A 72,089-nucleotide genomic window follows, 5' to 3' on the forward strand; every position below is an offset into this window, starting at 1 on the left:
TTCAGCTCAGGTCATGATCCTGGAGGCCCAGGATCCAGTCCCACATCGGGCTCCCTGCTCAGCAGGGAGTCTGCTTCTCCCTCTGACCCTCTCCCCTCTCATGCCCTCTCTCTTTCTTTCCTTCAAGTAAATAAACAAAATCTTTAACAAAAATAAAATAAAATTAGGTCTTTATGATTTTTTTTTCTTAAAGTACACATTGCAATAGCCATTGCTTATTTCACAGAAAGAATTGTATTGCGTACTGTATTGCGTATCTTTAGGATGGATGTCTGCAGCCATCATTATGGTGTCCTTTGAAGGATGACAAGAGCCCATTTGAGATCCCTCAAGGAGACCAGTCATTACTTAGCCACAGGAGAGTCCCCTCAATGTCAGAGGCTGATTTGCAAGCATGTGACTGAGAATAGTTGCAGTTTTGGCCTTTAATAAGCAAAACTTCATTTGATTTATGGGAAGAGCATGGATGTGAGCTAGAAAGTTCTTAATTTTACTGCTGGCTTTGTTTCTTGGTTTCTTGTTCCTTAAGTGAACTGAGACAGGTTTTTAATCTCTCTGAACCTCAGCTTTGTCAAGGTTAAAATGTAGTTAATAATAACTTCTTTGCACATTTATTGTGAGACTTGAGTGAAATAAGAAATGCGAAATGACTATCACGGTGCCTGGCACCTTGTAGCTTCCAAGTTTTATTCCTGAAAACAGAACCTCAGAATCCTTTTTGTTTTTTCTTCTCAAAGAGTAAGCATTGACGACACTTTTCACCAAAGCTTTAAGCTAATAATAACAACCTTCCTTTGTGGCAACCCTAGAAACAAACTGCCAAACTGAAACATAAAATCTGAGCTAGCACATCCACTCCAATTTTAGGTCTAGCTGCTTGGGAGGTAGCTTGCGTATGAATCACCTAGCGGCCGGGGTGCTATCAGATAGTGTTATGGCATAGGGATGGACTCTATTTACTTTACCCATTTTCTCTCATTCTTCTCACCCATAGAGGTTTGCGAGAAAGAGCTCAGTTACAAGTGCTCTCAGAGAAGCACATCGAAGTGTCTGATACAGCTAAGCGCGTTATTAATTAGAAGCAGCAAGATGAGCTGTTGTCCTGTCAAGAAGTCAAATTATCCAGATTTGCCCACTGCTCTCTGTATGCCGCCCCTTTTAAAGTGTAAGTTGCAAACTAAGGATATTTATAGATCTGGCCTATTCTTCCCTTGCATTGGAAAGTTTCCTTTCCCTTATTAAGAATGGAAGCTCTCTAATGAAGGCTGTTTATCATGATACGTGCTGCTTTTTTACTATCCTAGCGCGCTCGGCAGGCAAGGTGCTGATTTCTTCATTTCTCTTTCCCCTCTTCTAGCATGTGACCCTGAGGATGCTGCTCCCTGGTTTGCACTCCTACTCCCTCTCTTTCCCCTTACATATTTCATTTGTTTCATTGTTTTTCCCTTACATGTGAACTCTTCCTTCCTTTTTGATTCTCATAAGCTATTACTTTCTAAAAGCACAATCCCTGTCTTCATTAACTCCCTTTCAAGGATCATAGCACTCTGCCAGGGATTGGGGTCCGCACGTCTGAATGCATCAGCTCGCTTCCTGATGCGGTCCTCCAGCAGACAAGTCTCCATTATCCCCGCTGCTACCGGGTTTGTATTTGCCAGCCTGAAACTCACCCCTTGAGCACTGGCCCAGGGAGCAGCAAATACCCTACTCTTTGGGTCCTGTCACTCTTCCTGTCTGTGTCCTGAGGATGAAAATGCATCCTGGTAGGATGTTTGGAGGCTCAAGTAAAATAATGAAAATGAATTATTCTTTCTAGGGCTCCTAGACTGCTAAAATTGGAAAGTGCCACTGATCGGGATGCCTGGGTGGCTCAGTCAGTTAAGCACCCACTCTCAGCTCAGGTCATGACGCCAGGGTCGAGGGATCAAGTCCTGCATCAGGCCCCTTGCCCAGTGGGGAGTCTGCTTCTCCCTCTGTCTGCTCTCTCCCTGCTTGTGCTCTCTCTCTTTCTCTGGCAAATAAATATATAACAATCTTAAAAAAAAAAAAAAAAAGGAAATGCCACTGATCGAATCCTTTTTATAAACATACTAATTTATACTTGGATAAATGATCTAAGCCCTAAGTGACTGGTTCCACATTTTAAGCAGAACTGGAGGGCCAGGCAACGATAGCAGGTATTCGATGTTGGGGAGTTGCTATGTGTATGGCTGAGAGATAAAAACCACCTTAGATGAGAAAGATGTTGCTTATTAAAATTAAATAAAATGCTTTTATGATTTCCTTTTTTATTTTCTCCAAACTCCTTGGCCATGCATTTTAGATTCTGTCACCACTTTATTTCTTTGGCTTTGGTGTTTCTTATGACATTTTTTCACTATTTGCCCATATCTGTTCCTTCAGGATCACAAACTGAAGATACAGGCAGTTAGCACTGATGGACTATGGCCATGGCCCTGGTCCTGCATTTCCTGCTCATTTTCATCCAGGACAACAGGGACCGCTGTGGGTTGTTGCATGGTGAGGGCCATGACTTCCAACCTCTTGGCAGGCTCGTAACTTGGATCCTCTGCAGTCCCCTGCCCCTCTCACCCATAAATAATGTGTGTGTTTCAATACCAGGTTTAAGCAACATAGTTGCCAACTAAACAGAAGATGTTTCATCCTATTACTAGAACCTGGGCATCATTACATCCGTTACTCGAAAATCCTTCTTTCTAGCAGAGACCCAAGCATTGAGGGCGTTTTAAACCAATTTTCATGGGTTTAGTAGCAGTAACTAGAGATAGTTTTAATAGTGATCTTTCATATTAAATTGGTCTGTGTAGTAATGACATTTTAAAGTTGAATGCATATTTTTATATATTATATCATTGCACACTTACTTTCTATTTAGCTTGTTTGTGGGAGGTTGTACTTAAAACGATTCATGTTATTGAGTTATATGATATGATTATATTGATTATACTGATTAAGGCACAAGATGATTGAGGTATTAGAGTTAGAAAAATCCTGGTTCTAGTGAGAGATACTGAAAGTTATTTAACTTCTCAAGAGCTCAGATTCCTCACCCTTGATTAGGCTCGTCAAAAGAGAGAAGCATATAAATACCGAGGGAGGATTCCTTGACTGCTTTTTCCAGAACATCCACACCATCTTGCTACTCTCTATCCTATTATGCTGTTTTTTTTCTTTATAGCCAATATGACCTTCTATGATTACTATTTTATGACATAAAGACAATGTAAGCTCCTTCAGGGCAGACATGTATACTGCTTGGTCTGTTGGTGACTCCCTATCTCTGACAACCACATTGGTATATGGCAGATGTTCAATAATTATTTACTGAATGAGTGAATAATGTTTCCAAACACTTAGCATAGTATCCGCTGCATAGTAAAACTCAATAAATAGTCATTATCATTACTAGATATGATGTGATGAGCTGCCAATGAGAATCTAAGTGTTATTAATATATTATCTTGTTCCTTAAATGAAGGCTTGAGTGGGTCTTTTGGGTTTTTGCTGTCTGTCCTGCACAGCTTCACTACAAGATCTCTTCTGGTCCTCGAGTCAGCTGTGCTAACAATTCCCAGATCTACATTTCTGCTCCGGAATCCTGCTCTGGAATCCCACTTACGGCATGTAGGCACTTCATGCTCAACCTGTTTCCCAAACCTGCTCATCCTGAGCTGCTTTTTTCAAATAAGTGCATCCTGTACTTACCCTGATGCTCAAATTAGAATTTGGATCAACCCTGATCATTCTCTGTATCTGACCTGTTCTCAATTTCTCCCTCTGTTTCTCCCATTTGCCTAGCTTAGACTATCATTGTCTCTCATCTGAGCTTTTACAGTTACTAATAAAATGGTTCAATATTATTGAGCACAGGAACTTATATGCATGTGGCTAGATAAAAGCCCAGGAGTTAGATGGTACTCATGTTTTGCTATTATCATTTTACAGGTGAAGAAAAAACAAAGTTCAGAGAGATTAAATGGTTCCCCAAATTCGCACAGCTGCTAAATGTTGGAGCCAGGATTTGGACTGAAATTGGTCTGATTCTAGAGCCTTCAACCATCTTTTAAAACTTCTTAATTGCAATGAGATTTCCCTTTTTTTACCCTTGTTCCAATCTACTCTGTTTTCTTCTTACCTCTGAGTGATCTTTTCATTGTTCTTCAAGAATCATCTTACAAATCATCTTATTTTCTTACATCTTACAAATCATCTTACAAATCATCTTATTTTCTTTCTAAATTCTGTGGGGGTAGAAGTAGATGCTTCTTCTGGGACTCCACCGCACTCTGCACATGTCAACCTTGGCCATTATTACTTTGGATTATTATTTTGCATTTTAATTTTCAGTGCACACACCCATGAGAACAGAAGCTTCACCTAATTAATGATTGCATGTATGATACCTGTACTCCATAGGAGCTAGGTAAAGTTTTGTTCAACGAACACCTCTATAAATACTATTTACTAAGGAGTTTAATTTACTCGCTCATTTATTTCTATAGGAATGCTGCTAATTTTTTTTTTCCACAAAAATGTATAGTTAGCATTTTAGAATGCCTCCTTTTTAAGTGAAACCCCTCTCTCCCTTTGGTTTTCTACTAGCAACATAGGAAGATTTTTTTTTTTTTTTTTTTTTTTTTTACAGACCTGTAGCCCTGGGGATAAAAATATATGTTTATAAAAAAAATAAATTACCATTTGGCAACATAGGAAGATTTTAATAAGCACTCTTCCCATCTGTGTCCCCCAACTTCCATGTCCTATTTGGTATCTGGTGACTTCTGGTTACCTAAATATCTTTGTTCTTTCAGCCTATTTTTTTGGGCCACCCTATAGGCCTACGTTCTATTTTCCTGAATTTTGCTTTCTGCTAGGCAACAGGTATAGTATCAACACAAGTGTTTCATTCTTCACTTACAGCTTGAATTTAAATCCCATTTTTCATCTTCTATGACCAGAGATGGGAATTTCAGGTCCTAGATATGGGGGAGATATTTTTGGGCAGTGGTATCTTAGGATTTTCTTCAAATCACACCCTATTATGTCTTTGGAGAAAGCTTTACATATCTCTTTGTTGTAATCGTTCTTCCAAAATTGGTAAAAAGTCTTTTACAGCCGATGAAACTATAGTGTGACTGATGAATTATAAATAGGAAAGTGTTCATCTCTGCCAAGATATTTGAATCTGAATTGTACAAATCTCTGTCACTATCTTCTTTGGGAGAAGATAAGATTTTATTTTTGGGCAGATACACTGAAGGCTTATCTCATAGATCTCTAGAGTTTGAAAATATATGTCTAAGAAAGAAAAATAATAAATATTGTCAGGTTCTGATATCAGAAATCTAACAATATGTTTTAACTTATCAATTTCAAAGCACTCACGATAAAACAAATACCATGTAAATATGTGTTAATGTGGACATACACTTACAGTGTTTGAGAAGTATAATCAATTTTTGAATTGTTTTAATAAATATGCTAAGGAAAATGTAAAATATCTAGTGTATTATTAGGCTAAAATGATCTGAAAGCTATTTTAACAGTTACTAACATAAAACACATGCTACCACCTAGAACTCTTGAAAAGATAGCAGTTTAAGTTCTCTGTTCCAAAGTAAAAAATTTCAGAATTCCCTCAACCAACATTAAAAGCCAAGGTGGTTTTTTATCCACTTCCTAATGAAAACATTTTGGAGGAATTACAAAATGAGTCCAAGCTTGTTACAGAGAAAAAGAATAATGAATCCTTTAGTAATGGTATATAATAAAGCCCACACTGTGTATGGCTCAGTCAAATCAGCTGGTCCCACCCCTTTATTCGATAGGTGAGGAGAATGAGACCTACTGGTGCTAAAGGTACAATGACGTCAGGTGAGTGAACAGACACTAATTCGGTTGCTTTGTATCTCAGTCCAAAGCCTTTTGTTTCATGTTACCATGAGCAACCTTGTTTACCCAACATGAGGTGAAGGGCTGGGATAGATAAACAAAGGAACAGTATTTGGGACCTGAGATCAGTATATAACCAAATCTGAAAGTTCTAGACTTCTCCTGGATTGGAACTCAAATATTCACCCACTGAAGGGGAAAGAAAAATACTAAAGAATGCTGATTATTCCAGTTCCATTTTTTAGTTATATCAGTGGCTGATTTACTACAATTTGAATGATAAGGCCTCAAGGACTTCTGAAACTGTTCCATCATGGGTAGTCTTACCATGTATGCATAAGACTCCCTACGTGTATATCTAAAAATATATTTATTCCCCGTCAGAGTGAGACGAAACTATTTGAAACATGTGGAAACATTTTTTTGCTTATATACTGATCTTATGTCCTGGAAACAGTCCCTTTGTTTAGCTAGGGATCATCATCAACTTTAGATCTCTAAGATGTCAATCTGCATTTTTATATTGGTATTTTTTTTTAAAGATTTTATTTATTCATTTGAGAGAGAGACAGTGAGAGAGAGAGCATGAGCGAGAAGAAGGTCAGAGGAAGAAGCAGACTCCCCATGGAGCTGGGAGCCCGATGCGGGACTCGATCCCAGAACTCTGGGATCATGACCTGAGCTGAAGGCAGTCGTCGAACCAACTGAGCCACCCAGGCGTCCCTATATTGGTATTTTTAAGAGAGCATAAAATACAGTGAGATACTTATAATTGGACCACTGCGGTAACACTTTCTACTTTAGCTAGAATCTGCATTAATTAGTGATACTTCTTCACAAAAATATTTCTTGAGTACTTTCTCAGAAATAAACCCTCAAGTATTTATTCTGTGTTATAATAGCCCTTTGCTGAATGAGAAGAATTGCAGTTGATGTTCATTTTCATGTCATACAGCATGGGTTTATAGGCGTCTTAAAATAGTCATGTTATTTTAGTCACATCTGAGACCTGAGCAACACTTTTCATAGTAAAATAAAAAAAAAAAATCTTGAACAATATTGTTCTTGAGTTAATTCTTCGGCAAAATGATATAAAATATTCTATGTATTTTGTTCTTCATCAAAAACAATATTTATCCATTTTTGTGTGTAATGTTTATACGCTATGCTATATGCTAAACAAACAAGTCAAGAAGCTATGACTTGCTTCCTCTGGAATCTCCTAACAAACTCTAAGAAACTGCTATGAGAGGACAGGCAAAAAACAGTCTTTTTTTTTAATTTTTTTTTTAAAGATTTTATTTATTTATTTGACAGACAGAGATCACAAGTAGGCAGAGAGGCAGGTAGAGAGAGAGGAGGGGAAGCAGGCTCCCTGCTGAACAGAGAGCCCGACGCAGGGCTCGATCCCAGGACCCTGGGATCATGACCTTGGCTGAAGGCAGAGGCTTAACCCACTGAGCCACCCAGGTGCCCCCCAAAAACAGTCTTTTGCTGGAAAAATAACTTCATTGTGTCTTTGGGAAAAAAAAAAAGCATAGATTTGTTTTTAATTTTTAATTTTTTATTGACATATATTATTAGCCCCAGGGGTACAGGTCTGTAAATCGCCAAGTTTACACACTTCATAGCACTCACCATATCGCATACTCTCCCCAATGTCCGTAACCCCACCCCCCTCTCCCTACCTCCCTCCCCGCAGCGACCCTTAGTTTGTTTTGTGAGATTAAGAGTCTCTTATGGTTTGTCTCCCCCCCAATCCGATCTTGTTTCCTTTTTTCCTTCCTTACCCCCTCAACCCCCACATTGCCTCTCAAATTCTTTGTATCAGGGAGATCATATGATAATCGTAAAAGGATGGATTTATAAGACTTTAGTTTATATTTAGATTTATTGATTATCAGGACCATGATAAATTCACATTGTGAGGAAACAATACTTCAAATATAGGAACTAGGTTTTCTACCCTTATATCAATATACAAATAAATGAAGAATTTTATACATTATTAATAGCTTAGAATCGTCAGCAATTTTTCACATTTAGAAGATATATATGATATAGAAATTTAATTATGAATATAATAGGAAAATTTCACAGATAAAATATCTCTCAAGACACAACTTTTTATATTACTCATAATATTAGACCATTGATTGTACTTCATATACTGTTTGTCTACTAACTGAAGTTATTACAAGCACTCCATCTGTACAATACACTCATGCTAGAGACAGCTCATATAGCTACAGTTTTTAAAGAACTGATCTGTGCCTTATGACAACAAAACTTCACTAATAAGAAACCATCATTATTGACTACCGTAGTAAAAACTTCATAATATTGGTATTATGAAGGCTTTCCTTTTTCCTATATGCTACATGAGCTACATAGGCAAGCCATGAACTGTGTTTTTCATGTTATAACTGTTCAAGAGTCCATCCCTTTGGGGATCTGTTTCTCTTTGAGAACAAGAAGACATTAATATGCAATTTGATTTCTTCTATTTCATTCCTATTCTATTTCTGATTGTAAGTGTGTGATGGTGTGTGTGTGTGTGTGTGTGTGTTAATTAAAGAAACAAAGCCAGCACTTTCAATGCACCGTTTTCAATTTATACTTTTGAGTGAGAGTTAGGAATTGTTGTTGGACGGAATAGTCTTCAAAAGTCTCTGGTACATTTCTGACTTGAGAAATCTGGGATAGGAATCTCTTTCCATGTGCATATACACTATCCTTTGAGCCTCTTCAAAACACGTTTGAGTGGGTTCTTGAATATTCCTGATGATAGTTTCTCTTGTTGAACTGTCAATGTTAATCTGAAAAGTGAAATTACATGCAGAGCATACGTAGGTATCATTGAAGATAGAAACCATAATGGAAAGGTTTAATTTCCCCCCCCTCTCCCTTTTTTTTTTTTTTTTTTTTTTACTGGAAAAAGGTAATTTTGTCTGAAATTCTGTAGATATCCAAAAAGACTTTTAAGAGACAAACTTTGCTCTTTCAAAAGCAAACATCCACCTTCCTATCCCAGGTTAAAAACCAAAACAAAACAGAAAACACATAGCCCCAGACCAAGGAAATCTCGGAAACCATTGCTTACTTAGATGCACTGGTTTGTTAGTGGAGTCTACAAACAAGGAAGTTTATGAGATGAAGGTCTCTTTTAAGGAAAGGGGAAGTTGGTGCTATTTTAAAGTTTATCTTTCTTAGTAGTCATGATTGTTGGTTTCAATGAATATGCCCTGAAATGGGAAGAGAGTGAAGAGAAATGGAGAAATAAAGGAGAGAAGTGGTTATTTCAATAAACCAAGTATTTTCCAGATAAGAGTTTTGAGGAACCAGTCAATAACGTAGGACTGTCCTGTGAGATGGGAATCTCACATAGCATTGTCCACCCTTATCCCTTGACAAGAATTTTCATTCCTTATTCTTTCTCTACCAGGAGGGGTCCCAGTGTTTCACGCACTCATGACTCTCTATTTTCTTGAGGCCGTTGTAAATGATTGGCAGAAATATCAGTGGGAATGTTTGCTGATTGGCTGCTTTGGAACTGAGGTGAGCAGTGAGTTTGGTGTGGAGGCACAGACTTTTCCCAAACCACTGGGGTATTCAATATGCCAGTGTATGGCATCTATAGTTCCTTCCAGCAAAGTCGATTCTTCTTTACAAGGACTTCTTCTCCTTTTTTTTCTCTCTCTCTCTCTTTCTCTCTTTAAAGAAACTCTTCCAGGAATTAGGATAATTTAGTGAGAAGCAGCTCTGGGGCCAGACAGGCTTAACTGTGAATCCTAACTCTCTCACTTATCAGCTCTGTGACACCGAACAAGCTAATTAACTTCCCAGATTCTCAGGCTTCTTATCTGTAAAATAAGGTCTACAATATTGAGTTTGTAGCATAGTAGGAGATACTGGATATGAAGTGCCTGGTACATGTGTGTGCTTGAGAGATCTTAGCGCCCTCCCCGGGATGTACTGATTTCCATTAGCCGTGACTGTCGCGTAGTTACCTCTCTAGGGGACTGTGGCTGGATGTAAATCTTATAAAGTTTTCTTGCCCTAGAAATTCTGCTCCACCGAGAGGCAGTTTTCTTATAGGTTTCACAGGCCATCCAGAATTTAATATTCTCGTCACTGTGCTCCATTTTTAAGTATGCTGTATAGACCACTGGACCATCTAAAAGTAATGGAGAAATCAGTTTATTTTCATGGATCAAAATCATTAGAAAATCTGAACAATATTTAATTCAGGTTAAAACTAAAGTCTAAATCAAAGCTTCCAAATTATTCAACAAGTGAATATTGTATAATGATACATACACACACACACACACAAACCACACACACACACACACACACACACACTACATCACACTTACATCCAAAGCATATTTTGACAATGCTCATTAGTAGTGGGGTCATCGCTTCATTCCTTTCTTCTGAGTCATTCAGAGGAAAATGTTCACTGAAGTGGGTGGGTTTGGGGCAGGAGAGGTCACTGGGACTCAGAAACAGGGCTTAAGTTGGATCAGTAGACAGAGCTTCATCATGAAACTGACATGAAGATCCAAGTCCTCCAGCCATACTGGAGGGTCAGGACACGGTTTAGAATCTCAACAGGCAGGTCAAGTTTGAAAGAAAAATATCCAAGTCATGTAGAAGTAATGAATTGATCAGGTTGTACAGCCTGGGGTGTTTCTCAGTATCCAACATGGAGAACATGGATGGAGGAAACGTTCAACTTCTCATTATGCTTTATGGTTCAAATGAGAAAGGAAGGACCAGACGAAGAATGGAATTCAGGTGTGGTGTTGAAAACTCTCTCAAAATAAAGAACAGGACAATGGGTATGTGTAGCATGACCATGAGATGACTCTTGATGCCAGAGATGATCATTGGTAGTTTTGGTATTCAGCTGTATTTTTGGAGTGGGTAGACAAGGACATACATGTGAAAGGTGCTTTTCTGACTGAGGCACTATTTTGTAGAAAAGGGTTAGGCAAGCTCCCAGAAATATAGCACATTAAAGAAAATCTCTGGGAGGACTAAACATTCTCAGTATTGAGGATGAACCCTCTCAGAACTTCTTTTGCTGACTGGGAAGTCTCTTGGCATATCTGAGAAATTGAATTGCTAAATGATGAAACAATGTAACTTTTAATTGATAGTAAATAGAAGTGTGTGTGTAGGCACATTGAATATGTGACCAAGTATAGGATTTTGATTAACAATATTTTATTCAGTATTATTAACTGTCATAAGAAATAATGGTAATGAGGTAGAGTACCAATATAAAGTCAAGCTTTCCAAGATCTTCGTATTACAGAATAGGCTGAGTTTTCTAGCACTAGAAAGCCGTAACTTCTTGGCTTCTACTGGCTCTGTCAGCAGTGATACAAAAATAAAGATAGCAATCAAGATATTTTTATTCAAGAAAAAAAAAACTCAAAAAGAGGCAGATCCCCTCTTCAATTTGCAAGAAATGTGCCTTCATGGGAACACACAAAATTAGAGCATGTCTCATGAATATCATGAAAGTCTAATCTTCATGACATTCAGTAGGAAATGGTTTGAACGGAATAACACTTGAGTTGAGAGGACAGATGAGATGGGGATGGAACGTGTATAAATATGTAACATAGGAAATGATATGGATTAGATATTTCTACCCAATGGGGAATACATTTTATCTTAGATTTCAAACAAGAAGTTTCTTTTCACCACCAAGCAACTTTAAGATGTGCCTTGCTTCATCACAGGCACAGAAAGCTAAGGGCAGAGACAAAGACTGTACCAAGCAGAGCTCATCTTAGAGAAATAGCTGAATGGGAAGGCAAACCAAAACCCAAACAAAACAAAACCATAAAAAAAAAAAAAATCAAAACAGAAAGCCATTTCTAGCTTAATAAGTAAAGCTAGAAGACAATAATTTGCAGTGTGTGTTGAAGAAATGGAGTCCTAGCTAAGAAGATAAAAAGCAATTTGACATACTTTGTACTTAGTGGAATTTGGACATTGCGTCCTGAGGAACAGAATTTGAGAGTCCTAAAAGAAAGAAGTGATCTATGGAACAGGGTAAGGAATGAGGTACCAGATAAAATCTGTAGATCCTGGAATGAGAGTCAGCCACCAGGCTACTTGGATGGCTCGAGTGGCTGGGCGGCTAGGGGAGAAGGAGATGACTTGGAAACCAATATTAGATTCTATGTTATAGAATTCTGAATTTGTGTTGATACTTAGGTTTAGCTTCATTGCATAGTAAAATCTTTAGAGATTCTCATTTCAGAACCTGCCTGCGTCTGTGTCAGCCTTCTCTAACTTCTTTCCTGATTGAGCGGAGGAAGGATTTTATGGGACCGGGCAAATGGTTCAACAGTTTTCAAAATACCCAAGGCCTTTGCTCATGAAACCATCCATGCATTGCTGTTGATATTTTATGTAGACACTTGATATGATAGATTGTAGTATTGGTCTTAGTTACTTCCTGCCCTTCTTATAGGAGGATGACATTTTATGTCCTACTTATATCAGCCTTGCTTATTGGACTTGTTTTAGCCAAGGAAATATATGAAATGTGCCATGGATAGCTGGAAGAAGGTTTTAAGCAGAAAGTTGAAGCAGGTGGTCTGCGATTGCCCTTCCAACTGGTCTTGCAAAGGACACATTCTGGGAAAGAACCTTTGGTCTGAAGGTTAGAATGAAGATATGGAAGAGACCTGGAGCTGAACCCAGTCACTGTGTGACATGAACAAGAAATGAACCTTTCTTGTAAATTAGTGGGATTTGAATGTGGTCTTTTACCTGACCTGGACCTGAAAGCTGACATCGATCACTTGGACCTCTCTGATATTTCAGAGAAGATTCTGGTGCCTGGAATCAGTAGACTCACATGGCTGGTATGTTTTATAGAATTTTTATAACTTAGTCAAGTAAGCAGCTGAAGATGCATTTGTATGAAAGTGTTCCAGGAATATGAGTAATTATTAAAGTTGGAACTGATTTGCTCAATTGAGAATTTCTACTGACTCAGACAACAAATGAATTTAAAGGTGGAAAAGCCTTTTCCAAATCGGGCAGTGAGGCCCAAAGTAGCCCGTTCTGAAGTTGTAAATGCTACTCCTTCCTGAGCATTATACTCTACAGACCGTGATTTTGCTTGAGCAGAGTGAATAAGGAGAAACAACTAGAATTGCTCATTAAATGGAGAAGATGGAAAAAATAGGTTTATGTCATATATAATGCATGCTTTTTTCTTAAGAATGCGAGTGATGCTTTTGGGAGTCTCTAGCATGATCTTTTTAAGCTAGTCACTGAAATTAGTATTTCTATGACACACAAGATAACACATGTCAGTATCTTGATGCAGAAGGAAAACGTGACATTCCTCTTGGCTGAGTCAGAGCAGTGGCCCATCTGTTGCAGGATTGTTTTCTGCAAGGGGAAAAAGCTTACACCACAAATTAAATCCTAACGTTTTGCTATATTGCGGTCTTTCATCAGAAATGCACCTAAAACAATTTTAAATTTATTTTATTTTCAATCTGTACCACTTGGAATAATAAATTCCATAATTGTACTAGACTCTATATGAAGGTTAAAAGTAAACCTGCTTTACTGAGTTTCTCTAGTTTGGCTACTATGATATTAATCATTTATGATTTTTCTCTTAACTTCTTTTTGCTGTGTTATTATAAAAGTAACTTAAAGTACTATGAGTTGTTTTTAAATACAGAAAACTTCCAATAAAGAGAATAAAGATTATTGACAATTTGATATATTTCCCTTTGTTTTTTCAGTCCTTTGTTAATGTTTAACTTTCTATCTAACTAGTATTCATTCATGGATACAAACATAGATACATATATAAATTACTGACATTATACTATGAAAACAATTTTGCATCATTCTTTCATATTTAGTATGTAGGAACACTTTCTTCTTTTGATTTTTAAGGGTCACATACTGGTCTATTGCAAGGCTACCCTATTTTATATTTAGCTACCCTGCTATTATTGAATATCTATGTTGTTTCCCACTTTTATGTTGTAAATTATCCTACACTGAATGTTTCGTGTATAAATCTTTGCATCTGTAATTATTTTCTTAGAATTAATTTAAGGGGTGGAATCCTTACGTTGACAGATACTGTATTTTTGGAGACTATTGATACTTGTTGTAAAATTGCTTTCAGAAAGATTTCATTATTTTTCATTACTAACATTAGTGTCAAAATGTCTGCTCACTTCACCCTTTCCAGTCTGATGGGGATAAAACCAGTGACTTACAGTTGTTTTAGATTTTTAATATATTAATGCCGAAACATTTTTTCTTTCTTACTGACCATATCTTTTCTTTCTGTGAATTTCAAATCATATAACAATTTTTTTACACTATTAGTGTTTTCTGGAATTTTTTCAGATCTTTACATATGAGAGACATAGTTATATTTATTGCATTATCTTCTCTGCTCTTTTTACATAGAATTTTTGTTTATGATTTTTGAGAAAAATATGTAAGCCATCTAATCTGAAAAAAAAAAAACAAAAAACACCTCATTTTGTCTATCTGACCTGCTTTCAATCTCTTTTGCACTTTTATCAGAGAAAAAGAAAAAATCTCTATAACAAAAATCTGGCCACAACCCTTTAATAATAACCTTTCAACCTTTTCCCATTATTGCCCCCATAAAAAAAGCCAGACCTTGGCAGTGGCTACAGGGCCCATGAAGATACAGTGTTCTCGACCTCTCTGCCTCTTTCTTTGTCACTTCTGGAAACATTCTTGGTTTGAGTGTTGCTCCTGGCCAAGCCATGTGCCACCGCCATGCTGTTGTACAGGCAGTTCCTTCTACGAGGTGGCCTTTGTACTCTGATCTAAGACTCATGTGGAGCATCTCAGTTTCTGGAAAAATTTCTAACACTCCCCTCCCCCACCTAAGTAAGTGTTTCCCATCTGTTGACAAATAGCACCTGGCCCATCTTATATAATTACAGTTCTGTCTCACCCTGCATCACAGTCTGCTCTATCTACCCCTTTACCTTTGATTACTTTCCCACTCCCGGGCTCATACTTCGTGAATTAGGACTGCAGGTCTGTCTTCACACGCCCAGTGGCTTTGCCCTGCCTTGTATACAGCAGGTAGTGACTAGACCAGTGTGTCAATCCAGGCTTTCGGACTTCTCATACTTTTATGTTTGAAAGTGATTCTCTGCAAGTTTTGAAAGGTGAAGCAGCAAGCCATAATTATTTAGCATCCTGGGGGCACCAAAGACCAGAAGATTTTACCTGGCGTGTTGTTCCTTTTTGCTTTTTTTTGGACACTGAGACAACATGTCCTAATGCAACAAGGATGTGTCTGAAAGGCCAGGTTTTGTTGTTCTGTTTTCTCCCTCAAGGGAACAAGTGCACGAGGAGTTAGAGAAGACAAATCGTGCCGTGTGGAGGAGCTGCTACCCCGCAGGGGAGGTAGTGTGAGGGCTGCCGAGGGGAACCATGGCAACAGCAAGGGATTAGCAGAGGGCAGAGTAAATTATAGTCTAGGAAGCTGCAGATCCACAGCGAGCAGCACAGAATCTCTCTCAGAGGAAGAGAGCTGAGGGAAAGGCTCTGTCTGTGGGATCAGGAGGCATGGGGAGTAACAGCATCCATCCGTCACTTCTAATGTCTGCTTTGTGCCAGGCTGAAGATGCACCAGGCACAGGAATTGGAACCGTCTTCATGGCCTCCAGAGATATGATAGTCCTATAGCATCCAACCTGGCATTTCCAAGGGTGTTTGCAGGTGATCGTGGTAACTGAGAAGGAAGGAAAGTATACACCACCTTGAAGGATGACTTTGACCCAAATCAATGGTGATGTAAACTCTGTGATTCACAAAACCTGCCTATTTAGAATGGCTTAACTCTACGTCTGCTCTGGAACAAACTGAAGAGAACATACGAACATATGTAACTGGACTTTCTCATTTGAAATCATCTGGGCAAATTTTATGTGGGCACTCAACATTACACAGTCATTCTACCACCCCTCCGTAATATCTTGGTTCTTTCACTCGCCAGAAACTATTTCTTCTCGTCTCCCTTCTCCCTTCCCTATCTCTCGTCAGCTCTGTGCTGATGCCCTTGCCTCAGACCTCACAGAGAACACTCATTTCATCAGGTAGGGATGCCTTCTTCTCCCTCCTTTCCAACTTTTCTCCTGAACTGGAAACAATGTCTGAGCCATTCTTTTCTAACTTCCACTTTACTATGGTTTCTCCATGACTTTCCATTTCTTTGTTGCTCTTGAAATTGTCCCTACCCTCTTCTATGTCATCACTTTCTTTCTAACGGTTGCCATCACCTCTACTGTATTTCCCAAATAAAACCAAAAATGGCTCTTGACTCTATGTTCTCAGTATTGACCTCATGTCTCCTTCTAACCTGTACTCTTTTTTCTGCTGACCTTCACCCCAAAACTTATGTAAATGATTCCCTATATTCTCTCCCTTGCTTTCTGTTCTCCTATCCATTCCCGTGCCCCTAAAACAGTTCCTGTCAAGGCACCACTGGCTTCCATATTGCCACATCCAGTGATCCCTGGTCTTTTCTCATCTTACCAGTCTTCTCAGCAGTCTTGGACACAGCTCACAGCTCCCTTCTTGAAATATGCTCTTCATTGCCTTTCACGGTGATGTACTGTTTTGCTCATCCTTAATTCACCCGAAGCTCTTTTTCCACCTCCTTTGCTGACTCCTCCTCTTCTCTGGATTTGGCACTATCAGCATGCACCTAAGCTCCATTTCTGGATCTCTCCTCTCCTTTCCCTGATACTCCCTCTTAGTGATCTCACAGTCCCATGACTTCTATTAGAGTCTATATGCTAAGTACTCTTGGCTTTGTCTTCCCCGCTAACTTATAGTCTTACATGGTTTATTGCAATAGCTTCCCCAACCAGCTCTCTGTTTCTTTCTTTTTTTTCCTTTCTTTTTTTTTTCAGAAGAGAATCAGAGGGGTTTTATGTTGTTGTTGTTGTTTTGTTTTGTTTTGTTTTTGGGAAAAGGGGCAGGGGCAGAGGGATAGGGAAAAAGAGAGAATCTTATGCAGGCTCCATGCTGGGCTCCATTTCATGACTCCAAGATCATGACCTGAGCTGAAACCAAGAGTTGGATTCTTAACTGACGCCCCAGAGAGTACCCTTAAAATCACATTGACCCTTGTTACTCTGCAATTGAAAGCTTTTTATGTGGCCAATAAGTCTTATACTTATGATATGGTGAGCATGGTTTATTTGAAGACAATGTCCTCGCTTATCTCTCTGGGCCTTTTAAACATGGCTTTCCTCTGCTTGGGCCACTCTACCCACAGATCCCAGCCTGGCTGGCAGCTTCTCATTGTTCAGCTCTTAGCTCAAATTTTACCCCTTCTGACAGTTGTCTTCTAGTCATACACTTGAACTGTCCCCTTATATCTGCCTTCTCTTTGCCATGTCAGCTGGTTTTATTTTCTTGAAAGCACTTACCACTTTCTGACATTAATGTATTCACTATTTATTTGTGTGTTTGTCTATCTCCTCCTCTAGAGGGAGCACATGAGCTGAGGACAGTGACCTTGTAGGTATCTTTCACCTCTGTCCCAGTGCTGGGAAGGTTTCCCACACCCAAGGAACGACTGAAAGAATCATCCAAGCAAGTTAGTTGCAGTTTTACTAAACTTCTTTCTATTTTGGGTCAACATCATTTAAGGAAAAATTTTTGGTAATTCTCAGGTACTTTTATGAGAAAGTAACAAATAGTTTTGACATTTTTTTTTTTTCTGGTCCATTAAAAAACTTATTACTACTTTTATGTCCATTTGCAAATAATGTAACTCTTCTAAAAACTTGGGTGTTTGGAAACTTGGAGAACTTTCTATCACCTGCAGACTTGGAAATTTCGCAGGGTACTTTCTGCTTAACTCATTAGGGAGATTTTTTTTTTTTTTTTTTTTTTTAGATTTTATTTATTTATTTATTATTTGTCAGAGAGCGAGCAAGCGCGAGCGAGCACAGGCAGACAGAGTGGAAGGCAGAGTCAGAGGGAGAAGCAGGCTCCCTGCGGAGCAAGGAGCCCGATGCGGGACTCGATCCGAGGACGCTGGGATCATGACCTGAGCCGAAGGCAGCTGCTTAACCAACTGAGCCACCCAGGCGTCCCAGGGAGATTTTTTTTTTTTTTTTAAAGATTTTATTTATTTATTTGACAGAGAGAGAGATCACAAGTAGGCAGAGAGGCAGACAGAGAGAGGAGGAAGCAGGCTCCCCACTGAGCAGAGAGCCCGATGCGGGACTCGATCCCAGGACCCTGAGATCACGACCTGAGCCGAAGGCAGCGGCCCAATCCACTGAGCCACCCAGGCGCCCCCCAGGGAGATTTTTTAATGAGACCAATTTTTACACTAAATCCTGAGGAATCCTACACACTGTCTCTCTACTGGACTTCTAAAGTAGTTGACTATTTTTAAAGTACTGTCAGTCAAACCTCCTTATTATTTTACAGCAGTCGGAATCAAGTCCCAGTTCAGATCTGCCTCTTGTGAGAAGCTTTCCCCAGAGACCTGCTATCCCCCACCATCTATCTTCACCCCTTAGCACAAACCTAGTGTGTATGTGCTACAGACCTACCTACGAGGACTGTGCTAGGCGATCTGTTATTTCTAGTCTCCCTTCTTTATAGTTGTTCACAAATTGTTTATGGTGCATGTATATATTTTTTTAATATTTAATTGTGGATGCCTTCAGGAAAGTACTTCCACTGTCCCTACATTCTACATAGTTGGAACTCACTAGATGCTTCACAGCTCAGGGATCATACTTCACACAGTATGCTAAAACTCAAAGCAGTTTGTTCTTAGCAGTTGTTTGAGCAATCTGTTCAGCCCTCGGATTCTCATAGGATGCTTCCTAAGTACACATTTTTCTTCAGTCACAAACTACACTTTTGGGATATACTTTAAGTGCTGCTCTTCTATAAGGCTGTCCTAACCCAACCTTGCAAGTAATTTTATGTCAAAGAAATGTGTGTCTGTGTTTTTCTTTCTATATCTAGAGCTTCTTTCTGCTTGTCGAATGTAATAATAGACTCTTCTTCAAGGGAAAGGCAAAGCTTTATAAAGCCATCCTTACTCTGGAAGCAAAAGCCAAAACAAACCAAATGAAACCAAACCAAACCCTGCCATTTAGCCCTTTCTTCATCGTTTGGTGAAAATGTTGTCAAAGGCTATTATTTTTAAAAAGTGTGTGTTTGCCTTGCCCTTGAAGTTCCATTCAGGATATTACTAGAAGTAACAATCACCATTTTCTACTTTACCACAATGTGCTATCAGTTGTAGGCTTCCCTGTTTTCTTCTGGGAGATTTTCAGTTTTTGGAAAAAATCTACTCTTTTCCCTGTGTTATTTCATGTGGTAATGGGTGCATGGAATTTTTTTTCCCCAAGCACATTGCCTGGTACCTAAGTGCTTAAGATTTAGTGAATGGATATTGAACACACATACTCTTTTTAAAAAATTAACTTGTTTGTCAATAATGAATCATTGAATAACATCTAGGCTATTAGCATTTTTAATTTCTAATTAAGGTCTTAATTTTGACAGGGTTCTGTTCTTCAATTGACGATATTCTTAGATCCCCTCGTCTCAAGAGGAAGTTGAACTTAACTGTATTGCAATGGCTAGTACTTAATGGCTGTTCAGTAAACATCTCTTAAACCGATTCCTGTTCATCCATTGAAACCATACTTAATACCTTTCCTTCCTACATGTAGTTTCTGAACTACATGTTCTTAGAAATAGTCTTTTAATCTCTGTAGAAAGAAGCATCTACATATCTTAGGTAAAGAATACATTTTACTAATGTCCTTGGTTAATGTAAACACACCTTATTCTCTGGCACATTTAATGTTTCTTTGTTTTTTTGTTTGTTTGTTTGTTTTGTTTTGTTTTGTTTTATATTATCTTCCTGGTTGGATGGTCCAGCGATGAATTGTTTTATCCCTTTTTAAATTATGTGATTATTAAATTTTACATGAATTTCACAGTAATTCAATTTCTCCTAAGATTCTTATTCTGCTTTTGCTGGTTTAATAAAGAGCCTTCCCATCCTCTCCTTTTCTGTAAACTTTGCTTATTCTTATGACACTAGACCTCTGAATAGCTAATTGTAATTAGGCTATCACTTGAGGTTATTAGATCATTACCCAACAACTAACTGTATTCACTTTGTTTATGAGGCCTTTAGGACTGGCACAGAAAGTTTTATGTAATATGGCTTGATAGTTGGATCTTTTCTCACTAATATTTATCTTATGTTAGTATTCATTGAACATTTATTAAATGCCCATTGAATACAAAGCACATTTTTAGCCTCTGGGACAGGAGATGAAAGGTGAAATCTCTCTGATCTGTGTTTTCAGGGAATTTAAAAATCTACTGAGAAAGTGTCTGTGGAAAAAACCCAGTACGCTAAGTAACCATACTTAGAAGCGGAATAAATACTGATACCAACGGAAGAAAGAGGGCAAGTATTTCCAAGAGATGGCAGGGAAAAGGTGGAAGTTGAATTTTACTAGCCAGGACGGGCAGATAACAGAGTAGACAGAGGACTTGCCAAGAAACCTGGAGCAGGTGTGCCATGGAACAAAGGTCACCCTGGCGGAGGGGTGTGTCATGTGAGGAGGGAGAGCTGCGGCTAAATCGTAGAAAGTGTGTTTGAGTTTGGGATAAAGGGTCTTAAAGGCCAAGTTAGAGATTTTGAACTTTTTGGTAAGCAGCAAAGAAAAAGGAATGATATTCAGAGACATGCACTTTATTACTAATTAAAGTAACTACCATTTATTGCATGCCTAATCTGCATCAGCTATTAAGCTAGGTGTTTTATGGCTAACATAAACAATAATGCTGGAAAGATGGGTGATATTATCCCCATGTTACAGATAGAGAATTTGAAACTTCAAGAGGGAGATTAATGTGCAATGTTGCAAAACATAGATTTCAGCGGCTGGGACTGAAATCCAAATTATTTAGCGGAGGATCAATCAATATAGCTGACTGAACAATATATGCTTTTGTCTCTTCCTTTTACTCCAGTGTCCTAAAATTGACCCCCCAAATTTCAATTTTAAAAATTCATAATCATGCTGGCAAACCGGATCACAAAATATGAGGAATACTTAAAAAGTCAAAGGCTGGGGCGATTCACAAGAAAATCCTGGCCTCAGATGTTTATTGGAAAGGGTTGTTAGGCTAGGTCTGGAGGTGTGGATCCCAGTAGGGAGGGCCATGAAGTAATTTCCAGAATAGCTGAGGAAAGGGTTCCTGTAGAAGGAGCCAGGGGTCTACACCACTGGTCTACACTCTATGAGTCAGCTGTCTCCATGCCAGGAGGGGCCCTTGTGTCAGAGAGAGCAGGAGTGCCCCAGAAACACGGTCACCCCCAGGAGTAACAGGAAGTACTCTATGCAGAGTCACCACTGATACATCCCATCAATTAAATCATTAAGTAGCATAGCTAACTCCCTCTCCATAGTCAGTAGGTGTAAACAGGTGAAATATTTGCAGAGAGTCTATTAGGGAATCTCAAATAAGAAGAGGTCTGTAGACAACAATTAGCAAACATTTGATGGGGACAAAGTCCATTAAAAAAATACTAAATTCATCAAACAAGAGAATTTTCTATGAGTATCTACTACATTTTTTTTTCCTCTGCGTACCTGTCTTCTGGTACTTATCAACTTTCCAATTCTCTACCCCAAATACAAGTGGCTGCTCCCATGAATGCACACACTTTTTTGTATTCCTTGCTTTGAGCCTATGACTCTATCTCCCTAATATCCATTTTTGTTAACTCTCATTTATACCATCTGGATGTTGATACTTCCATACCACTATATGCAGATTTATATGAAGTCTTGTGTAAATCAGACACTGATAAAACAGAAAACTAACTCCGAGGAGTTTCAAAACATTAAGACTCAAACTTTTCTTACTTTTGAAAGCACTAAGAGCAGCAAATTGTTGAGTTTTCTAAAATCCTAACTTTAGAAGGCCATGGTAAGGCAGTGTATTTCAGGATGTGTTACAATTTAAGCATATTTTCTAAGGGATTTTACACGTACACTTGTCAAAACTAAAAATTCCCAGTGACTAATCTTGTTTTAATTAACACCAAAGAAAATAATAGTGGTTGACACGACAAACTATTTTCAGGTTTTCTTTTTTTAACTGGGAGCAGTTGCCATTTAGAAGGCTGTGAGAAGAGAGGCGTACATTCATCATCTAGTGCCACCTTCTTCTGTTAGGAGTGAAACTGACAGGTTAGTCAAAGATGAAATATACGCAATACTCACATTTTGTAGCCATCAGCTTTTCGAAAGACTGGCCCCACTGTAACACTTCCTCCAAAGTAATGCTTTGAAAAGAAAAAGAAGGTGCTCATTGTACCAAAGTATTCTCAAGGGTTTGCTGAACTACAGAGAAATACATGATCTTGAAAATAATGCCAAATTATAGTTGTACTCTATTTGTGTGTGGTTTTGGATGGAAATTTATCTTTCTGTGATCTCCTACATTTTTGTTTTTTTACTTTCTAAATTACTAAACTTAAAAAAATTGTGAAAGTAGTATAAAATTTAAAAATAAATTTTTAAAAGATAAAGATCCATAGTCCTTTAATTCCATTATTCCCAACTTACTACTATTCATATTTTGATTTACTTGTTTTCAGTGTTTTTGTTACTTGTGTGTGTGTGTGTGTGTTTAACTAAGAAGTAGCCATACTCTGAATGTGTGTTTGTGGACATGCATACTTTGTTTGTGTATACATATATATGTATATATATTCACTTGTATTAAGCTTTTTACGTGTCATCGCAATTATCTTAAAATCCATTTATAGTGTTACGACTTATAATTATAACATTATAATCTTTAATAGTCATTGTGGAGGGTTCTACAAGGGGGCATTTTTTTTTTCTTCTTTTAAGATTTATTTATTTGAGAGAGAAAGAAAGAGAAAGAATGTGGATTGGGGAGGGACAGAGGGAGAGAATCCTCAAACATGGACCCCAATGTGGGGTTCGATCTCATGACCTGAGCTGAAATCAAGAGTTGGCCATTTAACCAACCAAGCCACCCAGGTGTTCCTATAAGGAGGCATTCTATAGTTTACATAATTATTCTCAATGAGCATCTTGATTATTTCTCATTTTTTTAACATAAAAACTTGTGATTAAGGCTTGCTATGCTCACACAGGGCAATTGCTTATGGGTGGGATTTGTAACAGTAGAATTAAAGTGGGTCAAGAAATGCACATTAGGGGCGCCTGGGTGGCTCAGTGGGTTAAGCCACTGCCTTCGGCTCAGGTCATGAACTCAGGGTCCTGGGATCGAGTCCCGCATCGGGCTCTCTGCTCAGCGGGGAGCCTGCTTCCTCCTCTCTCTCTCTCTGCCTGCCTCTCTGCCTACTTGTAATCTCTCTCTGTCAAATAAATAAAAATAAAATCTTTAAAAAAAATGCACATTAAAATTTTTTTTTTTTAAGATTTACTTATTTATTTGACAGAGAGAGATCACAAGTAGGCAGAGAGGCAGGCAGGTGTGGGGGGAAGCAGGCTCCCCACTGAGCAGAGAGCCCGATGTGGGCTCTATCCCGGGACCCTGGGATCATGACCCAAGCTGAAGGCAGAGGCTTTAACCCACTGAGCCACCCAGGTGCCCCAAGAAATGCACATTTTTAAGGTTCTTGGTATAAATTGCCAAACTGCATTTGGGTTTGCATCATGTGCTGCTGGCATCAGTAATGTGTTGGCCCATGTAACTATATCTTAGAGATTATCCACAAAGTCTATTTGCATGCATTCATATAATAAAGTTAGTAACCTATATGCAGATATTTTCTCTATTATTTGTTATAATTTTTTTTTTACAGGCTGAGGGTTTGAATTTTTTAAAAGTGAATAATATGTGAATAAACGGTATAAAAACTATTTACCATTTCAAAAAATCTGTGGAAAATACTGGGTTTGAGGCTTCATTTCTGTTCATCTTTTGGGGCTTTGTGAGGTGATTGGCTAGTGACTATGGATTCTTACGTATCATTTTATTTTCTCTCCTTCAAAATACTCAATGTGTTCATCGCCATTCAGCTTATGATTGTTTCAATTTACAGTTGGTTCACTCTTCATCTTCCTGTTTCTGGTGATGTCAAGGCATCAGCTCACTGTAGATACAAGTAAGCCCTATGCATTGCCTACACCTGGTGTAGGGAGCTCAGTAACTGGTGTTGCGGGAACAGCTATCAGCATTAGGAGGGACTTAACACAATGAAGGAGAAGATTAGTCAAAGAGGTTAAAACATGACCTAGAACATGCAAAAATATCAGGAGTCTTAAAAAGGTCAAATGTCTTTTGTTGTCTACAAATTTGGATGGTCCGTGCCAGTTTTAGGTGGACTATGTGCATCAGTACTGAGGCTTAACAATATACTGACATTAAGATTGCTTTCAAAAACCATTTCCATGACATGGTATCTGACTCGTTGTTCTTTTCTCTTACTAGAACTTTAAGAACAGTGACCTACAGTGACCTTTCCCATCCAGTGAAATGGTAAGTTCGGCAAGGTATATGGCATTCCTCTTGGCTCCACCCGTGTTCCCATTATATAGGAAAAAAAGAAAACCTACAATATGAGCCAAGATGCTGTCATTGTCTTGGCTTAGCTTAAAATAAAGCGTTGGCACTTTGTTGTTGAGAGAATTCTTCCTTATCTAAGATTCATGAGATTTATGGGAATAGATCACGATCAGAGTGATTACAGTTGGGGTTCAAGTTGTAAAATGAAATTTGGTTTTGGTTTAACCCCATTTTGCTTGTAATTTTTTCTGAGCATCTCAAGTTTCATGCTGTCCCATTGCTATTCAGGTGAGAGTATTTCTAAACCTCTCTGTCCCCTCACCCATCCGGATTTCCTAATAAAAGCACCAGGTACAAAACAGGGGAGCATTCTGAGACCTCGTGGCATTGTGGAAATGGGAATGAAGAGTCACTGGAGTCTGAGAGTCTGAGAGTCCTGAGTTCTAATTCCAGGGCTGCATTTAATAGCTTTTGGTGTTGCCTAAAATCTTTGAGCCCCAGTTTTATTATCTATAAGATGGGGATAATACCTATCTCTCGAAGTTATCTTGAAAAGTAGAAGGTCATGAACATACAACACCTATCCAATGACTGTTATCTACCAGCTTGTCATGACCGTAAATTCTCTTTCCCTGGCCGCCCTCTTCCCCGATGGCTGGTCTACAAGGTGAGTAGAAGGAAACATGAGCCCCTGGTGGTGAGACTCCATGGGAGTCATCAGCAGAAGAGATGGAAGCTGTTCCCGAATTAGCCTACTTCATCTCCCTCCCAGCACAGCAGCGTCACCTGGTTGTTTAAAATGCTGAGCTTTGGGTCTTCTTATCTCATCCACCTACCACTTCAGCCTCCTCCTCACCTCACACAAATGCTTGTATTTTCAGATATTTTGCTATTACAGGGCAGGAACAGGCATGCCAGGAGCTCTGACCATAGCAAGGGAGATGGGGTCAGGACTGAGCAGTCCACATGGACTTGGTTAGGCACTCTGGTTAAACTAACACACAGTGATCCCCAGTGTGGGAATCCTGGAGTGTGTGGGAATCCTTGAGGTGGAAAATCCAATCAAACGGTTTGTTACCCTTCTCTGGCATTATGCATTCCATTTTAGCAATCACTATTCCCATCCAAATGGCTACATGTTTAGTTTGGCAAAATATCCAAGAGACTCGGGAGGCTGGTAAGCATCTGGTTATCACACCAGTCTCCCTTCTTCCAAATAGACATGAGGTTTCTGGCACTTTTAGATGGAGGGTTAAAATCCTGAAAATATTTTGGATAAAGAATCTCATTTGAACATAAACAATATAAAACTTTAAAGAAATCTAAGAGTGTTTATAATAGACCCTGTATAAACATTAAACTTGCTTAATTCTCAAGTGTAACCCATAAATAATGAACATGAAACCTTAGGGTAATACATGATTGCTCTTCTGGAGGAATTGCTCATGTGTATATGCAAATTTTACTCTCTGAACAAAATATATTAAATTAGCCATTGAATAAATGTACACCTATTTATCATGTGATACATATGCATGAGAACGGCCATCTAATTTAAATGCCACTTACTTTGAAGGAAGACTCTTAGATTCATCTCTGCACATCTTGCAAATCCAACAATTCCAACTGCTCATTTTTCTAAAGCAATACAAAATGTACTTAGTATAATTTAGTCATTTAAAATAATTATATGCTAGAGTCAATGTCTCAGGAACACACAAAATTATAAATCATGAAAAAATAAGCATCAGTTTTTGAAATTAACGGGATACAACCACTGGTGGCGTGGGGAGGAGAGATGAAAATAAAATAACTCATCTTATAAATATTTTTTTAGAAATGCAGGTACTTCAAGTTGTGACTTTAGAACCCACCTGGGCCACTTATTCATCCTAATATGTTTTATTTTTTTTAATTTTTATTTTTTTAAAAGATTTTATTTATTTATTTGACAGAGATCACAAGTAGGCAGAGAGGCAGGCAAAGAGAGAGAGAGGAGGAAACAGGCTCCCTGCTGAGCAGAGAGCCCGATGCAGGACTCGATCCCAGGACCCTGAGATCATGACTTGAGCCAAAGGCAGCAGCTTAACCCACTGAGCCACCCAGGCGCCCCAATCCTAATATGTTTTAAAAAAATACAGCTTACTGAGAAAAATCTTCCCATTTAGGGCCCACCAACAATGAATTCGACTCCTGGGTCTTCCCTTTTTTTGGGTAATTTTTAAAAGATCTCTCAATATATCACACAAGAATTTGCTTCTTTGTAATTAGCCAAAATAGTGTATATAGCTAAGTAAAAAAATAAGATTCCTTAAGGGTGAATTCTGAGAAGGGTGTTGCTTACCTGGTTTTCTCTGTTGTTGGCAGCATAACCTTGGCTTTAAAATTTAGGTACAGTTTACTCAGCCCAGGCTTTATATAGAAGTGTATGTTATAGAGGGTTTTAAACTCAGAACATTGAGAAAACAATTCAAAAATTTAAGAGTACTTAAATCTGCAATTTATAATGAGAGATGGAAATATTTTCTAAATATGTATGCATTACACACAATGAACTATTAAGGATAACAGTGAGTTTTCATATTAGTCTTCACTGATTCATTCAAAACATCTGTTGAACACTTGTTATGTGCCAAGTTCTGGCTGCCAGTGTTCCATGCGGATCCTGTCTTTTCCTCTTCCTATCTTCACTAGCAAGCAGTTAAAGTCTCTCTGATGGGGACTTTGAGACAGGAAGTCCAGTGGTCCATGAGTACACATAGGAGAAGAACCTAGCCAGACTTGAGGGTGGTTAGAGACAGCGTCCCAGTATAGTAATAGCTGAGCTGGAACCCACAGGATGTGCAGGAATGTGCTGAGTGAAGAGGACAGGGCAGCTTGGGCATTGGTTCATGTTCCAATTGAGGAAATGAAAGGAATGTAGTCTTCTCATGAATCTAGAATATGGCAGGGAGAAAGCTGAGAGAATGGGCTAGAGAACTAAGATTGGATCAATAATCATGTTCCAAAATGTTCATTGCAGCAAGAAAGTGATGAGAGATGAAGTTGGAAGACCTGCGGAAGCTAAGCATGTTGGGCCATACACTCCATCAATTTCATAGGAAGGAGCTGGAAAATTATTAAAGATTTTAAAATATGAAGGTGACGTGCTAACATCTGAGATGGGTTTTGGGAGTAGAATTGATTGTAATGGTGCAAGGGTGTAATCTGGAAGACTAGTTAGGAGATTGCCCGCGGGAATGTAGGTGAGGATCTTACAGGGTTCGATTCGGAAGGTGGCCGGAGAGCTGAAGGGAGAGGGACAGATTTTCGACGTGGTAGAGAACCTGATGTATTGGATATGGAAGGTGGGAAGCATGCAGGAAACAAGTTCAGATAAAAGATTTGAACTCAAGATAAAGGTGGCGGTTTTTATAAAACACATAGGAGAAACCCAAATAAAAGATAAGATGGTCCAGGAAGAGAATATGAACTCAGAAAAGTAGACGGCCCAAGACAGATGACTCAGAAACACACTGAGAAAGTGAAGCCTGCAGAAGGCTTCAGAGTATAAACAGAAACCAAGGAATGAGTTATCAAAAAGCAAAGACCAGTCAGTTGAGTGTTAAGAGCGGGGAAGAGATGAAGGAAAAAAGAATGGGTGGCTCAGTGGGTTAAGCATCCTACTCTTGATTTTGGTTCAGGTCATGATCTCAGGGTCCCAAGATCGAACCCTGCCATGCTGGGCATGAAGTCCGCTTCAGATTCTCTCTCTCCCTCTCTCTTTGCCCCTCTCCTCCCTCCTAGGCCCGTTCCATGCACATGTGAGCACTCTCTCAAAAAAAGAGAAAGCGAGAGAGGACAAGGGGGCCTAGCAAATATCCATCCGATTTGCTAACACGAAGGTCATCAAGAGCCTTGGTGAGAGGGGTTTTGGCAAACAGGGAGGGCAGAAGCAAGAGGGAAGAAAACAAGAGGAAATGGAGACCAGAACCAATATAGGGCTACTTGGACTTTCTTTCTCTCCTTGGCCCTCTCTCCATTCCTGCGTTCCCTCCGTCTCGCCCCTCCTTCCTTCCCATCTAATGAAAGCCATGAACAAACAGTGTAACAGAGACTGAGAGGCAGGACTGTGCTCTCTGGCTGTTCTGGCCTGCACATCTCTAAGAATCTGGTTCACAGGGGCGCCTGGGTGGCTCAGTGGGTTAAGCCGCTGCCTTCGGCTCGGGTCATGATCTCAGGGTCCTGGGATCGAGTCCTGCACTGGGCTCTCTGCTCAGCAGGGAGCCTGCTTCCTCCTCTCTCTCTCTCTCTGCCTGCCTCTCCGACTACTTGTGATTTCTCTCTGTCAAATAAATAAATAAATCTTTAAAAAAAAAAAAAAAGAATCTGGTTCACAAAATCTACAGTGTAAGTGACCTGCCCTCGGATTGGCAAATAGTGTTCATGGAAAGAAGTTGTAGACTTAGGAGAAAGGAGGAAAATCAATAGACATTAGGTTTCTGAAAAAAAAAAAATTTTTTTTTTTTTAAGGGACTAGAATTCAGATTGAGGGATAGAATATTGAAAGTGAAAATAGAGGAAGAAATAGCTGGGTTTTTTGGTTTGTTTGTTTTGTAACTGGAATAGGTCTAGATCTAAGTATATTTGTAGGTTTGGGGATAAGAATTTGGGGGTTCTGTGGTCTGTTGGATTTCATTTTCTGTATGGCTTCTCTCCCATAAGGTGGAGCAAGGGACAAGTAGCTAAGTATATCTATAGGAAAAAAAAAACAAATTTAGGACTCTTGTGATTGCAAATATAGATTTAAATCAATTTAAGCAAAAGAGAGAGTTGATTATAAGGATAACTGTGTATGCAGACAGATTCTAGATGGCCTTAAATGTTGGGCTCTATTCTGTTGTAGCAATAATTCACTGAGGTCTTTGAATTATGGTGTGATGAAAACAAGATGCTTTGTTAGAAAGATAAATCTGACCAAGGATGATTAACACTGAAATAATTGAGGCTAAAAAATCTTTTACATTGATTGGTTATTCATAACCGACCCTGTGCATAATTGGACCCTGAATTAAATTTTAAGATTCTTTATCTCTGTAATCACTTCTAAAGTGCAGATTATCCAATGGCTCCCTGCTTCTCTTCTAAGTGGGAGGCTGGTAAAGAAGTTCTTTCTGTCATGTGTCAATAAAACTAGTCATCCCTGGCTTCTGCTGGACCATGACTTCTCCCTTCCCTACAGTATTTAACACAATTTTTTGTATGTCATTGTCTGCTCACTTGGTGTATCAGAGCTATGTGCACACATTAGTGATTTCTGTAACTAAAATTCATGTCTATTTACAAGCTATCATATATTTTTAAGAACTTTGTTGGAATTGTTTGGCAAAGGTAGAACAGGCTTAGTATGCAACACGTATTGAGGTCAGACGCATGACAAAGGTAAAGTAATTTCGAGATGCTCTAGAGTTTAGAGAGTTCCCACAGCTCTTTTTCTTTCTTTCTTTTTTTTTTTTTTTAAAGATTTTATTTATTTATTTGACAGACAGGGATCACAAGCAGGCAGAGAGGCAGAGAGAGAGAGAGAGGAAGGGAAAGCAGGCTCCCCGCTGAGCAGAAAGCCTGATGTGGGGCTCGATCCCAGGACCTTGAGAGCATGACCTGAGCTGAAGGCAGAGGCTTTAACCCACTGAGCCACCCATGCGCCCCAAGTTCCCACAGCTCTTGACAGGTGGTTGCGTATGTTAAAATAATTCTATGCTCCAAAGCCAAAGAAACACGGCTGTGAGTTCAGGATCTTATTAGCTGTGTAATTGTAAGTAAACTCTTAGATTCTTAATTTCCTTGTCTCTAAAATGGAATTGTAAAGATTAGAAAAATGCTTGCACGCAAAAACTTTCTGTTCCAGTTAATCTGATCTTCCTGTAGCTTCTTGCACTCTGTCACTTAGGAAATATTTCCTGAACTCTCTTGTATGTACAGGAAACACACATTCAGCCAGACTGCATTCCTTCCCCTTTTTAAATTTCATCTCAGACCTCGCAAATCTTCTAGTTAACCTTATCCATTCTTCAGTGTGTTAGTACACTCCCTTGCAAATCTTCCTGTTCTTTTGTACCACGTTCCTGTATTTCTGTTGTTCACATATTAGTAGCTGGGGTTCCAGCTTAGAAGTAGCCAGATCTTCTGTAGCAGGTCAGGCACTTTGGGTGCACACATCATATTGAAGGGACAAGGCTGCCAGGAAAGATTTGTTTGGCCAGACGAGCTCTGAGAAGACAGTCTAACCAGAGCTACCCTTTACAATTATATGAGGTTGTCTCGTCTATGGACACACATTGTCTGGAGGAGAGAAGAGGCTTAGGTCCCCCCCAGTCTCTTTGCCAACCAAAGGGCCTCCAAATGGGACTTCATTCATGTAGTGAATGAAGACCATTATTTAAATTTAAAAGGCCATCTTTTAAAATTCCAGCAAAGGCTCTGTATAGACGAGTAGTAGCCCTGTGTTCAGCTACGTGATTAATTTAGGTTCTCTTGCCCAACTGGCTCATTAGTTAAACAACATTGAAAAAAGAGGGCAATAAAAATATAAATGTATGAAATAATATTATTTATATTTCTGACTTCTATAATCCTAATAGACTATAAATTCCCCAAAGTGTTAAGTTCAAATGTTACTTGATAATCATGTTTAAGTAGTTATTTATATATAATCTAGTATTTTAAGTCAAACATTCATAAATTAAATTACAGAATACCAATATAATGACATAAAGGCATCCACAGTGAAATAAAGTATTTAGTGACAGAATTATGTAAAAGATGTATTATGTGTAAATTAAATCACAAAGCAGTCTTGTTTTACAAAGATCTTTGGTTTTCTAGTCCATTGAGAAATAGAATTTATTGGGGGATTGTCCCGATGTCAGAGTTCTGCTCCATGTCCTTGCCCACCCCATGGAGCCCTATGGCCTGTCTTCTAATATTTCAGAAACTGAATGTCCACTGCACCTCCCTTTTCTGATTACTCCTGGATTCACTATGACTGTGACTATACACCACTTCTTTGCTAAAATCCTGCAGAACATTGTCCATGTCCTCATAATGCCCTCTGCATTGAAACCAAAAGATAAATTCACAAATATTTAACTTAGCTTCCAATAATAGACAGATTGGTTCCCTTGAGCTTATTACTTCTTCTACCCAAAGCACTGCTTAAAATTATAGTTAAGGCTTAGACATGGAGAAAAAAAGGAGATTAAACAAAGAGACAAAAACCAACAAAATCTTTTAATTTTGGAAGATGGTAGACAGATGCAGGAATAGAAATTAAAATTCTCATACCTCTAAAATGAGAAGAGAAAAGGTCGCCTTTGGAATTTTGTCTGCAAAAATGAAGAAAATAAAATTCAGTCTGACACAAATAATTTCCAAAAATAACTAGTGGTTTAGAAAGAAATATCTGCAATTTTTCATTCAACAGTATATGTCATTAAGTCATAGATCTGCATCTAAAAACCAAAATTTAGAATGGTGGAGTGAAAAGTTTTCATATTTATAATTGAGAACTTTAAAAAAATATTTATTTCTTTGACATAGATCACAAGTAGGCAGAGAGGCAGGCAGAGAGAGAGAGGAAGCAGGCTCCCCACTGAGCAGAGAGCTTGATGTAGGGCTCGATCCCAGGACCCTGGGAACATGACCCGAGCCTAAGGAGAGGCTTTAATCCACTAAGCCACCCAGGTGCCCCTATAATTGAGAACTTTTAAGGAAAAGTTTTGGTAATTCCACAAAAAGTAAATTAATAAATTTACTTGGAATTAGAGCATACATAGTCATTTACTGGTCAACATAAAAATTAGCCTAAAATATTCTAAAGCTTTAAAATTCTATTTTGACAAAATTTTATTTCGACAAATAAAATTCTATGTTGACAAAATATTCTATAGAATTGAAATTCTATTTGACAGAGAGTTCTCTGTAAAAGAATGACCCAAATGGATATGATATAGAATTTATTTAAATTAGAGAAACTCACCAAATTTCAAATCAATAACAATCATTTTTTTCTCATGTTAGTAGTATGATTATGGAAAAATTCCATTGACCTAAAAAGAAAATAATAACAAAACCAAAAATGTTATTATGTACTTCCTAGAGAATGCATATTTGGCAAAATAGTTCTATAAATACCTTGTTTTATATTTTAAGTAAATAATTTTTCTACTTAGTGTTAGATTATCCTTATTTTTCTCCCCATTATTTTTACCTTAAAAAAATTAATATATAACGTATTATTAGCCCCAGGGGTACAGTTCTGTGAATCACCAGGTTTACACATTTCAAGCACTCACCAGGTTATCCTTATTATTTTTTTTTAAATTTTTTTATTTATTTGACAGAGATCACAAGTAGGCAGAGAGGCAGGCAAAGAGAGAGGAGGAAGCAGGCTCCCCGCTGAGCAGAGAGGCCAATGTGGGGCTCGATCCCAGGACCCTGGGAACATGACCCAAGCTGAAGGCAGAGGCTTAACCCACTGAGCCACCCAGGCGCTCCAGGTTATCCTTATTTTTGATTTAACTTCTGATCTGGAATTTTATTAATTTCAGAGATTGATACTGTAAAAATTCCTATATATTTTATTTGTGTTTTCCATTGCCATTTCTTTATTTTTTGTTTACCTTATGTTAAGCCTGTCTTTTATTTACTATTTTTAAATTTTTTCTAATCTGACTGTCTTTTAGATTTTTTCCATATCCTGTCAGTAAAACTAGTGCTCACTTTTACACTCTAAGTGTAGAGTATTTAAAAACAGGTCTCCAAAATGATTTTGCCTCCAATGTTTCTCTTGCTTTTTTTAATGAAAGCGTATATTTCATCTATACAATCTAATTCTTAGAGTGGTTATAAATGCTTTAGTGATGAATTTAATTAGATATATATTGTGCCAGAATAAATCCAAGTTTTCTCTAGCATTTAAATGAAATCTTTCTTAAAGTAATATGAAACTAAATGAACTTTCTTAAATTTTACCTTTCCACATATTTAAATGTTTTTATTATCCTGATAGATAGCTATAAATTCATTCTATTCAATATAATATCTGCATTTAAATGTGTTTCTTATGTTATGGAATGTCACATGAAACTTAGAAAAACCTCAAGTTTTAGAAAAACTCAAATTTACATTTTAGTGAGGTTTTGTTTGCCATAGCACAGAAAATTCTTGCCTTTTAAAGAGCAAGTAATTTGTTTTTTATTTGTGCCTATTAGGCGTAATATTAAGGAATGAAGAAACTCCATAAAATCAAAATGAACAATGCTTCATGTAAATCTTGCAATGGTCGATACCCAGAATCAGTACAGGTAATCAAATAATGGAACTAATTATTTGATAATGCATGATTTTTGAAGCAAACGATTCTGAGACATCTGGTTTTATAATATACCCTTATTTAAACACATATATTTATGTTCACACACACACAACCACATAAAATAAAAGACCATACTCTAAATCTATACTCTATTCTTTACTGCACAATTTAGAAGCTTCATTTATACATGTATGACTGTAAGTATTTTTTAGAAAGCCTAGGCCAGGCAAGTTATTTTTTAAGTATAGAAAGCCTAGGCCAAGCAAACATGTGTTCAGTAGTTTGTTTTCCTCAGAAGAAATCTAATACTTCTCGCAGTCCTGCTGTTAAACATCCACTCATTATTGATATCAAACCAACATTATTGTATTCATCAACTATTTTACAAAATCTCATACTTACAAATATATCCTGTAGAACGGTCCACCATGCTAAATTTTATTTTCTAGCTGTATGATCCTTTTGAAATCAGGTTCTGAAACACTATGAGATACCCAGCATTTTGTTTTGCCTGGCATAAAATAACTTTACTGTCTCTGTAATCACCTTTGATGGCACTCTGCCCTCTCTATGAATGTTCTGTTTTTACACACATATCTATGCAAAGGGAGGTTTTGTTGATTATGGAAAGTAGTGCTGTGGGACTGCCATGCATTGCTGATAAAGAGTTTTTTTCTAACATTATCAGCCTATCTGAAGCAATCAGATGATTGGAACCAGTAGTTCTATGAAATTTTCAGTGTAATATTCAAAATGTTTTCCAAAATAATCAATTTTTCTACTTTTAGAAAAATTTTTCTACTTTAGCTTAAAGAAGAACATCTACTTTTTAAAAAACTGAGAATTGACTATCAGTAAGTAAGCTACACCTGCAAGGACTTGTTATTAAATTATTGAGAACTAGTAAAATAATCTGTTTAGAATAGTCAAATTACTAAGGTCTTGTAATAACTGAAGGGTCTAAAAACGGCTCATTTCTGGTTAAATCTTTCTGGCTCCTTCAACTTGTCTTCATAGGGTGATTTCTGGACTCACCATATTCTTCAGTTAATAATACCTATTAAATTCTGAACTGAACACAGAGCTCCTGACAAGGATTAATGAACCAGAGTATGGTGAGATTAATACCTTGTCCTATGTCTAATCTAACCGTGTTGTGTATGTGTGTATGCGTGTGTGTGTGAGAGAGAGAATGAGATACAGAGACAGAGAGAGATAAAGAGAGAAACAGAATGATGGGGTTTGAGGCATGCTAGAATAAAACAACAGAGAAAGATTAGATGATGTTTGGTGGAATATTTCTGAAAGTATTTAGGAGCCTAATGAGGTAGAAAATTATCTTTACTTCTATTTCATGATTTTGAGGTCCAAAGCCAGAGAAACTGAATCAGATCTAGAGGATAATTTGGGGAACTAGAAAAGGCAAATAAACTTCAGAAAGTCAGAAGCTAAATAGATGTAGCAATGACGAAGGAAGTATAGGGCAAGGTTTGGATTAGTTGTGAAGATTCCAGGTTGATGGTTTGCTGATAGCACCATTTTCACTGGTTTCTAGGTCTCGAATTCCTTCCCTTCTCGGGCCACTAGGGAGTCTCTCTAGGTAATGGTGCCTGAGGTTCAGGACAGTTTCCTCTTTCTCTTGGTTTGGGTGCAAGGGGAACTTCTTTACATGAATAGATGAATGAAATGTTAGAAATTGGCTATCGGCGATGGCTAAGAAATAAGCTATTTATAGTTATAGTGGGAAGATTCTGAAAGTAGCACTCTGTAAGAGTGCCAGTGGAAATCTTGATGAACAGAATAAAACATGAGCATCTTCTTACAGAGTGAAAATTGGATATCAACAGAGCTGGGCAGGAAAAAAAAAAAAAAAAAAAAGGAAGCCATGGAGTGAAGAGTAACAGAATAGCTAGATAAAAGGCAGTCCAGGAAAAATTCCAGAACAAGATACCTGTGGCAGATATTGAAGCATTTTTAGTTCTCCTGGAAAAATGTAGGCAAGGAATTAATGGGGTCAGAGCAATGTCATCCTCAGGATGTGGGCGGACCCAAGAGATTCAGAGATGTCTGGTAAGAGTAGGTAGTAGCATCATTGAGCTTTTACTCATGCAGTGTGGGAAAGGTTTGGTTAACTGTGATCTCTTTACTCCTGTATGCTTTTACTCTGTTTCTGGTTCAGCCCAACACAGACCAAACTAACACAAGTTCAAACGTGCATAAAGAATATTTACTATTTTTTTTAAGATTTTATTTATTTATTTGACAGACAGAGATCACAAGTAGGCAGGCAGGTAGAGAGAGAGAGAGAGGAGGAAGCAGGCTCCCCACCGAGCAGAGAGCCAGATGTGGGGCTCGATTCCAGGACCTTGAGATCATGACCTGAGCAGAAGGCAGAGGCTTTAACCCACTGAGCCACCCAGGCACCCCAAGAATATTTACTATTTTTGTATGGTTAAAATTCAAAATGAATTTTAAAAACAAAGATTTTATTTATTTATTTGAGAGAGTGAGTGAGGAAAGGGCAGAGGGAGAGGGAGAAGCAGATTTGCTGCTGAGCAGGGAGCCTGATGTGGGGCTTCATCCCAGGACCCTGGAATCATGACCTGAGCCGTAGGGAAATGCTTAACCCACTGAGCCACCCAGGTGCCCCTCAAAATGAACTTCTTTACATGAATAGATGAATGAAATGTTAGAAATTGGTTATCGGCGATGGCTAAGAAATAAGCTATTTATAGTTCATCGTATTAGGTTATATAGCTATTTGCCATTTGCTCACAGTATCCTATGAAATGTTTAATATATAGTACTTAAGATATATAATTAATATAAACCACTTTAATTAATATATACCACAATATATACCACTTTAATGTCATAATAAAATATTTAATATATATAATTTATAATAATTTTATATATATTCTTTTTAAAAAACTTTTACTTATTTGACAGAGATCACAAATAGGCAGAAAGGCAGGCAGAAAGAAGAAGAATCAGGGTCCTCGCTGAGCAGAGAGCCCGATGTGGGGCTCAATCCCAGGACCCCGAGATCATGACCTAAGCCGAAGGCAGAGGCTTTAACCCACTGAACCATCCAGGCACCCCTATTTTATATATATTCTAGAAGCAAAATAAACCACTGCTGAATTCACTCATAGACACCAGTGAGTTCTTCAGTGAAATGTATCCAATAGACAGCACTTTGTACCAATGTTTTCATTGCCACATAGGAGAGATTTTCTGATGTGTTCATAAGTACCATCACTTGCATTGAGACCAAGAGTTACTACATTAACTGTGGAATTACTGCTACATTAACTGTTATGCAGAGTTTTCTATTTAGATGGAAGCACAAACTTTATAGTTTTATTTTCTGCCCACTTGCAGGAGTGTACTTCTTTTCAAACCAGATTTTATAATGATATCTGGTAACTATTTCTGGCTGTGTACATCTGATACATAAGTGAACTAATTTAGAATACATTTTTGTATCCTTAAAATAAACTGAAAATTAGTTAGATAACAAATTCTGAAAACATTTACTATGGTCCTTAAGACAAGTACTGTATGAAAATGCTAGTTCCTGCTTACTAATTTCAGAAGAAAAAACACAAAAAAAGCCATACTGGAACAATCTGTTGAAGACCATATGTGATGTGAGTATGTCAGATATTGCCTCCTCAGTCTCTAACAGAAGGTTTTCAAAAAAGCAATTACCTAAAAAAGAAAAGTAATTGTTTTAGTTCTACGTTCCTTAAAGAATTAAAAAAAAAATATTTTAAGTTTTTATTTACAATGATATAATTTTCAATAAAAACTTAAGAAACATTTGAATTCTGTAGAGTGTTGATTTGTAGATAGTACCTTGCTCTAAGAACCATTTAAAGTACAAGTTTTGTGGGGGTTTTGTTTGTTTGTTTTTTGTTTTGTTTTGTTTTGTTTTATTTAAACCAGACTCTTCATTTTATCACCAAGTAAGAGATACCTCCTTCTCCTGGAGTGAGCAGATATGTATGATCTGTTTCTTGTGAGGGTCTAGTTGCCACTCACAGATCCTGAGACATCCATCCGTGTGGATTTACCCATGCTCTGCCTCTACCCTTTGCGTCAGGGTGATGGAAGTCTGCTCCTGTCTTTCTTCAACTCTGGATCTGCCTCCCCCTAGCCTCTCTACTCTGTGCCTTCAGCCTGCTTCCCTCCCGTGTTGTATCTTTGCAGAGCAATCTCTGTCCTTTAGACTCCATGTCCCTATCTTAGAATGTGGTCGAACATTCTGCAACCCAGACTTGACTCATTCCCTCCTCTTGTCGTTTCTGGCTTTCTGCCGACCAGAAACAATCTAACTTTGGCTCTTGCCTTCTGTAAACAGAGTGACAACATAAATTAGAAACAGATTCCTGAGCACCCCACACTTTTGCCAGAACAAAAATGCACTTAAATGTCAGTTAAAACTAGCTACCCATTTGTCTGCATTTATTCAAATGACTTACTCTAAAGATGCCTTTATTACAATTGTGGTTCCTCCAGTCTGTAAAGCCCCGTCACGACTTCCCAGTCATGACCAGCTTCTACTTGATGGTGTCTCTAAATCCATTCTCTTGACTTTCCCAGGAAATTCAGTAATGCTTTCAAGGTTTCTGATCTTTAGTTTGTAATTGAAAAGGAACAGCAGCCCTACTTAGTTTCCGTTTTCTCAAGAGCACTTAGTGGTTGGTCTTTTTCTGTCCTAACCAGCTAGATTCCAGGGGAGTAGTTAGAATCTCATTGTCCATACCCCGCCCACCCCATCCTCAGAAGTGTATTTAAGGCAACATTAGCAACTAGAAAAGCGATGTTCTTTTCCTGGAAAAAAGAAGACAGTTTACATTGTTTAACTTGAACTGGGATTATCTTTTAGCTTTATTGTACATTCATGTTGTTCCCCCTGTGGAACCCTCTCAGAACAAGGTGGAAGGTACATTCCTTTGAAAAAGACGTACGTACATTGGCTTTGTTAGGCAACCCAGGCACTTCCAAACCAGGACTGCTCTGTTATTTTCTTGGTTTGTTGGCATGGGGAAATGGTGAGTGGGGAGGTGGTTTCCTGGACCACACAAACAGAGTAAATTTAAATTATAAATCCAGGAGAGCACCTAATACCCTGGTATTATGCTGAACCCAAATTTCCTTATTATCAGTCTCTGCAGGTAACTGGGTTTTCCTATCTACTCTTTCACTGAAGATGTAGCTCTTTGAGGATCCTTGGCTCGTCTTGCTACCGGGTACAGCCTAAGATCTCTTTTTCTGACTTGCAAGGGGCTCCTGAGAGCCAGCCCTCTAGGTAACTGAGATTAGCAAATGCTGAGCTCAGCTATATGTTAAATCCTCTGGTTTAGGATTCCCTTTGTTTTTCCTTGGGGATTTTCTCTAATGTTTTTGCAAGCTTAAGTATACATTTAAATTGGTGGTGGTGGTATTTGTTATATATTATTTCCTAGCATTTCTAGGATTCTGGCAGTGAGAAGATATTTCATGATATATCTTGTCTACCCTAATCCATATTTTCTTTTATACGACATAATGTGATATATTCATTTTTAATAAGACCAAATGTAAAAGTATCAAGGAAACTGGAACTTTAGTATTTCTTTGTTATGTCAGATGGAAAGCACCAGTTATTTCCTTCTTCGAGTCACCATTTATGCCTTAAACATACTGGGTCTACTGGTATATGACTGCAAAGCTGAGGTCTTTCTGGTTTCTCATTACTGAACCAATTCACTGCCTTTATTCTTTATATGAACCTGTTACTTGCTGCAAGGTATCTGAATTCCCTGTCATGGAAGGACAGAACAAACACACCTGTGTCAGGGCAATTTTTCTTGTTTTGGTCCCCCCCCCCCCCCCACAGAGGTTAAAATGGCTCTGCTGCAGATCACTATTTAAAAATTTGTTGACAATCTTGAAACGAATCTGTCCCTAGGACAATGGTGATGTATAGCTCATTGGTCCCATCTCATGATTGAGGTCAATGTGATATCTAGGGACATAGGGAACTGAATGGCTAGGAAATGGCTCAGATGCAAGGCAGTTTAAGAATAGGACCTTCCATCAGCAGGTCAGAGGTGGTACAAGAAAAGGTAGAGGACTCACGGTTGACTTGCCTGACCTCCATTATGAGGGAATCTCTTATTTTTCTCAGACATGTTTCCACTGCATATGCAGACATAACACTGAGATTGGCATAGTAGATGCTCAATAAACATTTCAACGATTAATGAACATATCTCCTTTCTAACGATTCATCCAAAATAAAAACTACTTAATGTTCCTTTAACCGATTTTCATCAATACAAAAATCATAGAGTGGAGTTTGGGAAGAAAAAGCATATTGTATAAGTTTTCTCACATCCTCCTTAGAGATAGTTCTGTGTCTCTCCTGTAACTTTGTTATAACCCACAATTAGTATAGTAGTTAATGAGACATACCTGGAAATGCCAAACTTTGTAAGTATAATTTGCTGAAATATGTATTTTATGAAGCATGCAAATTTCAATAATGGAGTCCTTGTGTTTCTATCAAATAAGGAAATAGAATAAAACAAAGCAAACATTTGTCTTTAGGATCTGAGAATAACATAATAAAACTATACCTTAGAACCTTTAGAAGGACATGATATGCAAATAAGATTAGTTAAAACACATTAAATTTTAGTAAAGGCAAAGAATTAGAAAAAATATGATCCCAGAGCTTTAGAAATCCACTTTCATATGCTTTCCACCATAAAAAAGGGTACATTTTCCCCTGCAAGTTTGAGTGCCTGGTGGCTTCCTTAATAACTGTAAAGCTAGCCCATCAAATAATTTATTTTGGATATTGAAAATGTATCTTTAAAACACTTTTACATAGAGGAAACGTATTTTGGCTTAAAAATAGAAAGGAAAATAAAAGTAGTTGCCATGATGAAAAGTATAATTTTGGGGCCTAGAATCATGTAAGGCATCCTAAATGCGGGACATCAGACCAATCGAGATTACCTGAGTGATTCTTTATGGATGAAGCCAAGGAAAAGGGTAGAATGGGAAGTAGAAGGGGGACTGAGACACAAGAAGTAGGACTTTATTTTGAAAAAGAAACATTTCTGGGCGGTAATTACAAATATTTGTTTTTTCCCAAACACATTTTCTCTTTCCCTTTTCAAAGATTTTATTTATTTATTTGAGAGAGAGACAGCTCAAGCAGAGGGTGGGGCAGAAGGAGAGGGAGAAGCAGACTCCCCACTGAGTGTGGAGCCTGATGCGGGGCTCGATCCCAGGACCCTGAGATCATGGACTGAGCTGAAGTTGGATGCTTAGCTGATTGTACCCATGTACCCCAAACACATTTTTGAACATGACAGAAAATAATATTTACAAAACCATGAAACTTTGTTTAAGTCTATAGAAAAATTTTAAATATAGCAATTTAGGGAAAATGGCATTTAAGAATTTTTTTTCCTAGGTTCATGGGCATTTATCCCATCTTACCACTTTTCTTTTTTCTTTCTTTCTTTCTTTTTTTTTTTTTTACCATTTTATTTCTTTATTTGAGAGAAAGAGCAGAGGGAGAGAGAGAGCACACAAGTGGTGTTGGGGGCAGGAAGAGGTAGAGGGAGAAGCAGAATCCCCACTGAGCCCGATGCGGGGCTGGATCCCAGGATCCTGGAAATATGACCTGAGCCAAAGGCCAGACACTTAACTGACTGAGCCACCCAGGCGCCCCCATCTTATTGCTTTTCTAAGCGAGAAGGCAGAAGATAAGTTGAAATGCGAAATTTACATCAGTTAGTTTTTTTTTTTTTTTTTAAATATCTTGGCTAAATAGCTTTGTGAAAGAGACTTTTATAAGAAGGGAAGTATTTCTATATTTAAATCTTGGTGGTCTCTGTAAGAAGTTCAAAAGCTTGTTCTCAGAGACAGTCTTCGCCAACTCCATTTTAAAATAGGAGTCCTATGTGAAGTGTGTAAACCTGCGATTCACAGACGTGTACCCCTGGGGATAAAAATACATAATATGTTCATTTAAATAAATAAATTTAATTTAAAAAAATAGGAGTCCTATCAGAGAATTTTAAAGTTTAAAGGAACTTTAGAGTTAATCTAGTTTAAAAATTTCATTTTATTAAATTATTTTCCCCCATTTTACTGGCAAAGACTCTGATCTCTTATGCATTGCCCCCGAATCACACAGCTAGTTGTGCTATAGCCAAGGTTAAAATCCTGGCTCCCAAATTTTGTGCTCTTTTTACTCTAAGGTCTCTGATTCCCTTTCTGATTTACTTCTCATTGGAAACTGAAGAATCTTATATATATATATATATATATATATATATATATATATATAATAGTCTCATTTCAAATTATGTAACAGCCAAGAGTTTTTAGGCACATGTGTCTAAATATCTGTGCCCTTTTCCTTTCTTTACCAGAAGGACATGTGACACAGATGCTGTAGTTACACAACTCTGCCCCATTCTTGTTACATTATGTTCATTGTAATTAATTAATGTCATATTGAGAAGTTGGTCTTGCCACTTGATTGTTATTTACATGGTTTCTTTTGAGTTGAATAAATCTAACTTATCTGTCTCAAATGATGCAGTTTGGGCATCGTTCTCTAAAGAAACAGAGTATATGCCGCCTGCCACCAGAAAATGATAAAATATCTGACAGAACAATATAGAGTGGGAAATGATTATTAATACCAAGAAGAGTGATTTATTTTACAGAAGAATTCCACAAGGATTCCTTTAGTGAATTCCTCTGGTTTGAATTTCTGAAATATAGTTGATGCCCAGTTTTTTAGGAACATAAAGAAACAAACATGTCTTTGAATTTTGGTGATAAATGAAAAACACCCCAACTTTTCTAAATAACTCTAACAGTTCAAAACGCTGGTTATATCTAATAATGCAAATGTTAATATACTCATGAATGTATTTTTTATTATTTTATTTTTACTTTCTGCCAAGGCGCGGGTGCTTTGGTAGGATAAATAACCCTATCTGCAGATTGGCAACAGATTTAAATTGCTAAATTGCAATGCCTAGAAATACCCTGGAGAATCAGACATGCCTGAGAAAAGAGGGTCAAAAAAAGTATTATGAAACACTGGTAATTAAGGAATATTCCACTTAGGTCTGGTTTAAGTCAAGCGGCGTTCCAAAGGGACCGTGTGGCTTTATTTTTAGGCTGCAGTTTATTGATTCGGGCTGTGGCCTCAGCTAATTAATTGGCAAAGCTGCTCTTAGCCTACAGATGTTTTACTGGCTTTAGATAATGAGAAATTAAATGTTTTGTCTGTCATCCTGGAGAAAGGACACTATTACTCTGTTGAGGAAACTTTCTTCAGGATCAAGCCCTGATCCTAGGTGGACTATTACATAAGGTTACTTGACAGATAACTGAGATTCACACTGTCCACATACTGGGTTTCCTTTGCTGATTAGTGATAGTTCAGTCAATAAAAACGGAGCCAGGGTTTTGGAAGCTATATTTGACATGGAAGCATGAGGACGATTTTGTAGATAACATTATTCCTCTAGTGAAGTAATTAGCTAACGGTCTCCCAGAGGGGTTGAGAGAGAATAGCAAAGGGTCAATGGTGCATAAGATAAACCTGTGGAGCCGAGGGTTTGGCAAAAGAAATCTCTTGGGGTTGCTATGAGGAGATGCCAGTGTATGTATCCGTAGGGATGTTTTGAAAGGGGTATGAATGGCTCAGGTCTCACAGCTAACTGTGCAGATCTCTAGTGACTAGATCTAGTAGCTTGTGGTTCAGGGCTTTTCCCCTCGAACTCTAGAGGCGACACTTGGGGGTTAGGGACAGCTCCATGAGCATGTGACATGGCCCACAGCTACCTGGGGCCTGGAGCTCGCTTGAATTCTCTGTTCATAATTTTTTTTTTTTTAAGATTTTATTTATTTTGACAGACAGAAATCACAGGGAGGCAGAGAGGCAGAGAGAGAGGAAAGGAAGCAGGCTCCCTGCTGAGCAGAGAGCCTGATGTGGGGCTCGATCCCCGGACCCTGGGATCATGACCTTAGCCGAAGACAGAGGCTTTAAACCACTGAGCCACCCAGGTGCCCCTCTGTTCATAATTTTTAATAAAGGGTCTGTCTTTTTCATTTTGCACTGGGCCCCACAAATGATGCAGCTGGTTTTGCTAGAAGGGCACATAGATAGCCAAGGGGATAGATACAAAAGGCAGATTTGGGGTAAATTTCAGTTTGGGCTATGGAAAATTCTATTCTCTAGAACATGACTTAGAGGGAAGGCATTTAAATAATCCTCCTAACATTACGACTTCGAGAAGCATCAGGAGGGCATTTGACCACGGAATTGTTGAGAATGAAGGGGTGATGCTTTTGGTGGGGTAAAGGCAAGAGTGGTAAGGTGGGATGGGGGGGCACAGAGCCAGGGCTGAGGTCTTGGGGTGAGGGAGAAGCGCAGCCATGCTGATAGGTTAGAGATCCAGAACAGGGGACATCACAGCTGCCTGGCAACTGCAATTGCGCTAATTAGGAGGCCTTATGCGTCCATAGAATTTGGAGAGTTACGTGGCCGTGGTGCTCAAGAGAAAGTCACTTGACTTTCTGTGTTTCAGATTCCTTATCAGTAGGATGACTTTTCATATTAGTTGCCCTCCAACAGCTAACAGTTTTCATGTGATAGGATCTGTCAAGTGCTCCAAGCTCCTAAGAGATAGGCTCCTTATCAATTGGCACAGCAACTTGTTCCTTTAGCAGAAATAAATAAATTTGGGGTCTAATAGACTTGCCTAGGAGGAGGTGGTTCTAGTTCAAAGAAGTTTAGGAGTTCAACTGTTAGCAGTTCTCTAGGGAGATATCTTTTTTTTTTTTTTTTTTTTTTTTTTTAGGATTTATTTATTTACTTGAGAGAGGTGGTGAGGAGAGAGAGAGAGAGAGGGAGAAAGAGAGAGAGAATGAGAGGAGGCAGGGAAAGGGAGAGAGAGAGAGAAATATAAGTAGATTCTGTGATCACGACCTGAGCTGATACCAGGAGTTGACGCTTTAACCTACTGTACCATCCAGGCACTCTAGGGAGATAGCTTAGAAGTAATAGCCACCCACCTCCCCACAAACAGCTCCAGTATGTTGTCTAGTTGTATATATTTCCTCATAAATTTAAGTATGGGGTTAGATGCAAGACATGAGGTCTCTCAGATATTGTAGGTGGGTCTTGCTTAATCTAAAGTATCCATTAAAATAATAGTCTGTGAGCTCTCAGGGGCATTAGAAACAATTTAGGTTGATTTCTTGAATTTTCAAATGACAAATTTGAAAGAGAAAGGGGTATGAATGGCTCAGGTCTCACAGCTAAGTGTGCAGCTCTCTAGCGACTAGATCTAGTAGCTGGTGGTTCAGGGCTTTTCCTTTCTACCACACATGGCTTGCAGGCAGTCAGGTCCCTTACCGGTATATTTGAGGAGTTCTGTTGCATTCTGTGTTTACAGATGTTCCAAGGTTATTATGGAGTGTTTAGTAATCGGGGTCCTACTACTACTAATAGTATGATTTACGCAGGTCCTGCAATGGGCATAGAAACTTAGGACTTTCCCCAATCCTTTTAACAAGCTTACGAGATAGATCTTACTATCTTCACTTATTAGAAGAGTCAGTCAGGACTTAGTGTCTCATGGCTTTTAATTAGATCGATTTTAGAACTTCATTAACCTTCCAGCACTTTTCAGCAGCTGTTTGTCTTGGAGGAGACCGCAGTGCCTTTAGTGGGAGATCGTCCTCTCTATGCCTCCCTGCTGAGCAAGAACCAGAGCACTAATTACAAGGGTGTTTATCTTACAGTATTTAGTCTTTTGTTACATGCATTAATTCATGATGTTTCATGTCACTGTTTTTTTTTTTTTTTTTTATTCCAGTTGGTGACATTGGAGCCTTAAGGTATTCTTCATGATCCAGTCTCTGAGTTGGAGAACATACACATTTTTACAAGGAATCCAGGTGAGAGAAATGAAGGCGCCACTTTATGGAAATATAATGGTGACTCGTGTGTATTTGTCAACTATCTTGAAGACAGAATCAAGGCGAGTGTTTTGGTTATGAGAAAGAACAACATTTGAAATCAAAGGAGAATAAAGGAAGCACAAGGCTTTGCGAGGCTGTGCTTGCACCAGGCATTTAGAATTAGGCTACGGGTCAGAACATGCACTTCTGTCCCTCTGCTGGTTGCAGAGAAGAGTGGGCAGGGTTGAGAAGAAGGTAGTAGACGTCAGTCTGGGGAAGGGGTGGAGAGGGGGGTATGTCCTCCCTCCTGTAGTCGTTTTGTTAACCTTGTTCAGAGGCAGAGAATACGGCCCCTGGAAACGAACTCAAGGCCCTTCTGTTCCAGCTGTCATTTGTGTTAACAGCGAAGCCGCTAGACTTCATTTACCTAAACCCGTGTTGTTTCTTCCTCAGAACAGTCTTGGCCGGTAGCACTGCTGTAAGCACAGTGAAGTGTAAAATAGCCAAGCCGGTTCCTCTTTGACAAGTGGAGTGCAAGTTTCTCATCACTCCCCAGGGGCCACTTATAATGAGAAATTGGTCTTGTGAGCTTTGAAACTTTTCCGTTCACCAACTTGTACGTCTTTCATTATTTTGACTTTTAAAATTAGCAGGCTATTTTAGGAAATGAAGAAAGGTTTTAGAGGCATAACAACAGCATCTGCTTTGCAGAGTCTCTGTCTCTTTGCATTGAGTTTTGAGTTACTATCCAAGGTAGGAAAATATGCAAATGGAAGATATCTATATTGAATATGCTTTTGTCTTGAGGCCCTTCTATAAATCTAAAGGGTGTATATTTGTGTGTTGATTTGCTTCCTGTTTCTCCATGAGACTGTTCTTGTGGACTCTAGAATGTGGCACGCCCTAAAAGCATGCTGATTCTATGATGTGCTCATACGGTCCTTGGCACCTTACTCTGAGTCCTGGGACTGGACTATCAAATAGATTTTATTATTAATAATGACTATACATTGTAGGTCCTGAGTTTCCACTGAGATTTGAACATGTCGGAAGAGTGAGAAAAAGTCTGTTATGATTCCATAGGTGTCCCTCATTGGGACCCTAAAGGCCCTTTGTTCTTGCTTCTGCATTACTGGGCTTATCACAGGTGCTACATTTGCATGTTCGAGTGTCTGTCTCCTTCTGGACTCTGAGCTCTGGGAGAGGAGGGCTTGTGCCAGTTGCCAGTCTTATTCATTATCAGGTCCTCAGAACAAATTAATGCATGGCCCTCCGTAAGCACTCAATAGGTATTTGCTTAGTTGAATTGGTACCTTTAATTCAATAATTTCTAGTACCTTTATTATGCCAGGCATGGTAAAGAGTGTCTTAAACACCTATAATCCTCACAATAGCCATATGAGGCTATTATCCTGGTTTTCATATTACAGATAAGTAATCTGAAATTCAGGATAAGCAATGTGCTTTAGCCATACAGCTAGTTTGGAACTGGGTTATATGACTGCAGAGTCCACATCTTATCTACTGCATCACACTGCTTTAGATCAGAGGGTAGAGTGATATAAAAATCATCTCAGAAGGGCACCTGGGTGGCTCAGTGGGTTAAAGCCTCTGCCTTCGGCTCAGGTCATGATCTCAGGGTCCTGGGATCGAATTCCGCAGCGGGCTCTCTGCTCAGCGGGGAGCCTGCTTCCTCCTCTCTTTCTCTCTCTCTACTTGCCTCTGCCCACTTGTGATCTCTCTCTGTCAAATAAATAAAATCTTTTTAAAAAAATCATCTCAGAGGCTGATGGAAACCTGCAAAATATGAGCATCGTAGAGGGCCTTGTAATATACTCTTACAAAGGAACATTGGTAGAAATGTACTCCCTTCAAAATTTTCACACAGTAACTCTTTCCGTTGAATGCAGGTATTTCTTGCTCGGGGCACCTGGATCACTCACTCGGTTAATTGTCTGACTCTTGATTCGGCTAAGGTCATGATCTCGTGGGTCCTGGGATTGAGCCCCTCCATCAGGCTCTGTGCTCAGTGCAGAGTAGGTTTCAGATTCTCGCTCTCTTTTCCTCCTGCCCCTCCCCCCACTTGCATACTCTCTCTCTAAAGCAAATAAATAAATCTTTTAAAAAACACACAAGTAATTCTTGCTCCTTAGACAAATAAAACTTGCTCCTTAGACAAAATAAACAAATAAACACACAAACATGTGTGTTCATTGTTTCCGCCATTTGAACCGATATTCATGGATATTATGATTGTCAGTGAGGATAGCATACCAAAACTATTTGATTTAATTGGTTTTATTGAGCACTTAAAAAAAAAAAAGGTTTTATTTATTTATTTGACAGACAGAGGTCACAGTAGGTGGTGGCGGCAGAGGGGGAGCAGGCTCCGTCCTGAGCAGAGAACCGGCTGTGGGGCTTGATCCCAGGACCCTGGGATCATGACCTGAGCCGAAGACAGAGTCTTTAACCCACTGAGCCACCCAGGCGTCCCTGAGCACTTTCTAATTCTAAGAATGACACTAGGAGAGACTGGGAGTTGGAGGCAGAATGGAAAATGCAAGTTAGCAAATAGAATACCTTTTATTTTCATAAACATACAGTATGATGGGGGATAAGAAGGATAATCAAATTACTACATAACAAACGAGAACATAATACGTGTAGTAGAACTGGTACGAGAGAGAGGTGATATGAAGGGAGTCGGTACTTACATATGGCTGGTGATAGAAATAAATTACGGAAGGGGTAGCATTGGGATGGCTCTTGAAAAATGGGTAGGATTGAACAGTTTCACGTGTTGGACAGTTGAATAGGAATACATGGTCTCTGCCTTTCACAGCAACCAAGACTTCTTGGCAGAAATGAGTCCTGAGTATCAATGGGTCAGAGAACAGTGGACTGGAAAATGCAATTAAATAATGATGCATGGTAACATTGAAAGCATAACATGGGATTTTGTGTCTTTCTAGGGGAAAAGTAAAGACTTCCAATATGGGTAGCTGGCAGCCCTCGGCCCTGGGATTTACTGTTATGCTGATTTGGCTCTTGAAAGTTTGTTCTAAAAATGGATCTAAAAGGGGCTTTGAGACGTAGGAAACTCAATTAACGTAAGCTCTGGTTCAGTGACTCAGTTTTCTTGGGAAGTCAGGATGCTTTGAGTATGGAATCCACAAGGTCTGGTAAAAGGAAGGACTCTTCTTTAAACAGTGGAGTATGTTGTTGTACTATTCATCAGAATTGGCAAAGAAGAATCAGGCAGCATTTGGGTTGGATTATACTGAAATCACGTCAAAGACTGAATAATTAAAACCACTTGAAAGGGAAGTTTGTTTTTCCCCTCTTGAGATGAACATATGACTCTGGCACAGAAACGTTTTTCTAGTTAAATGTTGTTTCATTTCCCATTTAAGATTTGTCATGGTAAATAATCTTTCTCAAATGACAATAGCTTGAATGTATAATACAGTGGGTGCTGCCGAAACATTAGGCAGTCAGTTCCTTGTGGGATCAACTAGCTTTTCCTTAGATGAAGATTGTAAAACGTAATAAAGCAGCACACATAATCAAATGCTAGGACTGTTCCCATGGCAAGGGTGGCCAGAGATTCTTTTGCTAATAGAAGGAAAATGGGGTGGATATTAAAGATGTTAATTAGCTGCACTATGGCAACAGCTTTTTCTACAACCCTGAGCTCCTCCATTGGTTTCCCATGTGTACAGCTCCATGTTGCTGGCTATAAACATACAACTAGTGTAGAGAAATATTTTTACTCAGAACGATCAACTTATTATTTTTAATAGCTTTGTTGAGGCATAATTTACATGCCAGTAAGTCCATTCATTTTGTTTGTAAAATTCAGTGATTTTCAGAAATATGTACAGTGGTGCAACCCTCACTACAATCCAATTTTAGAATATATCCATCATTCCCAAAAGATCTCCTGTGCCTATTTTCAGTCTTTCCTCAGCCCCCGACAGTAGTCTCATTTCTGTCTCTATAGATTTGTCTTTTCTGGACATTTCGCGATAATTTATCCTTGAATAGTTTCTATGGATTGGTGACTGTGGGGGAGTATTTTCTTTTAGAAGTAAAGCATGTTTCCTGTTTTCAAAAACCTGACAAATAACTAGGAAAGGGATTAACAAATAACTAGTTAACAATTATTAAATAAATTACTATTATTAAATAAACAATTATTAAACAATTATTAAATAAACAACTATTAAATAGTTAACAAATAACTAGGAAAGGGATTAACATCTACTTATTCAAAGGTGAATGACAAAGTTAAGGGTTAAATTCTATATAGGGCTCACAGATACAGAACTAAAAAGGGGCAAGAACCATACATGCAGCAAGATGAAAAAAACCCGAAACGAATAAATTAGATATCAAGACATTTCATCAGAAATGTCTCATTCATTTGGATGAAAATGTTTGATTGGATAATTTGTTTTTCAATGAGGAAAGAAATATGTATGAGGATACTTTTAAGTCAGTCCTGAGTTGTAGTTAATTTTGAATTTAAATATTGGACACGATGGGGTGCTCAGTCGGTTCAGCATCTGACTCTGAATTTTGGCTCAGATCATGATCTCAGGGTTGTGAGATGGAGCTCTGCACTGGGCTAGGTGCTAGGTGTAGAGCCTGCTTACCATTCTTCTCTCCTTCTTTGTGGTCCTCCCCCTGCCCACATGCTTTCTAAACAAACAAACAAACAAATAAATAAAATATTGGACATGTTGGCTCAGGTATTTTCAGAGTTGGAAGAACATATAGCACACATCACAGTGAAACCCATCCTGGCCATATGCGTGAGTGCAGAAAGGCTGCTTAGCACGTATGGAGAATTCATAGGCTGCCTGTGTCCTATTATACCCCCCAAGGAAGTTGTCCATGCAGTTCAAAGCCAGTGCTCTGCATTGCTGTGATCAATACTTGGGTAGGCTTCTTTCTGTCAGACAGTACTCCGTTTAAGGAAACAAGGTGTCTTTTAAAAGAGAAAGGAGATTTATTTTCGGACATCTTGATCACATTTCTAGACAAGAGTGTTTGATCTAATATATTAGTTTGTCAGTGCTGTTGTAATGAAATACCACAGACCGAGTGGCTAACACAACAGAAATCTATTGTCTCACAGTTTGAGAGGCTAGGTATCCAAGAGCGAGCTGTCAGCAGAGTTGGCTCCTTCTGAGGATGAAGAATCGGTTCCATGCTTTTCCCCTCAGCTTCTGCTGGTTTGCTGGCCATCTCGGCCAGCATCAATACTTCATCTCTGCCTTCATCCTCACAAAATATTCTTCCTGAGTGCATGTCTGTCCCTGTGTCCACAGTGACCCTTTCTGTCCTACCCTGCTTAAAGCAATATATTATCCTAGCTGCATCTGCAACAATCCTATTTCCAAACGAGATCATTTTTGGCAGTACAGGGGGTTAGGAATCTGAATCTTTAGGGGACACAATTCAACCCATAACATCTAATAATGATACTAAACAATTATGTACATAACACTGAATGTACCAAGCACTTTTCTGACAAGTACTTAGAAACATTAGCTCATGTAATCCTCATAAAATCCCTATAAGATAGGTACTATTATTATCCCTTCTTTATAGGTTAAAAAAAATTTTGAGGCACCAAAAGGTCATTCAGCTAGCAAATGTGGATCTTGGGTTAGAAGCTAAGCCAGCTGGCTCCAGTGTACATACTCTGATACAACAAAGTATGTTGTTCCACCATCTTTGAATTTCTAATCTCTCCACTGGTTTTTACATTATTTAATTCATAAATGGACAGTTTATGACCCTATTCTCTTAGGACACCATTATGAAATGAATTATATTTCTCCTCTACGATATAACATGTACTATTTGGTTCAGAATGGTGCTTGATTTCCCCGTTAAAGAGAGAATATGTTAAACTCGTGAAATGACTAATTATAACGTGTATATACTTATATTAAATTGCCTCAATTTTTTTTTTTTTTTTTTAGAGAGGTAGAAGTGAGGAGGTATGGGGCAGAGGGAGAGAGAGAATTTTAAGCTGGCTCCACACCCTGATGCAGGAGCCTGACACAGGGCTTAATTTCACAACCCTGAGATTGTGACCTGAGCCAAAATCAAGAGTTGAATGTTTAACCAACTGAGCTACCCAGGTGCCCCAAAATTGTCTTTTATTTATTTTTTTAAGATTTTATTTATTTATCCAACAGCGAGAGAGGGAACATAAGTCAGGGAGCAGCAGAGGGAGAGGGACAAGCAGGCTACCCGCTGATCAGGGATCCTAATGTGGGGCTCAATCCCAAGACCCTGGGATCATGATCTGAGCCAAAGGCAGATGCTTAATGACTGAGCCACCCTGGTGCCCCCCAAATTGTCTTTTTAATTAATAATTTTATGTGATTCAAGTCAATATCTCTATTCATATTTAAAGCCAACTTTTGTTGGCTTCCAAGACTCATTTCTTCTTTGTTGATAAAACAGGCAACATCTCATTTCTTTGAAAATTCCTTTACCTTTTTAATATATTAGTTTATATATTACCTTTCCTTCTTATATATTACCCTTCTAATATATTACCCGTCTTTCTACCCCAACCTGTCTCAAACATTCAAGAAGCAAGACTGGTGGTTTTCTTTGTTTCTGGGAAGAATGTTACACAATATGCAGAGAGAAAAAACAACAAAAAAAAAGATGATTACTGGCTTTTGAAGTTCAAACACTTAAATCAGAATATAAAATACAGATTTTTGAGAGCAATATAAACACTACCTTTGTCCCTAGATTAAATAAAGATTCCACTGTAGAAGGAAAGAAAAGTCTGGTAGCAGCAAGAAACTTCTGTTCTGGGGGAGATGAGAGTCAGTTGCTGAGCAGAGGCTGTGCCTATCTGCTTAGGGCCAATCCTGGAAGAGGTTAACAGGATGATATTTCTGTCCTGTTTTTCAGTTAGCATCATGGAAAAGAGCAGGACAGTTGCTTACTGGAACCGCATGGTCTAAGTTATGTTGTGGTAATAAGTTTCATTGGCTTATTTCATAGTTAAGTGTAAACTTGCATAGACAATACGTTTACTTTAGAGAAAGAATGTTTTTTTGCATACTTGAGTTTGTTAACTGATATTTATTTATTTTAATTTAAATTCAAGTTAGTTAACATATTAGTGTGGTATTGGTTATAGGAGTAGAGTTTAGTGATTCATCACTTACATAGAACACCCAGTGCTCATCCCAAGTGCCTTCCTTTGTACCTATCACTTATTTAGCCCATCTCCCCCCCACACCTACCCTCCAGCAACCTTTAGTTTGTTCTCTATATTTAAGAATCTCTTATAGTTTGCCTCCCTCTGTTTTTATCATATATTTCCTTCCCCTCCCCTACGTTCATCTGTTTCGTTGCTTGAATTCCACATATGTTGTTTTTTGATAGATGATAAAGAGACACTGTAGATTTTAGAACAGTCTGAGAAAGTTATTTTAGAATACTTTTTCTTTTCATCCTACTGACTATCCAAAAAATATCTAGACAGTGAAAACTCATCAGTAGGTTGTATTTTGAGGCCTACTTGCAAGTCCTTTATTTTGGATTTGGCATATCCTCAGACAAATCTTTTTGTATGAAGGGTTAGCTTCCAAGATGGTCCACAAAAATTTAGATAACTTGTAATATGAATTTTCATTTATGCAGATACAGTATTTTGCAAATTATAACAATCACTATATTCATGGAGATCTAGGAGTTCTGCAAGAATTTTTAAATCTTGTGTTTTCTTTTTTTTTAAGGCTTTATTTATTTATTCGATTATCAACAGAGAGAGAGGGGCCGAGGCAGAAGGAGAACCAGGCTCCCCAGAGAGCAGGGAGCCCAGTGCAGGAGTTGATCCCAAGACCCCAGGATCATGACCCAAGCTGAAGACAGATACTTAATCGACAGCAAGGGTTGTCAGACACCCGTTCTATTTTCATGCTGATGACAGTCTAAAAATGATTGTAATCATCTTCCAGATCATCTAAATAAGCACCACATTCTGTGATTCTCAGAGAAAAATTCCACATATGAATGAAATCATATAGTTGTCTTTTTCTGAGTGACTTACTTCACTAAACATGATATACTCTAGTTCCATCCATATTGTTGCAAATGGCATGATTGCATTCCTTTTGATCACTGAGTAATATTCCACTATATATATGTGTATACACACACACACATATGTATATATATGGATAAATTACATCTTTACCCATTCATCAGTCGGTGGACATTTGGGCTGTTTTCATAATTTGGCTCTTGTTGATACTGCTGCTATAAATACTAGGGTATATGGGTACGTATGTCCCTTCGAGTCAGCATTTTTGTATCCTTTGGATAAATACCTATTGGTGCAATTGCTGGGTGGTTAGGGTAGTTCTATTTTTAACTTCTGAGGAAACTCCATACTGTTTTCCAGAGTGACTTCACCGTTTTTGTTCCCTCAACAATGCAAGACAGTTTCCCTTTCTCTACATCATCACCAACATCTGTTTCCTGAGTTGTTAATTTTAGCCATTCTGACAGGTGTGAGGTGGTATCTCATTGTGGTTTTGATTTGTATTTCCTTGATGATGAGTGATGTGAGTATCATTTCACATGTCTGTTAGCCATCTGGATGCCTTCTTCGGAAAAGTGTCTATTCATGTCTTCTGCCCTTTTCTTGATTGGATTATTTGTCTTTGGATGTTGAGTTTGATAAGTTCTTTATTTATTTTTTAAAAATTTTTTTATTTATTTGACAGAGAGAGAGAGATCACAAGTAGGCAGAGAGGGAAGCAGGAAGCAGGCTCCCTGCTGAGCAGAGAGCCCAATGTGGGGCTCGATGCCAGGACCCCGAGGTCATGACCTGAGCTGAAGGCAGAGGCTTTAACCCACTGAGCCACCCAGGTGCCCCTGATAAGTTCTTTATAGATTTTGGATACTAGCCCTTTATCTGGTATGTCATTTAAGAATAACTTATTTCATTCTGTCCATTGTCTTTTAGTTTCGTTGATTGTTTCCTTCACTGAGCAGAAGCTTTTTATGTTGATGAGATTGCAATAGTTCATTTTTGCTTTTGTTTCCCTTGCCTCGGGAGACATATCTAGTAAGAAGTTGCTGTGGCCAAAGTCAAAGAGGTTGCTGCTTGTGTGTTCCTCTAGGTTTTGATGTTTTCCTGTCTTACATTTAGTTCTTTCATACATTTTGAATTTACTTTTGTGTATGGTGTAAGAAAGCGGTTCAGTTTCATTCTGCATGTTACTTTCCAGTTTTCTCAAAACCATTTGTTGAAGAGACTATCTTTTTTCCATTGGATATTATTTCCTGTTTTGTCAAAGATTAGTTGGCCATACAGCTCTGGATCCATTGTCATTAAACTATGTGTCGGTTTTGTACCAATACCATACTGTCTGAAGATACAGTTTTCTAAAACAGTGTGTATTACTTTTGTAATATAATATAAAGTGCAAAATTGTGATGTTTCCTGCTTTTCTTTTCTTTTTCAACATGTGTGGGCTCTTCAAAGTCTTTTCTGGTTCTGTACAAATTTTAGAATTGTTTGTGAAAAATGCTGGTGTTATTTTGAAAGGGATTACATTGAATGTGTAGATTGCTTTAGGTAGTATAGACATTTTAACAATATTTGATTTTCCAATCCAGGAGCATGGAATGTTTTTTCATTTATTTGTATCTTCTTCAATTTCTCTCATAAGTGTTCTATAGTTTTCAGTGTACAGGTCTTTTACCTCTTTGGTTAGGTTTATTCCTAGGTAGCTTATGATTTTTAGTGTAATTATAATTACAAATAATTATAATTATAAATTCAATATAATTAAATTATAAATGGGATTGATTCCTTAGTTTCTCTTTCTGATGCTTCATTATTGGTGTATAGAAATGTAACAGATTTCTGTATGTTGATTTTATATCCTGTGACTTTGCTGAATTCTTGTATCAGTTCTAGCAATTTTTGAGGTGGAGTATTTCAGGATTTCCAGATAGAGCATCATGTCATCTGCCAAGAGTGAAAGTTTGACTTCTTCCTTGCCAATTTAGATGCTTTTTATTTCTTCTTGTGTCTGACAGATGAGACTAGGATTTCCAGTATTGTGTTGAATAACAATCATGAGAGCAGACATCCCTGTTGTGTTCCTGACCTTAAGGGAAAGCTCTTGGCATTTCTCCATTGAGGATAATATTAGCTGTGGGTCTTTCATATATGGCCTTTATGATGTTGAAGTATGTTCCTTCTATCCCTACTCTTGTGAGGTTTTCTTTTTTTTTTTTTTTTTTATTGTATCATGAAAGGATGCTGTATTTTGTCAAATGCTTTTTCTGTACCTATTGAGAGAACCATATGTTTTTGTCCTTTCTTTTATTAATGTGGTGTATCACATTGATTGATTTACAGATATCAAGCCACCCCTGCAGCCCAAGAATAAATCCCACTTGATCACTGTGAGCAATTCTTTAATGTACTGCTAGATTCAATTAGTTAGTATCTTGTTGAGAATTTTTGCATCCATGTTCAGGGATATTGGTCCATAATTCTTTTTAGTGAGATCTTTGTCCTGGTTTTGGAGTCAAGATAATGTTGGCCTCATAGAATGAATTTGGAAGTTTTCCCTCCATTTCCATTTTTTTGGACTAGCTTCAGAAGGATAGGTACTAATTCTTCTTTGAGTGTTTGGTAGAATTCCCCTGGGAAGCCTTCTGGCTCTGGACTCTTATTTGTTGGGAGATTTTTGATTACAGATATCATTTCTTTGCTAGTTATGGGTCTGTTAAAACTTTCTGTTTCTTCCTGTTTCAGTTTTGATAGTTTGTATGTCCCTAGGAATTTATCCATTTCTTCCAGATTGCCCAATGTGTTGGAATATAATTACTCACAATATTCTCTTATAATTGTTTGTGTTTCTGCAGTGTTGGTTGTGATTTCTCCTCTTTCATTCCTGGTTTTACTTAGTTAAGTCCTTTCTCTTTTGTTCGTGATAAGGTTAGCTAGGGGTTTATCAATTTTGTTAATTTTTTCAAAGAACCATTTCCTAGTTTCATTGATCTGTTCTCTGGTTTCTTTTTACTTCTATATCATTTATTTCTGCTGTAATCTTTATTGTTCTCCTTTTTCTGCTGGTTTTAGGCTTTATTTGCTGTTCTTTTTTTAGTCCTTCAGGTGTAAGCTTAAGGCTGTGCATTTGAAACTTTTCTTGCTTCTTGAGGAAGGCCTGTATTGCAAAAGACTTCCTGTCTTTGATGTTTCCCAAAGGCTTTGGACTGCCATGTTCCATTTTCATTTGCTTCCATGCATTTTTAAAATTTCTTCTTTAATTTCAAGGTTAACCCCTTCATTCTTTAGTAAGATGTCCTTTAACCTCCATGTATTTGTCGTCTTTCCAAATTTTTTTCTTATGGTTGAATTCAAGTTTCATAGAGTTGTGGTCTGAAAGTATATATGGTAAGATGTCATCTTTTTGTACTGGTTGAGTCCTGATTTGTGACCCAGGATGTGATCTCTTCTGGAGAATGTTCCATGTGCACTTGAAAAGAATGTGTATTCTGTTGCTTTAGAATGAAATACTCGGAATATGTTGGTTAAGTCCATCTGCTTCAGTGTGTTATTCAAAACCTTTATGTCCTTGTCAACGGGATTACACGATCTGTCCACTGTGTGAGTAGGGTGTTTAAGTCCCCTGCTATTATTATCATATTATTATCAGTGAGTTTCTTTAAGTTTGCTATTAATTGATTTATATATTTGGCTGCTCCCAGGTTGGGGACATAAACAATTACAATTGTTAGATCTTGTTTGATAGTCCTTTATGATATAGTGTCCTTTTTCATCTCTCATTATAGTCTTTGGTTTAAAGTCTAGTTTGTCTAATATAAGTATGGTTACTCCAGCTTTCTTTCGATATTCGTTAGCATGACAGATCATTCTCCATTCCCTTGCTTTCAATCTGGAGGTGTCTTCCGGTGTAAAATGAATCTCTTGTAAGCAAGATATCAACAGGTCTGGTTTTTTAAATCCATTCTGATTCCCTATGTCTTTTGATTGGAACATTGAGACCATTTACATTCTGAGTAATTATTGATAGGTATGAATTTAGTGCCATTGTATTACCTGTAAACTTGTTGTTCCTGTAGATTTTTTCTGTTCCTTTCTAGTCTTTGTTGCTTTTGATCTCTCTTTCCTGCTCAAAGGGTCTCCTTTAATATTTCTTGTAGAGTTGGTTTAGTGTTCACAAACTCTTTTAGTTTTTGCTTTGTTGACTGATACTCATAACTGCTACATGAGAAAAAAATGATTTTAAATTTTTAGATTTTAAGCTCAGTTTTTCTTTTTAACACTGAAATTTTTTTTTAAAGATGTAGTTACTAAGGACTGGGTTTTCAATAATTTCCAAGAATTATATTTGTACTGTATTTTTTTATGAACTCTAAGATAATTTATGAAGTACTTAAATAAGATATTTTCAGATCATTTTGATTTTATTTATGTAGAAAATCAGGTACTATATGAGGAAGTGAGATTAAATTAGATATAGTTTCTACACCTAATTACATTTTTTACATCACACATAATTAATTACATTAATTATATTTAATTACATTAATTATATTTTTATGACTTTAATCTCTATTTGTGACAACTTAAACAAGTTTATGTATAAAAAATATGTTCTGGATATACAATCTGATGGAGGTGAATATAGTGAATAAAGAGAAAAGTAACATAGGTTTTTCCTAGGCAAGCTTGAGTTAAAGAGCTCAGAAATAAATATACAAAGTTAATAATTGTGCTTTATGAATTAAGATCCATGAAAGACATATGGAAGTCCCTAATGTGGAAAGATGACCAACTTTGGAGTTAGAAATTAATGGATCGTATTCCCAGCTGAGTCATCAAATTTGTTGCACAATTACAAGTAACTTAATAAATGCTCGTTTCCTGAAGGAAACTGAGAATTATTATAAGGATGGGTAGTAACTGACACATCTTAAGTGCTTAATGATTTATAAATTTTATTAATATTTATTTTAATTTTGTTGTTATTATTTTTCCATAACAATACCAACTCAGTATCTATACTTTCAAATGGTTAATGATCATTACCATTATTTGAAAAGAATATTTTCACTTATAATGGAAAACAACATGCTATTCACATTTATGTTTGGCTTATCATGTATGGTATTATTATCAATTATGTATACAATTATAATTGATTTGGAAAAGAAATGATATTTATTTCCAGCAATTTTTGGAACTAAGTAACCTGAAATCCCTTCTATTACAAAAGCACCAATTATTACATGTAAGTGTTGAATTACTATATTGTACACCAGAAACTGTATTACACTGTATGCTAACTAATTGGAATTCAAATAAAAACTCAGAAACAAAACAAATAGATCTGCTAGCTAAAATAGCTAAAAATCCCTTTAAACCAGAGAGAATTAGAGATAATAATGGCAAGAAGGAAAACTGATAACTCTGGTTCTCTGGTGAGAATAGAGGTTCGGGGTTAGGGGGAAAGGCATTGTCCACATGAGAAAGCTAGGATCTTAGTTATGATGCCTAGGCTGAACAGAGGACATGGCTTTGGGCCAGTTCATGGAGGGAAATGGTATTAGGACACCTATCCTTCCTCCCCCCTTAAAGCTGAACTCTTTAAAGGAATAACCATTGGAAATAGTTGAACCAGAAAACATCCGTCCATTGGCACAGAAGAGAACAAGGAAGCTGAACTTCAGCCTGGGCTGGGGACAGGGAAATGAAGACTTTGATGAGAATTTGTAGTCACAAATTTGATGAGAATCTAGCTTACCATTCAGTTTCTGGAATTCCCAAATAAGAAATAAATGTAGAAAGTAGTACAGGCTGAAATGAAGATTTCAAAGCAATATCAGCACTCCCATGTTCATTGCAGTATTTTTCACAATAATCAAAATGTGGAAACAACCTAAATATGCACTGATGGGTGATGGACTAAAGAAAATATGTTGCATATGAACAATGGAATACTGTTCAATCTTAAAGACAAAGGAAGTCCTGCAACATGCCACAACATAAAGGAAGCTTGAGGACATTATGCTAAGTGAAATAAGCCAATCACAGAAGGACAAACACTGCATGATTCCACTTATACAAGGATTCTGAAGTAGTCACTCTGTAGAAGTAGAGAAGAAAATGGTGGCTGCCAGGGGATAAGGGGAGGGGGAAGTGCTAGTTGCTAATCAATAGGTATAAAGTTTTAGTTATGTGAGATCAATAAATTCTAGAAATCCTCTGTACCACATTCTGTCTATAAGTAGAAATTCTTTTTTGTACATTTAAGAATCTGATAAAAGGTTTGTTTTCATGTCAAGTGTTTTTCCACAAAAAAACACAACTGAAAATTAAAAAATAAATTGGAATGCAAAACTTCAAAAAATTCTACATGCATTTGGAAACAAACAAAATAAATCAAATAAAAATAAACAGGAACCAAAATGGTAACTAGAAAGTGGGAATAAAAGATTAAAATGTTATGTTTTAAAACTTGTAAGTTAAAGCCAAAGTAATTCTTAAAATATTTTTCATGGCATCAAATGCTGATTTTTTTTTTTTTAAAGATTTTATTTATTTATTTGACAGAGAGAGATCACAAGTAGGCAGAGAGGCAGGCAGAGAGAGAGGAGGAAGCAGGTTCCCTGCTGAGCAGAGAGCCCGATGCGGGCCTTGATCCCAGGACCCTGAGATCATGACCTGAGCCGAAGGCAGCGGCTTAACCCACTGAGCCACCCAGGCGCCCAAATGCTGATTTTTTTAAAAAGAAGAAAAGCTATAAAAAGGTGAACTAAACGACCAACACAAAAAATTAGGGAAATAATAGTAAGGAAAACCTACACAAAGCAAAGGAAAGGAATAGTATAACTAGAAGTATAAATTAATGAAATAAAAAACAATGATAATTATAATTTTAATTTAATAGAAAGGGAACATAGAATTAAGAAAAACATGTATCTATTCCTATGTAAAGTTAATAGGATAGTCTGTTTGGCAGAAGTGATGGCTGAAGAAAGAGATATCCTATAACAATGTTAGGGGTGGAAAAAGGTCATGTTACAGATCTACAGATCCAATAGGTACTAAGCACAATTATAGGAGAGTACTATGAATGCAGGAAATAAATAGTCACATTTCTACAATAATGTAAAACTTATATGAGCTTACTGAAAAGTAAGTAGAATTTTTTAATAAATCTTTATTAGGGCAGGGGCACCTGGGTGGCTCAGTGGGTTAAAGCCTCTGCCTTCCGCTCAGGTCATGATCCCTGTGTCCTGGGATCAAGCCCTGCATCGGGGCTCTCTGCTCAGCAGGGAGCCTGCTTCCTCTTCTCTCTCTGCCTGCCTCTCTGCCTACTTGTGATCTCTGTCAAATAAATAAATAAAATCTTTTTAAAAAAAAAATCCTTATTAGGGCAATTGAATGAAAAGTTGAAAATCTTTAGCATACTCCCCGTTCCAAGCTGACCACCACTTTCACTTATGCTCACAAACATACAAATCCAGTCCCAGATAATTTTACAGGTAAATTTTACCAAATATGTCTGCAACAGATAATCTTAATACAATAAACCATTTCAGAGTAGTACCCTCATAAGCACGTTTTCTGAGACTCGTAAAACTTCTACACCAAAACTGAAGAAAGACAACATGAGGGGCACCTGGGTGGCTCAGTGGGTTAAGCCGCTGCCTTCAGCTCAGGTCATGATCCCAGGGTCCTGGGATCGAGTCCCGCATCGGGCTCTCTGCTCAGCAGGGAGCCTGCTTCCTCCTCTCTCTGCCTGCCTCTCTGTCTACTTGTGATCTCTGTCTGTCAAATAAACAAATAAAATCTTAAAAAAAAAACCAAAAACAACATGATAAAGGAAAATTGTAGCTCATCTTTCTTACAAATTTACAAGCAAAATTCTTAAGATATTAACCAATCCAGTCTAATAATACATAAACAAATACATTAAGATTCAATTGGGTTTGTTTCAGAATGCAAAGAAGTTTTAGTGTTATGAACTCTATTAATGTATTTCATTCCATTAGTAGGTAGAAGCCTCATGATTACCTCAATAAATTTAGAAAAGAACATTTAGTTAAAAATATGTAATACCTGTTTATTTTTTGAATTTAAATTCAATTAATTATCATAGTATATTATTAGTTTCAGAGGTAGAGTTAAGTGATTCATCAGTCTTATATGACACCCAGGGCTCACTGCATCATGTGTCCTTAATGCCCATCGCCCAGCTACCCCATCCCTCATCAACCCCTACCCCAGCAACCCTTAGTTTGTTTCCTATGATTAAGAGTCTCTTGTGGCAATACCCTTTTATAATAAAAACTCCTGAAAAACAAGGAATAGAGGAGAATTTCCTTGATCCTACATAGAATTTCTACCAAAAATGTACAGCAGATGTCACAGGAAGAGTAAAATACGTGAAGCATTAGCATAGGAATTTACTCTCCCTCTTTCTATTTGACATTTTGCTAGAGGCCCCGCCTAGTGTCGAAATTAAAAATAAGATAACTATGAGCAGCGAGCAGACAAAATTTGTATTACTATGATATGGTGGGATTATCTACTTAGAAAATCTATTTAGGGAAATTATTTGTCATTAAAAAAAAAATTTAATAGAGGTGCCTGACTGGCTCAGTCAGTAGAGCACGCAACTCTTAATCTCATGTCCCGAGTCCAAGTCCCATACTGGGTGTGGAGCCTACTTAAAACAAACAAAAAGTCTAATAAATTTGCTGAAATACAAGAGTAATAAACGAAAATAAACTGCCTCTCTTTACATAGCATAAATTGAGAAACATGTAATTTAAAGCATAATATTTAAAATAGTAACAAAATTATATAGAAACTTGGAATGAATTTAACAAGAGGTATGAAAGAATTTCTAGAGAAAATTTAATATTTTGTTTTGCAAAACAAATGGAGTTCCAAAATGAATAGAGAGCTATGTTATGCTCCTGGGGGAGCATATGTAACGTAACATATGTTATGTAATATAACGTAAACATATTAACACAGCCCTTACTAGACTATGCATTCCATACAATTCCAAACAAAGTTATACTAGAGTTTCCTTTGAATTTGACAAGTTCTTGCTATAATTCAGTATAGAAGGAAAGATTAAAAATAGTGAATGCACTTTCCAAACAAGTGAAAGAACAGATACCTAGATTTACTCAAAGTTACAGAAATTAAGAAGGCGCAATATCTGTGCAAAGACAAGTGGAAATATGTACCAGGATAGAACATTCCTACTCATATGGAAAAATAAAATGACAGAAGTGAAAATCAGCAGAAAATCTAGATTATTCAGTAAATAGTCCTGGGATAATTGATTATTCACATGGAAAAAGCCTCCCATAAATTTAGATTCCAACTTCTCAAAAGTCATTTAATTCTAAACTTCTTGTATTACCAATTATGGAATTGTGGCACAGGGAAGTTACACAATTTGCTCAAGACTGCAACAGCTGATTAGTGGCACAGTCAGGACTATGAACCTGTGATTTTCATCCCAGTTATTTTAGTTTAAGCAATTATGCCTCACATTCCTAAACTTTTGGGGGTTTACTGATGACAGAATGTCCATTAATTCTGACCATGCATAGTCTTATTTTTTGTCTTTCTTTTTAAGATTTATTAAGTAGAATATTTAAAAGGTGACCTTTCTTTTTTTTTTTTTTTAAAGCTTTTATTTATTTGACAGAGAGAGAGATCACAAGTAGGCAGAGAAGCAGGCAGAGAGAGAGAGAGAGAGAGAGGAGGGTAAGCACGCTCCCTGCTGAGCAGAGAGCCCGATGCGGGGTTCGATCCCAGGACCGTGGGATCATGACCTGAGCTGAAAGCAGAGGCTTAACCCACTGAGCCACCCAGGCGCCCCTAAAAGGTGACCTTTCTTAAACATAGATTGCTTATCTGAGCATTTCTATCTTTTGGTGGGAAAGGGAAATTTTGTATATTTACTTTCTTCTTTAAATGTACCAGAATTGGGGTGTCTGGATGGCTCAGTCTGTTAAGCATCTGACTCTTGGTTTCCACTCACATCATGATCACAGGATCCTGGAACTGAGCCTCAGGTCGAGCTCTGTGCTCGGTGGGAGTTGGCTTGGGTTTCTCTCTCTCTCCCTCTGTCCCTCTTGCTCGTGCTCACTCTCTCTCTGTCTCAAATCAATCAACCAATCAATCAATCAATCTTGAAAACAATAAGTGTGCCAAAATCCATAAATGGACATTATGGCTATACTTATTAAAAAAAAAAAAAAAGGAAAATTGATTTAAGTTGATCAAATTGAGTATTTCAAAATGTGCCTATCAGCCACTAGGTGTCACCATAACCCACAATAATTAAAAGCCAGTATGATAATTTTGTAGGAAAAGTCAATAGCAACAGTTTTGCTGAAGCACAAACTGATGTTTTTATAAAACTAGACACATAGATCTATTTTTCTCACCCCTGGGATTCTATATATAAGCTCTAGGTGGAAAGATTAATTCGGAATAGACTTCACGTAGTTATTTTCATAGTCCATAAACTAGACATAATTGTAATACAGAGGATCGTAATGATGAAACAGTGTGTTTTGTCGATGTTAAATAATGACAGCGTTCATCGCATCTTGGAATCCCTTTATGGTGCACGTGGTATTCATGAGAGGGGGAAGGTTGCAGGAAGGTCCAAGATCTGCCCAGGCAGGCTGTTGCAGAGCAGAGGAGAGCAGGGGCTGTGTAGGAGGAGGAAGGTCACCAGGACGGCTTTGTAGGACGTGTGACTGTGTGCTTGAAGGGTGTGGTTCCTGGCCCTGGCTGACCGGAGGCCAACTGGGCATCTATTTTCTCCTGCACCAGTTTGTAATACTGCACTTTCACCTGTGTGAATGCTTGTTCACCTTAGGGGAAATATTCGCTAACTCATGGTTGAAAATGAAGGTATTAAGGCGTTTTCAGAACGGGTCTGACTTCTTTGGGGTTTTTTTAACCACTTGTTTCAGAAAAGAAGAGTCAACAGAAAAAGACGTTTGAGCTCTCTTCCTCTCTGCCATGGTGCTCTGCGGCAATTATTTGTTACTCTATGGATTTCTCAGCATCTGAACCCCTTGGAGAATCCCTTACCTTATAAGATACAGCCCATCACTCACTTTGTAAAGGGAAATTAAAAATGTTCCAGACTCCCTTGTAGCTAGGACATGGGTACATGTCTTAGCACCTGCAAAACAGAGGTATCTGGGCCATAATGCAAATCAGAAGTTAGTCCCATGGCCAGGGAAACTGCAGAATCGTTCCGATGAGAGTGGTGGTAGCTACTGCCTGCTCCCAGGGTCTGAAGTGTTCTGGTGTCCGTAGCAGCATGAAGTGCCTCATGTTTGGAAGGTTGACACCACAAGCACCATGCCTGTGTCCAGAGGTTGAGGGGTAGCGAGGGCCAATCTGTGAGACAGCTTTGCAGCAGGATTTGGGGTGGAGTTTCCAAACTCTGGGCCTCCTTGAGATTGTGAGAGCTAGCCAATAGCCTTCTAATGCATAGATTCCTTTTAGGATTCATTAGGTTTTTGTTTTGTCTTATTTTTGCTTACAACAAAGAGTTCTGACTTATGTACTTCCGGTTTCCAAGGTAGAAAAACATTGATGCTTACATTGCACTAAAATAAGACCGATCACCCTTTCTCACTAGATTATCTTTGATGTCCTCTTTGGGGCCAACAATGAGCTGGATGAGATGGTGGTTGCAATAGTGGGGTGTGTGTGTGTGTGTGTGTGTGTGTGTGTGTGTGTGTATGTGTGTGACAACAGGGAGAGAGTTCTTCCATTAGAGGCTAAGGATCCAGGTCCTGCCCTGGTATTTGTTTGTTTAAGTTCTGTATCTTTTCTTCATCTTTCAGAACATCACAAACACATTTTGGAACCTGTAGCGAGGGGAATGTTGCAGATTTTATACAGAAAAATGGAGAACAAAGGCATTGGTACTTCCCTTGGAACAGGAGTTAAGTCCCCAAAGCTAGTAGATCTGTGGACCTCTGCCAAAAGCATCTGCACTTTAGACCTCCAAATTAAAGTGTCTTATCCCATATACTTTTTACTACTAAATACATACTCATTGCCTTATTATTAGAGGGTTAAATATTTTCCAGCGCATACCAGTTATGAGTATTGGGGTCTAATAGCTTGGAGTTGAAATCTTAGCATTGGCAATTATTTGCTCGGTGATCTCAGGAATGGGTTTCTTAAAGTCAGGCAAAAATGGATTTTTAGTTACATAAATCATACACAAAATGCTTTTCTTTATGAAAAGTAAACAATTAGAAATAAGGTTAAATAAAATTCGCTGACATCCCTTCGCTGCCTCAATGCCTGACCATTGCCCAGGCAAAACCATCACCCTTTTAATCACCCATAATATAGGTATGACAACACCTAATGGACAGGTTTCTGGTGAGGCCCCTCATGCAGGGAACTGAGTGAAAATGCTGTTTGCTTAGAGGAGTTTGACCTGATCCTCCAAACTAGGTCAGATTTCCCTGCTCTCTTCCCGCAACACTCTCTCCTTCTTCTTAACAATTTTACAGTTGTAATCTATTTTCTAAATTACAGTAGAAGATTTACCTAGCATGTCAAAGATTCAGTCTGTACAAGATGGAGGATAAATCCAGAGTTTGGATAACCTTAATTCTAAAGAAATAGAGAAAAAATTGTCTTTGTATATGTTTCCTGCCAAATGCATATTTTGTATTTGTGTAGAAATACACCTATTTGTATTCTTGTTGCTCTCAGCAGTTGGGTGAACATAGACTTCAATCCATTAATGCATGTATCCTGGAAATTAAAATTTCTCATCCTAACTTAATTTAAAAATCTCTGGTTGCTCCAGAGTTTCCACAAAATTGTAGAATAGCAAGGGGAGTAGCAAGTGTTAAAAGATAAACTGAGGCATATTAAAACTTTTAAGAGTTTATTTGAGCAAAAACTGATTTGACTCATATCGTGTCTAATCTATCAGAAAGGAGCTCCAGGAGCTATACAAAATGAAAGACATATCGGCAGAAGGGAGAGGAAGGAGGAAGTTGTACGAGGCAAAACGTGGGTTGCATATTGCAAGGTGACTTTCCTTTAGGGCCAGGCAGGAATCAATCAGGCAGTTTACCTAACTAGGGTTGATCAGGTGATTCCCGATTGACTGGTTTAAGGCTCCATTTCTGGGAGAGCTGAAACTGTGTCTCGATTTGGTGACAGGAGTCTTAGCATAAGTGACTCCCTTTTGGGTTTATTATCTGGTTTCTAGAAGAAGAGACCCTCTGGCCCCAAGTTGTCATCCTCTGTCCCTCTTGGTGTCCTTCCACACTGCCCTCTGTTCTTTGGTGATCGAACCACATTGATAGGTTGGTCCTTCTTGGTCCTACCTTGTCCTCAGTTGTTGGTTCAGATGAGTAACTGCTAAATTCTTCTCATCTCTAGCTATAAGGCCTTTTGAGTCCAACTCTCCAGCCATTTCTGTGTTCCTCCGAATCAAAGAGAGGGGTATTCTAATGCTTCTTGAGCCCAGCTGCCTGGAGACCCCATACAGTTTTTCTTTCCTGTATTGCTCCTGCTGGGTTTGGAGAACTCTGCCATACATATGGCTTTTTTAGACTCTACCTGGCCCATTCCTTCAGCACCTGGATTCCCAAGAACCAGATGGAATTTTGTAATATTTCTCCCCTGCCATCAGCCTCATTTGGTCAGTCAGGTACTTGTACTTGCTGTTCATCTCTCTAAAATGCTCTTCCCATAAATACACAAAGTTCATCTCTTCATTTCCTTCAGGTTTCATCACTGTCTTATCCAGGGACTTTGCCTGAACACGCTATATAAAACTCTCTATCCGCATATTCTCTATGCTTTTTTTCCTCTTTTTTCCCTCTCTATGCCTTTAATCCCATTATTTTTTATTTTAGCACTTATTGCCAATCTTTCTGTCTTTTCTTTCTTCCTTCCCTCTTTCTCTCTATTATTATTATAATTTGTCTCTTCCCATTAGAATATTGGCTCACTTCATGCTGCGTAGATTTTTGAACAAACGAATGAATGAATGGTTAATGAATCATCTCCTTATTATCATACTTCTTTTAAGATATAATTAATTTTGAGTGTTTCATTAGCATTAACAGAAGTTCTCCCATTTATTTTATTTTCTTCCTATAACCATTCTTAGATTCATCAATCTATAATTTATTAATTTCAGTTTTTAATCTAATATTTCATTTACTGAATAACTTCATTATTCATTGAATAACTGCTTTCTCTTGTGGTTATTTCTTCATTCTTTTTGTGGTGTAAATATTTAATACATTTATTTTCCTTTTTTAAAAACAAGACACAAACTTGTCATTTTATGTATAATATTCTCAAGTTTGTTGAAATAGTTGTATGTTTTATTTTACAAATTGTTCTTTATTTTATTCATTTGACTTAAGAGGTTTTTTTGAATATTATAATCACAAACTATTTTTTGTTTAAATGTGTATTTTTTTTTTTGGAAGTTTTTATTAAATTGTGGTCTGTGTAGTTTTCTCTTTGGGAATGTATTGAGGATTTTCTTTATGATCAATTTTTCTAATGTTTTATTTGGTAATCAAAAAAGATGCATTTATTCCTATGAGTGAACATACCTATGGTGAACATATCTATGGTGAAAAAGCTATGTTTTTATCTTCCGTCATTCTTTTGAACTGCAACCCATTTATTTGAAAGAAATTTACTAATAGGCCATAGTTACTGGGAGTGTGGTGTTAAAGAACTAGAGTCCATGGCAGACTGTTTGTGCTGACAACCCCCCCTCCCCAACCACACCCTGTTCTGTCTTTGAGGTTGAAATAGCCTTGGAAGCTGACCTCATACTGTGGGTTGGGCAGCTCGTCTCCACAGCTCCTTATCTCAGCCTTCCTGTCAGTGTCTGATGGTGGAGTAGACTCATCTTAAGAGGCTACTTCTCTTTTCATAGCCTTACTGTGTTCTGGGAGTTGTAGTTTCTGAATATATGTATAAAGAGAGAAACAGATGACACTGTATAATATTAATGATGTTTTAATTAATCCAACTGAACCACATATTCAGGAGTCTTTGTTGTGTTTTCTCCACCGAGACTAAAGGCAGCTAAAGTGGTACAAAACATGCTTCATTAAACATCGGCATTTAGAGACACAGTCTAAGCTGGAATTTCAAGCACTTACTAAAATACTATTGTTTAGCCTTAAATACTTTTTTAAAAACATTTGGAAATAATGGCAGTTCATTGTCATTTTAAAAATTTTCTTTGGAAACATTTTTATCAAGTTAAGTCAAGAAGAGTTGGCTAATACGTTTTCATATCAGAACTTTATCGACTTGAGGAACTAGTGGTCAATGCGGGTCTCAATGTTGTCAAGTGATCTGAATGTTTTCGAAATTACCAAAGTAGAAACACATATTAAAAAGATAAGGGGAAAACAAACAAACAAAAAAAAGAAGTACATTGTCATCAAACACGTCATACATCTCTACGTCTTGCTAAGGATGATGATTCTTCTGTATGGAGTTAGATGTCACTAAAAAGCATAGGCTGTGATTAAAAATAGTTGCTGTGGTCAGACATGTGAGACCACAAAGCGGAAGAAGTCTAATCTTGAGCCACATGTATTTTTTAGAAACATCTTAGTGCCCATTTATTTACAGCAACAGGTTTGGCCATTCACTAGTAACCGAAGCAGGAAGAAGTGACCTGAGACTAATGAAAAATTTTAGCTATTTCAAGTTGAATGAATATAATGAAAATTGAGATACTTAGTTTATTTATAAAGCAATAATTAATTTTATATAAAAACTTCATTATTTGCATAGTACGTTATGTTATCTCATATGTTTTTTGTAATATTATCTTGAGGAAGAAAGAGTAATTATTTTTATTATCCCTGTGTTAGAAATGAGGAAATGAATTTAGAGAGGTGAAATAACTTGTCCTAGTTCACATAACTAATTAATGGTGAAGCCCGAACTCAATCTAATCTTCAAAGACTGTAGTCTTGGAATAAAGTTAAAAACCATCAGAAACCAAACCTGTTTCTTTGCGTATGGTCTATATATTATTGAGGCAAAATTTATCTCAAGAATCTATTGGTAGCATATAACTTAATATTTCATAGAATACAATTTACAATTGTAAATCTAAATAGATCCAAGAGATCCAATCTGGCCATCTCATTTTATTTTGTGTTATAATGAAAGTTCCTTTCTGTTAATCCATCAAAACCAAATTTTAACTGTCCGCATATGTAAAAATTACTAAATAAACACAATTTGTATCAAGTTTGGTTATATGATGATAAACATATTTTTTAATGTACAAAAAAAACCAGAATACCATATATTGGAACAATCGCCATAATCTCTTAAGAGAGAATAAAACCTAAAGCAGTTCTTCCAAAATCTGCTTACATCATAGGGTTTATATTTTACTCTTCTTGGATTGTCTTCAGTCTATTTAATATATATTTTCTAGGTAGACACCAAAAACAGAATATAATTTATTTTGGAAAATTATTGAAAACTTGAGTCTGAAATTTTCCCATAGTTTTGATAGCATATAAATTATCTATCTATATATGAGTATAACTCATAGTCCAATACTTTGTATTTTATAAACATTTCACATAATTTATGTTTTAAAATATTCTGAATATTGCAATGCAATTTCACACTGGAATAAAATGTGTTATATAACTACAATCTTATTAGCAACAATTGTGTTGTACACTTTGGGGAGTAGAGAAAAGTACGATATTACTTATAATGCATATTATAACTATTATAACTATTATAACATTCAGAGATGCTACACCAAAGACTCAAATTTTTTTGTTGCAGTAAGACTTGAAATAGGCTTTGAATGATAGATTTGGCTTTACAGAGAGAAGCATAGCATTCTAAAAATGAGGAATACTAAAAAGAAATACTAAAAAGAAATCACATGGGATTCAGAAGGAGGGAGTAGAATGGCGGTTACCTGTGGTTCACTATCAAGAGAGACTGAAATAGCAGTCAACAAACAGAAATCCAGAAAGACAGGGAGCTAGTGGAGATCCGTTAGTAGATCTAGTTAGTGGAGGGCTAGTATCAGTACCTGGGCAATAAATAAATAAATAAATAAATAAATAATAAGTCAAGTCAGTATAAGGTACTAGTGATCATAAGGAAAGATGAAAGGTAGTTGTGTCAGAATGGATATAAGCAGCAAGACTAGTTCAACTAAATAACAATGATTATGCATAAATGCAGTGGCCTTCTGACCCTAGTCCCCATCCTCAACCTCATTGACTAGATCAGTCCTCAGAGCTGCCAGGAATGGCTTTCTGCACAGAATCTCGCATAGAGAACGTTTTCTTCAGGTGCAAGACTGAATGAGAGAATCTCTTAATGTGTTTTCCAACCCCAAGAATGTATGTTCCATATTAAAATTTTCATCTGGCATTTGTATATCTATTGAAAGCTTAAAGCCTTTCAACACATGAAATAGTTAAGCAACCATCAGTCTTGGTTACTTCCATTTATTCTGTGACTAAATGGTCTTATTTATAAAAAGTGTTAGTGGATGGGAGTAAAATAGAGTGTTTGAGAAGGAAAGAGTGGTAGTTAATACTCTCCAAAAGCCAAGCACCATCTTTGGGTTTTAAATAAACTTGAGGGAAAATATACCTCATCTAGTCTCGTTTCATTGTCCAGAAGTTTCCCAAGGGCTGATGCTTTGTCACCTCTTCAGTAACCACAGAGAGAAGGAAAAGAGTCATATTGTTTGTGGTTATGTCATTTTGTGACAAGGTTATGGTTGTCATCTTGGGGTGATGATTGCGAGGCCATGTCCCATAGCTGCCCTGATGTCATTTTCTTTTCATCTGAGTTATACTGTGAAGTTGTTGGAAAATGTTGTCTGGCCATTAGAGGCCACTGGATTAGTCACACATGTTTCTCCCTTTTAGATTATTTTAAAAGAAAATTATATTTTAATAATCAAAATGCAGAAGATAATAAGACATTAGGAGAACACTAACCGAAATCCCTGAGTTCTAGTCCCCTTTACTTTGTATAAACTGGGTGGGTTTGAGT

The 72,089-nt window shown here is 37.7% G+C and overlaps 1 protein-coding gene across 1 annotated transcript; it reads right to left on the bottom strand.

Moving 5' to 3' along the window:
• Positions 1–8,290: 8,290 nt before the first annotated feature.
• RGS13 (regulator of G protein signaling 13) lies at positions 8,291–34,495 on the bottom strand. The gene is made up of 7 exons (XM_059147152.1): positions 34,313–34,495; positions 32,573–32,642; positions 31,879–31,919; positions 26,125–26,193; positions 22,272–22,333; positions 9,924–10,090; positions 8,291–8,732 (listed from the first exon to the last, which is right to left on the bottom strand). The coding sequence occupies exons 4-7, from the start codon at positions 26,187–26,189 to the stop codon at positions 8,547–8,549; spliced, it is 480 nt and encodes a 159-aa protein (XP_059003135.1). The 5' UTR covers positions 26,190–26,193; positions 31,879–31,919; positions 32,573–32,642; positions 34,313–34,495; the 3' UTR covers positions 8,291–8,546.
• Positions 34,496–72,089: the final 37,594 nt, after the last annotated feature.

Source organism: Mustela lutreola, chromosome 14, assembly GCF_030435805.1.
Source record: "Mustela lutreola isolate mMusLut2 chromosome 14, mMusLut2.pri, whole genome shotgun sequence".
Lineage (NCBI taxonomy): Eukaryota > Metazoa > Chordata > Mammalia > Carnivora > Mustelidae > Mustela > Mustela lutreola.

Bases quoted from the DNA above. Each gene is read 5' to 3' on its own strand.
- RGS13 (XM_059147152.1), bottom strand. From the start codon at position 26,189: ATGAGCAGTTGGAATTGTTGGATTTGCAAGATGTGCAGAGATGAATCT. The intron at 22,334-26,124 runs GTAAGTGGCATT...TTCTTTTCAAAG, and splicing joins TCTAAGAGTCTTCCTTCAAA to CATTACTTTGGAGGAAGTGT. The intron at 10,091-22,271 runs GTGAGTATTGCG...CATTACTTTTAG, and splicing joins AAAGCTGATGGCTACAAAAT to ATGGTCCAGTGGTCTATACA.